The 66,926-nt window shown below is 36.2% G+C and overlaps 6 protein-coding genes and 1 pseudogene across 6 annotated transcripts; 3 read left to right on the forward strand and 4 right to left on the reverse strand.

Annotated features, from left to right (window-relative positions):
- Window positions 1-3,807: 3,807 nt before the first annotated feature.
- Window positions 3,808-4,758, forward strand: LOC101989375 (olfactory receptor 10W1-like). Its single transcript, XM_005352006.1, has one exon. It carries the CDS (start codon window positions 3,808-3,810, stop codon window positions 4,756-4,758), a length of 951 nt encoding a protein of 316 aa, XP_005352063.1.
- Window positions 4,759-14,124: 9,366 nt separating this feature from the next.
- LOC101980146 (olfactory receptor 10Q1) lies at window positions 14,125-15,117 on the forward strand. The gene has a single exon (XM_005352233.3). The coding sequence runs from the start codon at window positions 14,125-14,127 to the stop codon at window positions 15,115-15,117; it is 993 nt and encodes a 330-aa protein (XP_005352290.3).
- An 11,403-nt stretch (window positions 15,118-26,520) lies between these two features.
- LOC101989665 (olfactory receptor 1S1-like) lies at window positions 26,521-27,501 on the forward strand. Its single transcript, XM_005352007.2, has one exon. It carries the CDS (start codon window positions 26,554-26,556, stop codon window positions 27,499-27,501), a length of 948 nt encoding a protein of 315 aa, XP_005352064.1. The 5' UTR covers window positions 26,521-26,553.
- A 7,328-nt stretch (window positions 27,502-34,829) lies between these two features.
- Window positions 34,830-35,774, reverse strand: LOC101989950 (olfactory receptor 9Q2). The gene has a single exon (XM_005352008.1). The coding sequence runs from the start codon at window positions 35,772-35,774 to the stop codon at window positions 34,830-34,832; it is 945 nt and encodes a 314-aa protein (XP_005352065.1).
- Window positions 35,775-44,920: 9,146 nt separating this feature from the next.
- Window positions 44,921-45,872, reverse strand: LOC101980712 (annotated as a pseudogene).
- Window positions 45,873-54,749: 8,877 nt separating this feature from the next.
- Window positions 54,750-55,685, reverse strand: LOC101980991 (olfactory receptor 9I1-like). Its single transcript, XM_013348040.1, has one exon. The coding sequence runs from the start codon at window positions 55,683-55,685 to the stop codon at window positions 54,750-54,752; it is 936 nt and encodes a 311-aa protein (XP_013203494.1).
- An 8,383-nt stretch (window positions 55,686-64,068) lies between these two features.
- Window positions 64,069-65,004, reverse strand: LOC101990235 (olfactory receptor 9Q1-like). The gene has a single exon (XM_005352009.2). It carries the CDS (start codon window positions 65,002-65,004, stop codon window positions 64,069-64,071), a length of 936 nt encoding a protein of 311 aa, XP_005352066.1.
- Between the last annotated feature and the right edge of the window lie 1,922 nt (window positions 65,005-66,926).

The raw sequence follows: 66,926 nt of genomic DNA on the forward strand, positions 1-66,926 counted from the left end.
ATACCTTTCAATAAGTTAATGATAAATTGTTGCGGGAGCTCCTCCCACTCCTTCAGCCAATAGCAGCTGAGATACCAGCCAATTGGGGCATGGTCTCTATCCCTTTAAAAAAGGGATTGCGCAGAGGGCTGTTGTCTGGGATGGTGATCTGTAAGTTTTTTTTCCCCCTTTAAATAAATAATCATTCTATTAAACATAATTCCAAACTGGTGTGGGATTGTTGTGACTTACACCTTCGCCTTCAATAAATTAACTAACAAAACACAGACCGTGGACAATGGTAATGAGAAATTGGCAGAAAGAACAATAACTTTAGAAAGTAATATTCAAGACATATAGATAAGCTACAGGCCATATTTTACAGTAATTATACATATTATACAGACATATTTTTACCAATAACTTATCAAACCCAATGACTTTTTAAAGTAAAGGTTTTTAAACCAAAATCCAAGGTTTTTTTTAGTGTTATTGCTTTGTGAATGAGTGACTGTCCATTGCTATAGATTTTTAACTGTAGCTGATTTCCCTTCTGTTACATATTTAGGAATTAAGTCCCATAGTTAAGTATTGGGCCAATATTATCTCAGGGTCTGTACTGTGAGGCCTATAAGGCAGAAAAATGCCTGGCTCAAGTTCATGACCTATACTTCGAGGCCTGTAGAACAGAGAAAAGCCGGGCTGGAGTTTGAGTAAGGATGAGACAGCAAAAACTAGGTAGATGCCTCTCCAGCCAGATGGAGAGCTTGGCTGACTCTCATTGATTGGAGGTACCCCCATATCACACCATGTCACTTACATCTTTACATTGTTTAGTGATATTCATTTTAACAGTTCATCGAAAATCTCATACATTCTCTGGGTGCCTATTTAAACAGAGTAATCAATAAATCCCTCAGAATTCTTTGGTAACAAGGGGATATATTGACAATCACTGAACTACCTTCTTCTGGGAGATGAAATCTATGAGGCAAGACTCTAGATGACAAAGCAATTTGCTCCTTCTGCCGTTTTGTTTGTATGGTCTACGAAGGCTCAATCCCATAGGAGCAGTCTCCATCACTGTCTTCCCATACCTGTTCACAAGAGTAGTCAGCCACCATATTCTAGGTTCGGTGTTTTACAGGCACACCTGAGGAGACAGACCTATTCTATACCCTTCTCTCTTCACAATTGGAGGTAAGAGAAGTCTTTTTCTATCTTTCAGTTTGCAAACTTTACTATTAGAATAATGATGAATTTATGAATAGATTCTAAGATGTCAGAAATACTTTAGCCCAGGACACAATGTTATTCTGAATTCACTTAACAGTCTAGTTGCTTTGACTAAAATATTAACCACCAATATTTAATATTAATGTAGTAAATATCTATATTTCATAAATTTGAAGTTTAATAGAAATCTTCTCCTCTTTGTAAAGTTGATATTGTTAATACCATACTTAAAAAGGATACAAAAATTAGAGAAGACATGTATTATCCACCTTCATAGGTTTCATGCATCAAGCCAAGTGTTAGCAATCTGATGTTTCTCTTAGTACAACACCATTAAGTTAATATTAGTTTTACGTCTTCAAGCACACAGAGTTATTTTTGTGAAATCGTCTTCCCAAAGGATCATCTTTTTATTAGGAGAGTGAGTGTCTAACTGAGGTCTTCTAAATATCAAATCCATAATCTCATGTTTTATGTGACACTGATTAGACTCTAGCTGCGTGCTGTTCTAGCCTAGATTATCAAGTTTGCAAGACTATTCAGACATAACCATTCTCAAATCATTCTTGTTCATTGATGTTGTGCATTTAAGAATGCAAGATGGAAAGGAACATGTTTCAATTATGAACAAATTCAAACTGTGATGTTAAAAGTACTGAAATAAATGATAAAGAATACTGGGGAGTATAGGAATAGTTATAGTGTCTGAAGTGTTTCTGTAGAGGAAATATGCCACTGTTTAGGAGAGACATATTAGACAGAAGTCACAAAGAATCCAGTTACAGTTTATCATATAGCGAATTTCAGAGAATTCTACCTTCTAATACTGAAGCAAAAATTGGACATTCTAATTGCACATTAAGGATGTCCTGATGTACAGAATCTCCTTAAGTTTCAAATACCTGTTGAAAATCATACAAATTTCTAATGTCCCTTTCAAGACTAATAATCCATAACCTCTCACACTTCTCATGTGAATATTTAATTAACTACATGATTAAGATGACATAGTTTTCTGGATTTCAATAAAATTCTCAGATCACATCCATAAACATTAGGCTAGCCTGTGGATGTTTGCTTATTGCAGACCAAAATACTATATGCTTAAGTAATAAAATGTTTCTCGTGGTGCATCTCAAATATAGAATGTAAGCCATTTTTCATAATAATCTTGGAAAAGTATTTTACTATGAAGTAGTCATGAAAGTGGAAACAAAAATTAGTCATATCTAAATGAATGCTTAGCTCTCCAGTGTAAAACTATTTTGTGAATCTTTACTCATCATTCCCCTCGGTGTTTTAACAAGCAAAAATATAAATAAAGCAGATAATTGCCCTTGATGATTATGAGATTATGTTTTACTGTTTCTCTTCATATAGATTCAAATTGATATTGTAGATCACTACCCCACTTAAATTTACAATATTTTTTTACTTACACATAATTGTTCTTTCAATTTTTCAATTAAGAAATTTAAATTCAGAGAAATTCCAGATTTCCTAGCATGATAGAGACAGTTGGTCTTAATTTCATACTTACACAATGTCCTTCATCTTGATAGTGTTGTGAAGTGTCCGAAGTGCTATCATGAGAAAATATTGGAAATATTTTTGAAATTCAGGACAATAAAATGGATCAAATAGAAACCATTTAATGCCCAACATGAATATGACATTAGCATGGCTTTCTGTAAATGACTTTTATGCTTAAAAGGAGTATTTGTAAACAATATTTTTTAAGAGACTATATTGGCTAACTGCCAGTATCAAAATTTCATAATTTGAAATAAGATTATAGGAAACCTTTCTTCAGTCTTATTAAATACATGTTGGTTAATGAAAACGTGAAATGGACATGCCTTATAAGTTCTGCCTATTTATTGAAATTTTGGAGTGATTTTATATTGTTTTGTTCTGCTTTGCCTTTTGAGGAATATACATTTCCCCTCTGGATTTCACATTCATTGTGGAAAATGAAGGGAAATATAGGAAAAGATTCTAGATTGATATTCTGCAGTTCTGTGCAAACTCACAGAAAGTTTTCTTAAGTCTTCATTAGTTTTGTTCATGTCTTAATGTTTTAGGGGAAAGACCTACTGTAAAATAAAAATATCTTCCTTATCTGATAAGCTTAGAGAATTCATAAAAGGAGGCCATGATATTTTGTATCTAGTTGAGTCACTGTCAAATCTAACTTGAAGACTTTGCTCATGACTATTCCTCCCATAACCTGTCTTGCTTCTTTCTTTCCATCTTAATTTTCCATTGTATGATGATTTGTGTGTATAAAATTCACTTGTCACTGATTTAATGTCTCAAAAGACAGTGAAGTATATATATACTGGATCTCCCCATTTCTGTTTGTGGTTTTGGTTAATAGTTTCTCACTCCCAAACTATTTCCAGGTAGACATTAACATGTAGATTTACATGAGACCACATTTTGTAAAAATAGACAAATAAAAGGTATAGTCTGTCTCTCACATCTAAATATATATTTAATTAGTAAAATTAAATCATTATCTATAAGGCAAATACATCGCTCATCTGACATGTATTATTTTCCATTCTAAAGAAAACACCTGTGGACTCAATGACCTGGGAAAACCACTCAGTATTGATGGAGTTTGTGTTCTTAGCCTATCCCAACTGCCCAGATCTACGTACCCTCTGCTTCACTGGAATCAGCCTGGCTTATGCATTGATCGTCTCTGGAAATGTCCTCATTGTGATATCCATAAAGACAGAAGCCCGCCTACATACACCCATGTACTATTTCCTGGGCAGCCTCTCAGGGATAGAACTATGCTACACTGCAGTGGTGGTGCCACACATGCTGGCCAACACCCTACAGTCAGAGAAGACCATCACTCTGCTGAGCTGTGCCACTCAGATGGTTTTCTTCATTGGACTTGGTAGTGCTGACTGCTTCCTCCTGGCTTCCATGGCCTATGACAGATATGTCGCCATCTGTCACCCCTTACAGTACCCTCTCATCATGACTGTAACTATTTGCATCCGCTTGGTTGTGGCTTCTGTGGTCATTGGCTTGTTCCTGTCCTTACAGCTTGTGGTCTTCATCTTCTGTCTTCCCTTCTGTCAGGCTAGAGGCATAGAGCACTTCTTTTGTGATGTCCCACCAGTGATGCGTCTTGTGTGTGGCAAGAGTCATATCCATGAGCTCTCTGTGCTAGTGGCAGCCACACTAGCCATTGCTGTACCTTTCCTTTTCATTGCTACCACCTATGCCTTGATAGTAACTGCTGTGTTCAAACTCCACTCAGCATCTGGTCGCCACAGGGCCTTCAACACCTGCTCCTCTCACCTCACTGTGGTGCTGTTGCAGTATGGATGCTGTGCCTTCATGTACCTGCGCCCCAACTCCAGCTACTACCCCAAGCAAGATCAGTTCATCTCCCTGGTATACACACTGGGAACCCCATTCCTCAACCCCCTCATTTACACTCTGAGGAATGGTGAGATGAAAGGGGCCATAGGGAAAATTCTTACCAGAAATTATCTCTCCCAGAAACTGATAAGATAGAAAAATCCAACAAAATACAATTTAGTCCTATCTAAAGCAAGTCACTGTGTCCTACAAAAGTATTGTCTCAGCTTATTTTGAAATGATGTTCATGGAAACAATAAACATAAAGCACCTTAATGTTTACCTCCGTGTGGTGATATTGTTTTCTATGTGCTTCCTTTAGACTGAGTGATTAGTCTTGTAAGAAAGACATAAACAAGTACATGAGACAAAAATAATGCTAACTGGCCAGTATATGACTTTATATAGGAAAAATTTAGTGTACTGTGCAAGTTTTTGATAAAACAATAAAATTACAGCAGTACTTATGAATTAGGGAATGATTGATTGTAGGGAGCCATTATCAATTACACACCTGAAAAATAAAAACAAATCCATTGTTATCAGAAAACCATTGGAAATTGATGCAAAAGGGAATTTGTTCCAGGAATGGTAACTTTAAGTGGCATAAAAAAAAATCTTTTAACCAATATGATGACAGCAAGCGAAAGAAGGGAGGGCAGTACTATAACTTTTGTGTCTGTTGCTCAATCCTGTAATGTGAAACACAAGTGGATGCATGAGAGCCTGCTACCACGAAGTCATTCTCTTGACATACAAGCTTGTAGAAAGGGAATTTGAGGCCTTGCAACAAAATGAACTAAGTTGTTTATTATACATAAAAGAACATTCTCTAATAAAGTATTGATTAAACAATACTTCAGTTTTTCATTAAGGAATGTAATTCAGCTTTACCTTTGTCTTAAAATTCTATGTATTATTAATGTTACAATTAAATGTTTATGGTATTACAAATGTAGAAATAAAACACATAGCATATAATATACATACCTGTCAACATATTTTATATTAATCTTCAGAAATATTTGCTTTTGGAATAATAGGAGTATTTATGGGTAGAAAGATACAACAGGGCCAATATTTTCAAAAAACTAGTATTAGTAAATTGTCCTAGACAGTGTAATTTCTCCAAAATCAATGGAGATAGTTAGCTGCCAGTTCTCAGCAGCTAAGTATTCAGTTAGACTTGATGGTGTACAGTAAAGGATTCCACGGTGATGTCTTTTCCTTTCCCCATTGTGTGTGCTATATACAATTTAAATAGGGAAGTAGTGATAATTACAAGTTTTTAGCAAGGTTGACAGTTCGCAGCATTGAGATGTTTTCTGTGACACAATATCTGACTGGTTGGAAGTTCCACATGACTTTGGAAGAAATCCTGTGGATTACAAAAGGCTTCCTTGATTTTCAGGGATTTTAAGCTGGCTAATATTATACTGTTTGGATATTGTTTACATTTGGTTATGGAATTTGGATTTAGAGGCTGGGTCTTACTATGTAGCATGGGTTTACATAAAATTTCCTATCTTTTTGCTTCAGTCCCCAAAGAACTGAGAATATACACATGAGCTACTATTCATAAGAAATAGTATGGTTTCAGTTTGAAATGTGTTTGTATAGTTTGTCTATGGTCAAAATATGCAACTGTCATTGTAGATTTGTCCTCTCATATCATTTCCTGGTTTTACTTTTTATTTTTATCCCAAGAAACAGATCTATAATATCAATTTCATGCCACGTATTTTATATTGTTTAATTTTGAGATTGTAATTTAATTACATTTCTCCCTTCTCTTTCCTTCCTCCAAATACTCCAATGTTTCCCTCCTTTATCTTTCAAAATGATGGGCTCTTTTCACTAATTATCATTGTATGCATACATGTATTTTCATATACACATATCTATAAATATAAGCTTTTGGGATATATATATATATATATATATATATATATATATATATATATATATACTTCTGTGTTGTTTCTGTGTTTTGAAAATTTGTAATAGCATTTAAACATGTCAAGCACACTTATGTCTTGCTGAAGTAGCAATTTACCATTAACATGTCTTTTCATTTTTAATTTATTGAGGATTTTTATATAGTAAAATATGGCTACAAAGTTCAACTTTCTTTATACACTCCAGTCACCCAATATTATACCATCTTATTTGTTGTTTAACCTACATTGTCTTATACTTGTCCCAGCTGTGTGCATTTAGTATATTACACAGAGAAAGACAAAAAGGCTGTGGTGGAGCACAAAGAAAGGAATAGGAGAATAATGGCGGTGTTTTGCCATATCACAAATCTTAAGAATGATGACAGTAGCCAGGCTATGGTGGTGCATGTCTTTCATCCCAGCATTTGGGTAGCATAGCCTCCATCTTTGTGAGTTTAAGGTCAGCCTGGTCTACACAGATAGTTCCATGACATCCAGGGCTACACAAATACTTTCTTCAAAAAAGAATGATAAGAATGGTGTTGGTAGCAGTGTTGGTGGTGTTGGAGGTAGTGGTGGTTACATTATGGTGGAGGTCATGGTAACTAATATTTATGATTATGGTGGAAGTGATGATTGTGGCTATGTTGTGGTAGTAATGGCAGTAATGAAGTTGGAGATAGTAAAGAACATTTGTATTGTTTATTACCAATACCTTTTAAAAGCTTATGTTTTGAAGCATTTTAATCCTTGCAAATGTTTTAGGAGGCTCAGACTACTGTTATCCTCAATTTATAGATAGGGGGACTGATATAAATAGAAACCATGAATTTTTTCAAAGGAATGCACTAGTAGAATGAATAAGCTGGACTACAGATAGGCAATGCTGCACTTACACACACGAATCTCATCACTCACTCTTGTGACTCCCTGCTGCTCCTCCTGTTACAGCAAGAAAGCTGTTGAGGGGCAGCAGGGAGGGTACACAAATATACAGTTAATAGCATCCATAATAAAGAACATGATTTCAAACATGTGGGAAGAGGTGAAAAGAAACAAATAAGAAAAAATATGATTATGCTAAGAGTTAGGGTAAAGTTATCAGTTCTAATAAATGCTTTGAAGATTAGAGAGATCTGTGTGGAGAGATGGCTTTGTGAGTAAGAGCAGCCCTTGCTGTGAAAGCATGAGGAACTGTGTTCAAATTCCTAGAACTCATGTCATAATCTGGCATGCTATGCATGCCTGTAACCCTAGTGCTGTGGGAGGTAAAGACAGAAGGATTCCTGGGGTTTTTTTGACATGAGCATAGCTCCAGGTTCTTATCAAGTGAGCGAAGTAGAAGAGGATATCCTATATTCTTCTCTGGCCTCCACAATGTCACTGAAAGTGAGAAAAAAATTTCAAAAAAATCAACAGAAGGAAACTTGATTAAGAAAGGAAAAAAAGGAATAGCTGTACCAAATACTACAAAAAAATGACCATTTAAAAATACTTTACATACTCTGCTTTAAAAAAAAGCCACAGTTCATTGCATTTAAAATCTAACAGACTTATGGTGTTAATGGAGTAATGGAGTCCAATATCTCCCACCAAAGGTGAGAATGTACACTTATGAACTTCCTTATGGCATGAGGATGACAATTGCCACATGCTAGAACTAAAAATAATATCTTGGATCTCCAGAAAGTCTGGGCCAGTGTTGGGTAAGTATGTTACACATGCTTCGAGGTTTGAAGCAGGAATGGGTATCTGTCTTCAGAAACTCTCTTGGGATATCTTACCTGGACCCTAAATCCATCAATTCCCTGTTGGGTGTCAGACAGGAATGACAGATCCTTGCCTGGAATCCCAAGGGAACAATTTTTATAGTGACCACACTGAAAAGTTTCTCCTTAACCTCTGTCTTTTTCTAGATGTATTAAGTTTAAGGGATACCACCAGGGATTTGCCTCTTCAGGGGCTCATTAATTTTGTAGAGATTCCATAAAGGACACTAAGAGGTCTTACTAGATCAGTCAAGAATGGACTCAGCAATTATATCAGAATCTGTTCTATGTTATTGAGGAAGATATACATCTTCTCAGAACTTAAAACTTGGATTATTTTTTTAATTTTATCATTCTCATGGATTTCCTTTTCATTCAATTCTACCCCAACCACTGATTTCTAAGGAATCACTTTCCTCCTGATTGTCAGAATATGAAGAACACCTCCTACTGTCACAGTGACTTTAAAAAGACATCATGCCCTCTTCTTATTCCATGTCTAAGATTTTAACCCCAAACCTTGTGGACTATCATTCTCTATTAACCTGTTTGAAGACTGCTGAAGTTTCTTTAGAGAGCTCCTTTAATCATATGTGGCAGTAACACCTCAGCAGCAAAATCAACTTGTATTTGGTGAGTTTCCTTAGACAGCAAATGGAATAAAATGAATTTGAAACCAGTGAGGGAGTATGTAAAAGACTCCATTTCCTTCATAGTAATTTTCTTCCAACAAATAATAAAAAATGCAATTTCTACAATGCTTGTAACTGAAAGTTAATAATCATGGATGTCAGATTAAAATATGGATCACAAATGAGTTGTTAAAATATACATAAATTTCATTTATAGACATGGAGCACAGAGCTGTGATACATGATTGAATTTTCTAGGACCACGTAAATGATAAGGTCAGGTTAAATCTTGGGTCATCTGTATTTTTGGTATATCTTTGAAACATGAAAAGTCTTATGTAAGAATTATAAGTTCCATGTTGAAATGTTATGTTAGATTAATTGCACCATTTCCTAACAAACTAATATCATGATAATATGTACTGTAAATCTTTAAAAATATAAGGCAATGTTTTCAAATTGACCACTACACTTTTCATTTCCAAAGAAAGGTAGGGAATTCTTGTTCTAAATTACCTAATTTAAACTGAATGGTGATGGTCCACACCTTTAATCTCAGCACTTAGGAGCCAGATGCAAGAGGATCTCTGATGTTTGAAGCCAACCTGGTCTAGAGAGAGTTCCAGGATGGCCAGGGTTACAGAGAGATACCCTGTCTCAAGGAAACCAAAAAAGGAAAGAAAAAAACAGAAAAGAAAAAAAGGAAGAAAGAAAGAAAGAAAGAAAGAAAGGAAAAAAAGAGAAAAAGAAACAATTTAGAATTTAGCTCCCAGAGTCTTTAAATTTCTCTATTTTAATTTGTGTTTTCTTATGAAGATAAGTTTAGCAACCATGACTTTTTATTTTTTCAATTGTGACCAAGACTTGAGTTAATCGTTTAGACTCAGCTAATGTTTGCCTGTTTTATTTGCTGGTAAGTTGTAATGGTCAGGCAGTTGAGGTAAGGATAAGCTTACCAAAATGTTCACAAATGGCATACCTGTCACCAGAGTAGAGGAAACATGATGACCAGGGAAATGCTGCAATGTACAATCTTTAAAACTTATTGGTGCAACAAATACTTCAAAATTTTATTTTTGCACTTTCCACTGTCCATTGATCAGTGGATCAAGGAATAATCAGTGATCTCACCTGAGTTTAATATACTATGTATATCAGATAAACATAAACAGAATAACCATTGGTAAGGAAGAAGTAATAGTCTGTGTAGTCTAAAGTAATTATAGCATAACTGGGTTGTAGAGAACATCACTTAATATTTGCTTTTAAATATGGTTTAAAAATTGAAATAACAAATGAATAACGTTTAGCTCAAACAAAACCAAATAACAAGGTAGAAATATAAAAATGATCAGAACACATAGCCTATGGCCTTGTGGAATTTAATATAACAGTAACTAAAATGTTTATCAAACTAGCTTTGACAGAAATGGATTAAATCATGCATCAGACTCTCAAGAGGCAATACAGACACTTATAAAAATGTATTCTTTATATGAGGATGATGGCAAGGTTGTGATGGTCTCCATAAACAGTCTTCATGAAAGTCATAGAATATTAAGGATGAAAACTGCAAGCAGTGGGTTTTCAGAGACTGTTAAATAATGGAGAAAAGTGTTTGAATTTCACACAGAGACATATGTGCATGCACAAATATGTTTTAAAAATCCTTTGGTAGTGATTTTCAGAATGGTCAATATCAAATTTTCCAATCAAATTTGGATTTATATGATACTTTTAGGGCATGGCCATACCTTGAATATGTGTGCTCTCTTTTTTTACAGTTGCTCTATTGAGATTTGTTCTGGCAGGCATTAGACTCCAAACATCCATGTCTTACTTGATGCACAGAAAGGATCTGTTATGAATCAGATTATAACTGCCTTTCCATCCATTGATGCAATGTTGCTAACTTGGTTTTCATGTGTTAAGATGATAGAATAATTCTTGAAAGTTTTCCTGAACCAAATTCTATCTTGTTTTAATGATATGTGCTTATAATTTTCCTGCTGAAATTCTTTTATTTTGTTTTTAGATTTCTTTATCTCATACCCATTATTACTTATTATTGAAGGCTTAGAGAGCAGCAAACGGTCTGAGAAGATGCATTCCTAAAGAACCTCACCCCCACCTCATTTAAGAAAAAGAGAGATGAAAGAGTAAGTATTCAAGGGGAACACCATCCTGTTGAGAGAGCAGGGAGGAGCCCTCTAGGGACCCAGATAAACCTGAAATGTTAAACATTTAGAACATTTGGTGTTTATAAATTGTTTACAGAGACCATGTTACATGCCTGCCACACATTAGAGAAACAAGAAATGTCAAGTAATTTGATCAGTGTGAAAATTAAATTAGCAGGTAAGAGTATTGAGCTTCAAACTCAGATCTGATCATGAAATTCAATTAATCATCACTCTACTGTCCTGTCTCTTTGCACTCTCTGAAATGTCAAACATAAAACCCCACAATGCCAATATTTAATATTTCCAGGCATATTTCTTAATTTTTGTGAATATATGTAATTTAATATGGTATATTTCTTTACAAACTCATTATCATGAGCTTGTCCAATCTTGTTAGAGTTTACACAGTATCATTTCAAATTATTTTAGAGACTTATCCACAGGCATAATAATAATTTATTAATATTAATAAGCATTTTTTCTTGATGTTACTTTGATTTTTCACTTTTTCTTTTATTTACTCATTTTACACCATGGCCACAGTTTTCCCTCCCTCCTGTCCTCCCAGTGCCCACACCTCTATTCTGCCTCCCCCATCCATCCATTCTTCCATTTCTATTCAGAAAACAGCCAATCTTTTATGGATAATATACAAAACTTGGCCTATCAACTATCAAACGGTATTTTTTTGATTTTTATCAAAACTTGATTTTTATTTCCTCTATTCCATTGAAAATTATTGCAAAAATCTATCTCAATAAATAAAAACCAATTTCTGAAATCAATATTCCTGGTCAAAGTGTATAGGTTTGTTCAAATCTTTTGTTACACATTACCAAGTTGTACTAATATATATGTATGTTCATTATACATGAGAAGAAGCCCATGAACAATACTGCTTGATGGCCAGGAACTAGAGACTGGATAAATCACAATTGTAAAGATGATGTTAGCCTGGCAGTAGTGGTACATGCCTTTAATCACAACACATGAGAAGGAGGCAGGCGGATCTCTGTCAGTTTAAAGTGAGTCAATATAGAAATACTGCCTGTAAAAAACAAAACAAAAAACAAAAAATAAGAAGTGATGCTAGCCCTTCTGTCCTTACACATTCCCTTGGGTGTACAGTGCTTATATATACTGTGTCTCTGAGAAAGCATAAGCCTAATTTCAACTTATACATAGTGAAATAGTCGTTTTTTGTTTATTTTCAGCATTTTCTACCATAAAATGTAATAATTTTTTCTTTTTGACTGTTTGCATTGTATGACACATTTTTAAACATATGACTTTTGGAATTAATAATCTAACTCTTCAACTATGTATGATTTTTCTGAAATACAGGGGCCTAGTTAGTCACATCATAATAGCTTCTGAATATTATTTATTTAGATGGAGAAAATTTGCATAATTTCATTTTTGTGGCCTTCCTAATTAAATAATTTTTGGGTTCAAATATATGAGGCAATTTTACATTTGTAGAATATATATGTGTATATATATATACACACATAAATACTTTCACATATATTGTAATACACATAAGTTTTTATCATATATGTTTCCTGGTCACTGGCAATTTATTTTTTGATTTTCATAATTTTACATTAACAATATATAAATAATGTGTATTTTATGTGTGATTCTTCAAAACACATTGTTTTGCTTTATCATTTCCTAGTCTGGAGGTATATATTCCAATTAAGTACTCAGAAACCTACAGTAGTTATTGAAAAGTTGTTTTCATTACAGTTAACCAGACATATTCCAATGTCCTTGTAAATCTCAGACTGTTTTTCTATTACTTTAGAACACAAATTGCTATACTTGGTGTAGAGATTTTTTGAACAATCTTTTTCTTAAAACTATGTAATACTCTATTTATACCTTATTTTTTAATTCGGTTGCAATCAAAACTGAAAATGTTTAATCTATAATTATTATCTAATACATTATACACATAAGATTATCTTTAATTTGTTTTATAATTTTCATGTATAATTCAATTTGGTACTACATTTTGGTTTTTTTCATCGATTCATATCAGGTAATATTTTTCTAACCATAATACAACTCTGTTAAATTCATTGTCAGCTAAATTTTTATCTTAATTGAAAAGGTTTGGGTCAGAGTAGAAAATCTAGAAAAAAAGTCAAATTAGGGGAAATATATAAAATTTATATGTCATAAAAGATCAGAATGATGATGATTGCTAGTTTGATATGAGGTCCAACTTGAATATAAAGTGAATGTTTCATGAAAATTAGAGTAAGGCCACGATGTAGGGCATGATAATGCTATGAGAAGAAAGGTATTATTGCACAAAACTGCAAAAGAAACCTGAACAACATTTGCAGTTATGGTGTGGAAGCAAGATACAATAAAGTACATACATCATCATTACATATAGGATTGAAACATAGTTAGATAATCTGCAATGATGAAAGCCAAAAAAATTGGTTGCCATTCAGATACAAAAAGTTTAAAGGAATAGGAAAATGTCTGTATAATTTTGTTGTTTATGTTCATCTTAGCAGTGAATTAGTTTTATTGCAAAAATAGTTAAGATCTTTACTTGGAATTTGCATATATACTATTATCTGTACATGTCCTATATGAGAAGAATATATACTAAAATGTGAACTGTGAAGCCACTTATATAATTTTAAACATAGCAACAATATATCTTTGTACCTTATAAAATATATGCAAAAATATACTCTTTTACATTCAAGTAAAATTTGAGCATTTCTCAGTTAAATTAAAATGCTAAAACAAATTGATAAATGTAATTGAGCTGACAAATATATCTATTTTATCTGGAATTTTCCCATAGATAAGCATCTCCATTACTAATGAAGATTTCTAAGGAAAAATATGTCAGACTTTTTATTGTGTATTCATCTCCGAAAACTGGAATTGAAACTCAACTTTAAGAAGTAAACCACGAAGCAAAACTCCGTCCTTGCTTTTCGTCAGTCTCGAAACAACCCAGTAAATGAGAGATCCCCACCCTGCCTCACCCACCTTTTTTCCAGAAGACATACTGGCCAGGAAACCTGTACTCAACCAATCGGGGTCCCCTGAGTTTGTGTTCCGTGTGTTCACCAATGTCCCTGAATTCCAGGCTTTGCTCTTCACCCTTTTCCTCCTGCTCTATCTGATGATCCTCTGTGGCAACACTGCCATCATCTGGGTGGTGTGCACACACAGTTCCCTGCATACACCTATGTATTTCTTCCTGGGCAGCCTGTCTCTCCTGGAAATCTGCTACACCACAGATGTGGTGCCCTTGATGCTTTCCAACATCTTCGGGGCCCAGAAGCCCATATCATTAGCTAGTTGTGGAACACAAATGTTCTTCTTTGTAACTCTAGGAAGCACTGACTGCTTTCTATTGGCAGTCATGGCCTATGATCGCTATGTGGCCATCTGTCATCCACTGCACTACAGCCTCATCATGACCAGGAATCTGTGCATCCAAATGGTGCTGGGTTCCTTGGGCCTGGCACTCTTTCTGTCCCTGCAACTCACTGCCTTAATTTTTACCTTGCCGTTCTGTGGACATCACAGGGAAATCAACCATTTCCTCTGCGATGTGCCTCCCGTCCTGCGGCTGGCCTGTGCTGACATCCATGTGCACCAGGCAGTCCTCTATGTTGTGGGCATCCTGGTGCTTACAGTTCCATTCCTGTTGATTTGCATCTCCTATGTGTTCATTGCTTCCACCATTCTACACATGCGCTCTGCAGAGGGCCGCCAGAGGGCCTTTTCCACCTGTTCCTCCCACCTCACTGTGGTCTTGCTTCAATATGGGTGTTGTAGCCTGGTGTACCTGAGGCCTCGCTCCAGCACCTCAGAGGATGAGGACCGCCAAATTGCCCTGGTCTACACCTTTGTTACTCCATTACTCAACCCTCTGATTTACACTCTTCGAAATAAAGATGTCAAAGGTGCCCTGAGGAACTTCATTGTCAATAAAGCAGTCTGAGGAGAGTTAAAAACATGAAAAGATAACAGAGTACTTGGGTGGGTGACTGTCAGTTAAATCATTAAACTGAAAAGGACAATTATATTATTTATTGTCATTAGAATCACATTGTGATTTGTTTGTTTGTTGTTTTCATCATGCTGTTTTGTTTCATCTAGCATGTTGCCTAGAAAAGCTGGTTAGCAAGAGTACAAATACGTCTCCAGCATGTCTCTTAGAGACAGTTTCACCCATTGCTCTGTATGGCCGCTAGCCTCTTGTCTCTCTCTTCAGCAATTGTGAGGCAGATTCCTTTTCCTCGGAGAAGAGAAATCCATGGTTTGTTGCCCTTGCCAATAACAAAAATGTTGAAAAGCCGGGTGGCAAAGCTGTTCCCATTGGCATCTTTCACATGGACCACATCAAAAGAGCCAGGATGTCTCTCTCTGTTGGTGATCATATCAACTCTTCCCAAACTAGCACCCCTAGTTACCATACACAGGTTACCAGTGTCAAACTTGATGAAGTCGGTTATTTTAACCATTTGTTGCCCAGGATAGCCTGCCTCAATTTTTTGAACTTATAGAATATTTTAAAATGTGAATAAAGCTTCCATATGGAAAGCACTGCTCTATATCACTCTTTTTATGATTCTCTGCTCATAGTGTACCAACTGCTTTGTTGGGGACCTCACAAATTTGCTGCATTTTAACAAAGGCTGTTGCATGTTCATGTGCAGTCTCTTGAGGAGGCAGAGATGCTCATTCTATAAAAGAGAGCTACTTACATTTTTAAAAGAGTGAATATTTTCCAAAATGAATATTTCTCTGTGTTTGATGTGAAGATAGAGTTTGCAATTGCTTAATTAATTTATGGGTTTACTTAATGTCAGATATTTCGACTGGTGAGTTCATTTTCTTCTACTGGTAGAGAAGCAGGAATTAGCTTCCACTGGCTAAGCACCTATGGTGAACTAGGCTAGTATACCAAAATCTAACTCTTGTGGCCAGCAGCATAAAACCTCTGTGCTGCAAATTCTGGCATTGGAGTTTGATGGTCCACCTCCTCTCCACTCCCTTTCTTGATGAATCAGGTTCTGAAAGCACTCAGCTACTCTTTCTCCCACTTCTGCTTGAGTTTGATACTTGCTTGTGTACTTCCCTGCCAAATAATATAGGCTAAGAAGTGCAATACTCAAGTAAATGTACATTTCAGTAGAAGTCACTTCTCTCTGTTGTTCACAATAGATTCTCTTGGACTGCCGAGAACAATACTCACCAAGGGTTAGCTTCTCCCAGGACAGCAGTAGGAATTTGCTAAGTCCAGGCCATAAGATAAATCAGATTCATTAGTTCTAACGTCCATGTGCTTTAGAGCTGCCCTGAGAAATTGACATAAATTCCCTGAATATAATTAAAATTTATTGAGCAAAGATCCAGAAATGTCTATAGTCTTTGAGTATTCAAAAAAATGCCTCAATGAAATTGCTTGAAACAAAGAAACTAAATTTTATCCACCAGAGTATGATAATAAATTAATGGCCATTGAATTAACATTTAATCTTATGCTTCATATTATTGAAGCTAGATGGAATGACATAATTAAGAACTATATATGGCATTTTGCTGTCAACAACTTGTAGGGTCAGCTTCCTAATTTTACAAGGAATTTAACTCAAGTCATCAGTATTTGCACCGAATGCCATTACCCACTGATTCATCTGTGTAGTTTACTATCTCATCCTATCTAATGGCACCACCCAGTTCACAGTCTGTGCTGCGACATTCCACCTTGTCCTAGCTGATAATGAATTATTCAGCAAATACTTACCTTCAAAATATCCCCACACCAATTGGACTCAGAATAAATGCCTTAGTGAAAATTACAAGTTTTTCTTTCTTACTTGGCTACACAAAAGCTTCATATTTAATAAGATACAAGCCCAACATGAAAGTTCAGTAATAGTTTCTGTGTTGTAATTGGAGTAATGGAAAACATAAAAAAGAAGGGACATGAAAACAAGCACAATTCCTTTCTTCTATCCATGGATTTCAAGTGTGATTTCCCTTTCTACCATGATTGAATGTCTCATGAATACATCTGAGGAAAAACTTGTCCTGGCTCTTAAGTGTTTGTTGTGAAAAATGACACTTGAAGAAACAGACTTTATTAGGTTGATTTGCATTTACCCTAAGCTAAATTTCCTATACTCCTCATAATTTTAACCTTTTCTGTCAAAATATTGAAGACTTAAATCATACCTATGGCTCTGCTCCCCATAAAACTCCTAATTAGACATACAATAAACTACTTTTTAATAATCCCTCATAGTCAAATCACCAAATGAAAGATTCTAGCTTTATCCATATTTCTTTATTTCTAGTTAGAGATATATACAGACATACAGATAATAGATAGATAGATAGATAGATAGATAGATAGATAGATAGATAGATAGATAGATAGATGAGAGATAGATATGATAGGTAGAAAGATGATAGGCTGATATATAAATAGATAAGTAGATGTGCATTCCTTTCTATTACTTCTTTATTTTAAATATAAATTATGAACATATGTGACATGCATGTCATAATAACAGTTAATAAACATATTTGTTTCTCCCTATTGAGTGCACAATAAATGAATGATTTTATTTGAATGACAATAACATAATGTTACTATTAGAAGAAAAGAAAGCAATTTTGTAGCATTTCTCAATGGGCAACCTCCCTACTCTTTGTGTACTTTAGGGTTTGATTCTGGTTTTCCAGTGTATTAGGAATTATTCTATTCTCCTTTTCAATATCATGAATCCAAATTCTAATATTAACCTTTAATATTAATAGCTAAGGTACTCCATGAATTGCTCAGGCTTATATAAGATATCTGTGTCATATCTGCTTTCCATGTAGTGCAAGAAACATTACAAAAGAGGAACCAGGTAGATTGCAAGAGCCACAGGTTGAGTAGAATTCCTGCAAAATTGTTCTTTGAACATAACATAGCGTTGCCTTCAGGAACCCAAAGTGATCAAGACTGACTACACAAGACTGGACCATCCACAATTCCACAATGGATCCAGGAGGACTCATTAAAATTCACCTCTAGTTAAAATGTTTCAACTGGTGAAGTAAAATCAGCTTGTTTGCTTCAGGAAACCCTTGTCTTAATTATGACAACACCTAATAAATAGTTTGAAAACATCTTCATCTCTTGTAACACTAGTTTCTGCAAACAGACTAAAAGATGAGTAAATGTCTTTTGAATAAATATTTTCCTAACATATATTCAATAAGTTTGCATGCATTTGACCTACGAATGGTATATTCCATGACCTGTGACATTTTAAGAGAATTTTGGTTTTGCTAAATGGGTTATTTTGGGTGAATATGTTCTCAGTATACTTCAAAAACTTGTCTTAATTAGTATAACTTATATTTTCCTTTATTGAAAGTTTATATTACACTGCTAAATATAAGAAAAATATACATTTATACTAATATAATTGTATTAGTTGTGTCTACAAAAAGTACATGTTTTTTCAACAGTATTTTGTCTCTACATTTTGTTGTTCTTCACTTTCTTTTTTCATTTATTGAAAAGTGATTTGTTTTCATACAATATAATCTAGTAATGGTTTCCTTTTCCTCAATTTCCTTTCACTTTCCTTCCAAACCAGATCCATCTCCTTCATGGCTCTTGTTAGAAAACAAGCAATTAAAGAATAATAATAAAACATAATAAGGTAAAAAAAACAATCAGAAAAGAGAAATAAAAGAAAAATAGCCCATAGAAAGGCACAAGAAGTGGATATAGGCTCAGAGACCAAGTCATTTGTATATTCACTAAAATTCTGAAAAAGACAAAATCAGAAGTTGTAATATATATGCAAAATCTGTGGTTATAATAAGCAAATAATAAATAAATGCAAAAATCAAACAAAAAGGAGACATGCCATGACATTATGAGACAAGAAACCCCCAACGATGTCACTGAATTTATTTCTGTTGGCCATCTACAGCTAGGCATGTAGTTTATGCTTATGAATAATTTGCTTTCCAAGTGAGACTCCCTAGATAAAGGAAAAAGGTCAAGTAACTTATAAAGGTAAACCTATCAGACTTACACCTGACTTCTCTATAGAAACCATGAAAGCCAGAAGTTCCTGGATAGATGTACTGCAGAAATTAAGAGACCATGGATGCAAGGCAAGCCCAGACTACTATACCCAGCCAAGCTTTTGTTCACTATCAATGGAGAAAACAAAATATTCCAGGATAAAAACAAATTTAAACAATATGTAGCCACAAATCCAGCCTTACAGAAAGTAATAGAAGGAAAATCACAACCCAAGGAATCCAACAATGCCCACAATAACTCAGACATCTAGCGACCCTTCACCAGCACAACTCAAAGAAGGGAAACACATAAATTCTTCTACAAAAAAAAATAAATGGAGTCAACAACCACTGTTCATTAATATCATCTAATATCAATGGACTCAATTCACCTATAAAAAGGCACAGACTAAGAGATTAGATACAAAAACAGGATCCAACATTCTGCTGTTTACAAGAAACACACCTCTACCATAAAGACAGATATCTACTCAGAGTAAAGGGTTGGAAAAAGGTTTTTCAAGCAAATGGACCTAAGAAACAAGCGGGTGTGGCCATACTAATTTCTAACAAAATTGACTTCAAACTAAAATCAATCCCTTACAACTTTTTATATTTTTTCTTTGTTATATGTGTTTGGTGTTATGTTATATGGTGAGGGGATTTCCTTTTCAGGTTTAATCTATTTAGTGTTCTCTAAGTTCTTGTACCTTTATAGTCACCTCCTTATTTAGGTTAGGAAAATTTTTTTCTGTGCTTTTCTTAAAATCATTTTCTGGGCTTTTGAGCTGGGATTCTTCTTCTTTGCTATTATTCTTAGGTTTAGTCTTTTCATGGTGTCCCAGAGTAGCTGGATGTTTTATTTGGGAATTTTATAGAACTTTAACATTTTCTTTGACCAAAGTATTTATTCTTTCTAATATATTTTCAGAGTCTGAGAGTCACTCTTATATTTCTTAATTGTGTTGGTAATGCTTGCATCTGTAGTTCCTCATCATTTATCTATATTTTCCATTTTGAGAATCCCACAACTTGTGTTTTGCTTATTGTTTCTGGTTCTGCTTCTAAGTTTTGAAGAGTTTTATTCATTTCCTTCATTTTTGTTTGTGTTTTCTTCCATTTCTTGAAGGGATTTATTAATTTCCTCTTCAAGGACCTCTATCATCCTCATAAAGTTGATTTTAAGGCTTTTTTATTGTGGTTCAACTGAGTTTAAATATGTAGAGATTTCTAAAATACAATAGATGTGTTCTGGTGTTGACATATTTCCTTAGCCATTATTTATTGTGTTCTTATGCTGAATCCAGGCATCTGGGTTTGTGTTAATTATAGGTATAAATATCAATTTCTGAATTTGTGTTTGCAAGGTGGGTGTTTTGTTCTTTGATTTCTGTTTCTTCTCTGTTCTGGTCTGTGTGGTCTGTGGTTGAGCAAGGGAGTCTCCACCAAAGTTGGGAACTGGAATTCTAGTAGCTAGCATGGCCTCTGGGCAATTAGATAGTCTTTATCTGAATTTGAAGTTGGAACAAAGCAACAAGGATGGGTGGGGTTGTGTATAGGGTGGGAATCACTGACAGAATTTATGGGGTCTGTGGGTAGGTGTCCTTTAGTGGCTTTAGTTGCCACCGAAGGCTCTCTATGGATGTCAGGCATAATGCTGCCACCTGGGAGCATGTTGATGCCCAAGGGCCATGCTGCTACTAAGGCTGTGCTGATCTGAGGGGCCTTTGCAGGACTGGTGACATCTAGGCCTTAGTTGTTGCTGAGGAATATGTCTGGATCCATAGTCCTGCTGAACCTGGGGTCTGTGGTTCATGACTGATGTTAGCATGGAAATTATTGCAACTATGTCAGATCCTTTCACTGGGCCAGGAATGATTGCTCTACCTCTTGCCAAATATTGCAGCACGTGAGTTAGCCCTATACCTCAGTGGAAAGCTCACCCATGCACTAATGAAAGATGACTTCACCCGGGAAACACACTAAAGCTGACCCTGTGCTTGGGGACACAGAGGAGCCATCCCAAAACTGAAGAGTTGACTCTGCTCCTACTTGTCTACAATGTGGTGACAGGGTGAGAGATACATGTCCTTCCCCCTTACCACCTGCAGCAGGTAAGAGAGCTGGCCCTGGGATCAAAAGAGTAGAAGAATTAGCCCTGACCCTCACCAGCTACAGTGCATGAGAAAGCAACCTTTGCTTTTGATGGGCAGCACACTAGAGGACACAGGTGATCCAGCCCTGAGGGTGGGAGACCAGGAAAGCTGATGCTGTCCCCATCTGCCCCAGAAAGTAATCAGGAGAGAGGACCCTGATCCTTGCCTGGGCCAAACGGTAGAGCTGGCCCTAATGATATGACTGAGGGGGACCCAAATCTGAGGGCTTAAAAACAGGGGAACTAGTCCCACTTCTTGCTGAAGGCTACATTGGGTGAGCTACCCAAGGCAGTGCTAGAGAGCTCATTTGCATAATGATGATGAAGACCAAGCCAGCTACCACTCAGGCCCAGAACCAGGGCTGTGAATTGGCTCTCTGTATGGAGACTTTTCTGTTCTACCAGCTTCTCCCCAAATAGTCACACAGAAACTTAATATTAGTTATAAGTGCTCATTCAATATCTTAGGCTTGTCTCCAGCCAGCTCTTAAAATTTAAATTAATCAATTTCTGTTCACCTATGTGTCACCTCAAGGTTTATTTATCTCATCTATGAACTTCCCATGGTGCTTCTTCTGAGTCTGGTTTGAGACTCCTCAACCTCTGCCCTTCTTCCCAGCATTCTCTCTACCCCCTCCCCAAATCTTGCCTAGCTCTTGGCTAATCATCTTTTTGTTAACAATGAGGGTGACACATTTTCACAATGTACAAAAGGATTATTCCACAACAACCCACCCCAACATCCATCAAATCTGTGGACTTGTGGAGGATGTGAATGGGATGACCCTACAAATCCAAAACACCAGCATCTCCATGACACAGGACAACAGGATATCCAAGAGAAGCCCCAGTGAGCACCCATTACTGGTGGTGTGGCCAAAATCAGAGGCCTGAAACCAGCCCAATGATCCATAGCAATGAACACTTAGATATGTGAACTATTTAATCTGTTTATCTGGTCTTGATTCCCAGAGAACTTAGACAACAATAAGGACACAAGGACTTACATGGATCTAATCTACATGAGAAGTAGAAAAAGACAAGATTTCCTGAGTATATTGGGAGCATGTGGACCTTGGGGAGGGTTGAAGCAGGGAGGAGAGAAGCAGGGAGGGGGGAGCAGAGAAAAATATAGAGCTAAATAAAAATCAATAAAAAATAAAAATAAAAGATATGTGAACTAAGGGTAAACTGTGTGACTCACTGACCCACGCTTCTACTTCCAAGATATGGTTCTTCTTTTTTGTTTATCCTTTTTTTTGCTTTTATTTTGTTTTGGTTTTTGTTTTGCACAGTCTTTGGTTTTGTTTTAAATCTGATTTTGTTCGAGGGGAACATAGCAAGGGCAGATAACAGATATGGGGCTACAGGGAGATAAGTGAGATCAGAATGCACACTGTGAAATCCACAAACAATCAATGAAAGTAAAAAAAAAGAGAGAGAGAGAGAGAGAGTTTAGAATCTGAATCGCTTGGTTTTCAGACTCTCTTCGAATGCTGACATTCTTTCAACAATCCAGGGACCATGACCTCCTTCCACTGCAGGTGCCATCTTGATGGAGTCATAACCAGTGGTAAAGGAATGCAACTCAATTTTCAGGGTGTTGACTAAGCATTCCTATTTACTGGGCAGCATAAAGGAACTAAAAAGAAAATCTCAAAATGCTCCTATATTTATGGAAATCAAGGCATAGCATAGCCAACAGTTCATTTTTTTTCTAAATAGTAATGACCAACTCAGTTACAACAGGGAATCCTCAGCATAGAAAGAGGATTTGAAGAAAAAGCGAAAAACAACTGTGTGTCTATTCCCTCATTATGCAAACCATTATGCCAAAATTACTGCTTGTCTTGAGGAAAATACTTCAGGGGATGTTGTCCCTGAGGACTTGGTAGAAGCTAAACGCCCCATGTGAATCCAGCACGATGGAAGCATTAACTGAGAAGCACAGAAGGACTGCTTTTAGCATCATTCTACTGTCACAAATGCGACAACAAAAAACCTTTGGATTTTTTAAACCATCATTCACAGGTGAGCATCTTAGAATTTACCTTTGGCCTTAACCATCTATACAGCTACCATAGAGATTTATAACGGATTGGGCAAGATTGCTGATAGCTGGGAGAAGGAGAATAGGAAAGTGAGGTTAAAGTTAGATGTTCAAAGTCTTTTTTCTTTTTTTATTAGATTTTTAAAAAATAGCAATCCAAGTTCCCACTCCCTCCCCTCCTCCCATTCCCTCCACACACCCTCCCATCCCACCTCCATCTAATCTTCAGAAAAGGTAAGCCACATTGCTTTGTGGAAAGTTCAAGGCCCTCCTTACAATATTTAGGCTGAGCAAGGTATACATCAAAAGAGAATAGAGCCCCAAAAAGCCAGTACATCCATTAGGGATTGATCTTGGTGGCACTGCCAGTGGCCCCTCAGTCTGCTCCAGCAATTCACCCACACTCAAAGGAACAAATCCTATGCTTGTTCCTTCCTAGCCTGTCTGGAATTGGTGAGCTCCTATTACCTCAGGTACACTGTTTCAGTGGGTGAACCAATTGTGGTCTTGACCTCTTTGCTCATATGCTCATTTTTTTCACTCTTCAACTGAACTTTGAGAGCTCAGTCCAGTGCTCCGTAGTGGGTCTCTGTCTCTGTTTCCATCAGTTGCTGGGTGAAAATTCTATGGTGATACTTAATATGTTCATCAGTCAGACTACAGAGCAAGTCAAAATCGGGCCCTCTCTCCTCTGTCACTGAGGGTCTTAGCCAGGGACATTCTTGTGGATTCCTGGGAATTTCTCTAGAGCCAGGTTTCTGCCAGCCCTACAGAATCTTCTTATAAGTCCCCATTCTAGGCAAATCCAAACCACCCTAGGACCTAGAACCATAGGAACTTCTCAGTTTTTTCTCTATGTCAGGTGCAGCTCACTTTCATTTTTTTACCTGAATTTGAGTTTCCTCATGGAGTCTCCATTTTGCATTTTCCCGTCTCATTTGCAAGCTGGGTTTCTCTGAAGTAAGAAGCTCTCAGACATACTCCTCTCCCTACTACCCTTTCATACTTCAGAATCCCAGTGGCAACGTTTGACTGTCTTTTCTCCATGGAAAGAACCATTTGACAGACAGTGACTTGAAGAGATATGAACAAATGGAGAGAGACAGAGGGAGAAAGGAGAGGGGTGATGCTAAAGTTCTATCAGGAGAGAAGAAAGATAGAGACCAATGTCTTCGAGAAAAATCAACTTGTTTAATCTCACCTGTCTTTAGGTGACAACTTATAAATTGAAAAAAATATTTGATCACTTGTGTTCTAATAATTTTTGGTACTAAGGACTTATTTCAAGATTTTAAAAGTCCCATTTTGAAATTTCACTTCAGTTCAAAGCATGTCTTCTCTCTTGACCTCACGTAGTAAGGGAATGTGATTAGGAGTGAGTAGTCAGGGGCTGTGCAGGGGATCATTAAAGGATGTGTGTTGAGTAGGAAATGGCTATGCCACGTATAGTCAGGAGCTGTGCTGTGCAGTCACGGAGTGGGTAAAGGAAACCCGGGGTTGGGCAGTAAGTGTTTTAAATGAGTAGTCAGAGTCTATAACTTCTGTAGTCAGTGGGTATACTGTAGTCATTAGAGACTGTGCACTGGGTAGTCAGGGGCTGTGCAGTGAGCAGGAGCCTTTACCCTGCTCTCATTCTTTAACCTCATCTCCCCCAGAACACTTGCATTTTCAGCATTGTAATTGCTACTTTAACCCCTCACCCTTCGTTTCTGTTTTATAGAGTCAGAAAGGTGTAAGGAAGCAGAAAAGGGAACACCATCCAAGGAAGTTTCCAGAAAGCACTAGCAAGTGGGTTGTTTTTTTTATGATAGCCCTGATATCATTTCGTGCTTCTATAGAAGCCCTACTTTGGAGACTGTTGAGTGGTAGAATTACTTTACAAGCACAATTTCATTTTTTTCTTATTCCTTTAATAAGAGAACTGCTCATGTATGTTACCCCCTTAGCCTCCTCCATCCCACTAATATGGCTCTTGATTTGAGTCCAATAAGGTGACCCAAGTATAATCACCTCCTGAGAAGTTTCTTACCATATACGAAGTTCATACTATTTCTGCTGCGTCATGAGTGAGAATGCAAGCTTTTTCTTCTCCCATTCACCTTTTCCCCAAGCCTTCAATAGCGGGCCAATGAGCTTCCCATGTTCAGAAGTGGAAGACATATCCTTGTCTTCAGGTCTCTATCCCTGAACCTCAGTTGGTTTTGTCCCTCCAGATATTGCACTACAGTGATTCTTCAAGTCTCCATCTTCTCAGGTTTAAAGGATGAAAATGGAGAAAATCTTGGGACCATTTTCTTCATTTTAGGTTTGTGTCATTATTAGCAGAGTATACATCTGTGTACAGATGTATGTGGTTGTATGCATGTGAAAAGACCCAAGGTCAATGCTGGGTGTCATTCCTCAGGAGCTGACCACCTAATTTTTGGACACAGATTTTCTCACTGGGCCATGACGCTTCTTAATTCAACTAGTCTGTCCAATCAGTAAGCCACAGGGATTCTCCTGTACACACACACACACACACACACACACACACACACACACACGAACATGTGAACACAAAGAGAAGAAGATGGAGGGAGGTAGAAGAGAGGAGAAAGGAAGAGAGGAGGAAAGAGAAAGTGTACTTAAGGCCTGCACAATCACCATGATTTTTTTATTTCTATGAGTGCTCTAAATGAAACGCATGTCCTCATTTTTTTAACATCAAGCAATTTACCAGCTAATCTACCTTCATGTCCTCTCTTTGTGTACTGTAAATAATTAATGTTAGTTTCTATATATGGGGCAATCTAGTATCTTTATACTATGGAGCAACTATAAGCTGCCTCAGTTTAGGTATTTAAAAATTTAGAGCCAACTATTAAAATTATGGTCAGAACATGACCGTTGACAAACACATATCCTTCCGGTATTGCCGAGGAATTTTCTTAGTGTCTGCATTTCTCATATAATTCTATAGTAAGAAGCCTTTCTACTTTGACACAGAAGAAAGTTCATTCTCCTTCAGCATCAAGGAAGTACCACCCACAAATTAGCTACAGGTAAACGATGCCACTTGACTTTTCTTTGCTTGCTTGATTTTGTGGTTTGTAAAAAGTTTATGCTCTTTTCTTCAGATTAACAGAAATATGAATCAAGGAAACCAAACCACCATCTCTGAATTTATCCTCCTTGGTTTCTCCAACCAGGCTGAGAAGCAGAAACTCATCTTTTTGCTTTTCCTCAGTATGTACCTTGTCACTGTGGTTGGAAATGGGCTCATCATTCTGGCCATTGGCTTGGATGTACATCTACATACACCCATGTATCTCTTCCTTGCCAACCTATCCTTTGCTGACATTTCTTCCTCTTCTACTTCAGTCCCCAAAATGCTGATAAATATTCACACCAGGAGTCAGTCCATTTCATATGAAGGCTGCATTACACAGATGTACTTTTCTATTGTATTTGTTGTCATTGATAATTTTCTCTTGGGGGTCATGGCTTATGACCGCTTTGTGGCCATTTGCCACCCTCTGAATTACACAGTCATCATGCACTCTAGGTTCTGTTTTTTGCTCACTGTTTGCCCATGGGTTCTTAGCAATGTTGTTGCCCTGACACATACTCTTCTGGCCAATCAATTGGTTTTCTGTAACCACAACACCATCCAACACTTCTTCTGTGACTTGGCTCCTCTGCTCAAACTTTCCTGCTCAGATGCAATGATCAATGAACTTATGAAATTTATTGTGGGTTTATCAGTCATCACCTTTCCCTTTGCTCTTATCCTCTTCTCCTATGTCCGCATTATCAGGGATATACTGAGAATTTCATCCACAGAGGGAAAGTGGAAGGCCTTCTCTACCTGTGGTTCTCACCTGACAGTCGTAACACTCTTCTATGGAACTATTGTAGGGGTTTACTTTTTCCCTTCATCTACACACCCTGAGGACACAGACAAGATTGGTGCAGTACTCTTCACTGTGGTGACACCCATGATGAACCCTTTCATCTATAGCTTGAGAAATAAAGACATGAAAGGTGCCTTGAAAAAACTCATAAATAAAAGACATTTCTTCCCTTTGATGTCATGAGCACTTGAACTCTTTTGACTTACATAACTAAATGAATGATAGAATCAAAAGGTTGTATAATAGTTAGGTTGACCCTACTTTTAGTGACTCTTTGTTTATCTGCCCAATTGCCTCCTACTCCAACCTCTGAAGGGTAGGTACATTTTGAAGAATTTTCGTACTAGAAATGAGACCTGTCATCTACATGGTAAGTCACAATGAATACCGAAACTTGATAACAATGTATACTACTGCAAGCTTTGATACAAATTATTTATGCTTTGTTTATGTTGGCTTGCATTGGGAGCTTCATAGCTACAGATGGATCTTTGTAATATCCTACTTATTCCACACCTGAGATATTCATGATTAAGAGAAGATGTTGAATGACGTTTCAATAGGGAAGGTAGTGGATGTGTTAGGAGTTGGGGGAAGGGAAAGAATATGATTAAACAATATTGGAAGACAATTTAAGCACTAAATTGAGTAAATAAATTTTAAAAATAAAAATTAAAAATAAAGAGAAAGAACCAACAAACTCAAGTGAGAAGACCTTCAGTCCAGGATTTCCTCGAGTATTTCTTGGTCCTTGATAGTCATATATTTGTTTTCTAGTGTAGCTGCACCTCATCAAACAGAGGTTTCCAATCAGTTAGGTTTCTCATGAATAGAAATTAATTGCAGTAGAATTTTGACCAAAGTTTAAACAGTTATCTGGCTGAAAAAGATTTCAAAAAAGATTTTATCATCATCTTCTATACCTCACCTGGATCAACCTCCAAGAGCCAGGTACTTTTACTTTATAATATGCTTGGTTGTCTAGGAAATATGATTTAAATTGGTTTGTATATCTTTGGGCCTGACATCCTAATCTATATTGCCTGGCTTATAAATTTTGTGTAAGATTAGAAACTATACTCCATTTGTAGTGAGTCATGAGATAAGAAAAGATTAACTTGACCAGTAATAGAGTTGTATGCAAGTTGTGGTTTGCCTAAAAAATGTGTAATTGAAAGAAATAAATGGTTTTACAAACTTTCATGATGACCTTGATGAGTTCTCACAGAGAAAAGGTCTTGGATTTATGTCTAAATGTCTGTATTTCCCAGAATAATTCTTCAACTCAATATTTTCAACAAACATTGTCCAAGAACTTTTTATTTACCAGTCTTGAGAGGTGTTCCAGAGATTAAAAGACTGAATATCCCATAGTATAATTTTATTACCAAATGAAACAAAAAAGTAAATCTAATTTTGCATCATTTTTAATATCAATAAGGAAAAGCAGCATTTGTTCCACTACTAAAGTCATTAATCAAAGAAGTGTGCATAAAGAGTCTATGAAATTTGCACTTTATCCTATTTTTAATCAATTGTACTAGCCGTGCTGAGAAAAACCTATCTATGCTTTGTAAACACATCACAAATAACCTCTGTCATCTAACTATCTAACTATAAATAGCATAAATGTAAGATCCTTCTTAAATGGATGGCTACACACATATGGGCATTGAACAGCACAAATTGGATTCAGTAAGTTATTAATAATAAATAAATAAATAAATAAATAAATAAATAAAGACATGAAGCTGGGGGAGTGATACAAGTTTGTAGGATGTGGTAGTAGATGGGTATGGTTAAAATACATTGTATAAGTGTACAAAACTTCTGAGGAATAAAAATTTTTTTAAAGAATTTAAACTTTTCTGCTATTATTCCTATTGTCTGCTAAGAATTTCTTCAATTCAATGTCCACATCTAAATCAAGCGAAAATTACTTCAGAATATGTTTTAGACAAGTAAACATATCACACTTCTTTCCACATATCCTCTTCTACTTGCTTGTGTTTATTTTATTCTTTGAAGAATTTATACATGCATAAAATGTATCGTGATACTAACCTCAAATAGCTCCTGCTGCAAACTCTCACACTTGCCAATATAATCCTATCCAAACTTTATTTACTTTTTAATAGATTATTTAATACAATTAGTATGCCTGTTTAAACATGAGTGTTGTTTGGAAATCTAATGTAACATGTGTAACATACCAGTGGGTACTTTCCAAAGAAAAATGACTCTATATCTACCAGCAGCCTTTAATTAAAAATATATTCTTATGTGTGAATGGGACCTCAGGAGTTCTTCCCCTTTCCATGATGGAAATTTTAAACAACTTGACCTTCTGCAGATATTATAGAGGAATCTAAAACTACTCTGAATTCATATGAGTGAAAGAGCTATGTCATGTCTAGAAGACACAGCAAGTCAGTCACATTCATGTTTTAGGGAATACAGTGATGATAGAACAAGAAAATCACTGATACATGCATAATTCAATATTTTAAAATTCTGTTAACTAGTCAAAAATAGAAATGATCATTATTTTGGGAAAAAAATCTTGAATGCCTTAGTTTTATTTAAAATTTTAGAGAAAAAACTGACTGGTGATAAAACAAGATCTAAAGACCAGATTCAGTGAGTCACTGTCTGGTAGCAGATTTCAAATTAACTATTTAGGAAGAAGTTTTGACCTAGGAAGCCTTTGGGAAGGAATTTGGAAGATATTAGCTTATCAGAGGCAATCAGGCTTACTCAAAGAGGACAAACATTCCCCTAGATCTTGTACACAGACACACAATGAAAATCAAGTATATTTCATATTTTCACATTTATGTCACATTTATCAGCTATCTTAAGGTACCTCAATCAAACTCTATAAAGCACTGAGAGATTGCAGGATATTTGATCACACTGTGAACCCTAAGATTATGTTATTTACTGGAAACACTTGCTTCTAGCTGCAGTGTGAAACAGCCTTAGTACACACCTTTAATCAAAGAGCTTTCTGCTTGGATAGTGTAAACAAGATTAAATAAAGTCAATCATAGATCAAGAGGTGGAGCAAGCAACTGGTTGACAGGAAATGAACATAAAATGATTAAAAAAAATACATAGAGGATAACAAGAAATCAAGAGTACAGATATAGAGAGGCACAGAAAGTAGAGGGAAGGGACATTGAAATTTGAAGAAACTTATTTGAAATCCCATAGGATAGGGAGGCCAGTTGGATGTTGGTGGAGGAGGAAGGTCAGCTGGGTGCTTTTTCTGCCTCTCTGAGATAGCAGGCTTTCATCCCAGCATCTGGATCTTGGGCTTGTGTTGGTAAAATCAAGTGATTGAAATTTTGCTAAAAACAGCATTTGGTGTTCCAAAGTATGGTGTGACCATATGGACAGAGAAATCACACCAGCTGTGGACAATTTGAGATGCTATCAGATTTGATAAGAGACCTGGGAAGTCTTTAAGAAAACAGTTAAGTGATATTAAAAGAGAAAAATACTTCTCATGTTAAGGATGGAAAATATTTTAATATAGTGCATTGGACCCTGCATAGTGCTATCTTAGATGACTTGAAAAAGGAGCAGAAAATGAAAAGATAAATGACTTACAGAGATTGACATAATGCTAATTATAATTACTAAATCTGTCTGATAATCTATATTTTATTCTTAATAGCCATAGTGGTTTTTGTGACAAATATGAAAAGCAGTTTGATAATTGTGGCAGATATGAAAAGTAGGCTGGGTGGCGGTGTCACATGCCTTTAATCCAAGCAATCAGGAGGCAGAGGTAAAGGGATCTCTGTGAGTTTGAGGCCAGCTGGGTCTACAGAGTGAGTTCCAGGACAGGCTCCAAAGCTACAGAGAAACCCTGTCTCGAAAAAACAAAAACAAAAACAAAAACAAAAAAAATGAAAAGTGGATTGATAAGATACAAACATTAAAAAGTCTGATAAATGAAAATAAAAAATACTCAGATACAAAAAGAGGAATTTAGACAAGGTTATTAGAAAACCAACCTTAATTTAACCAGTCACTATACAAGAACTACCAGCAGATATAGGCATCCCCAATGTTAAAGAGAAGTTAAATGTAATCCTGTAGAAATATTAGATTTGAGGAGATTTATGGAAGCACTCATTCCATATGGTATGCATTCACCCTATGTTAAGCAGGTATTAAATTCGTGGGCAAGTCATAACAGAATTATCCTGCAAGAATGGAAAGATTTACAAAACAGCATCTTGGAAGCTGGTCTTCAGTTACAATGGCAAGCATGGTAGAAAAAGGAAGCTAGGGCCATAGAACAATGAAATAGGGCTAGAGTTGTTATTATTTCTAAAGATCAGTTGCTAGGTGAAGGTCAATATGCTAAGTTACAAAGGCAGCCTTCAATTATTTTTTTTTGCAAAATAAACTACAGCTGTAAAAGGAATAGTATCAGAACCAGTAATCAAACAATTATTAATCAAATCTTTTGCTTTTGAAAGTGTTAATTCAGAATGCAAAAGGGTGATTGGGTCTTTAAGGGCAAGATTAGCACCAATAGGTGAATGGATTAGAAAAATGGCATATCAGATCTCACAATTATGATGCTACTCTGATAGCAGAATTTTGAAATACTTTAAGAAAAAAAATCAAAATATTATAACTGTGGTAAGCAAGGCCATTTGAAAAGGTATTGTAGGCAAGGCATTCCAAGTAACAATGTTTTTTTTATTGATAATGCAAATGGCGGTCCCGTTTTTCTGAAATGTTGAGCAAAGACTGTAATTGTAATAAAGAATGCACTTCAACAAGGTAAAGGCAAGGTAACCCTTTGCTATCAGAAAATACCCTAAAGGACTTCCCACTGGTCCCCTGATATCAAACTGCATTCATTTATTCCCTGTTAGCATGACAGAAACTCATCCATAGAGCAATAAAAAGAATTTTCATTTGCCTGTTGTTGAAAATAATATTGCTCTGGATGTAATCAAGTACATAAAATTTCGGTACACAAAACAAAATTCCAGAAGAGCTGAGAAAACAAGTTATTTTAACATACTGCTATAAATAATCAGAGACCAAAGCTAAAATTACAAATAAATGGTATTGAAATTGAAGGCTCAGTTGACAGAGGAGCAGATATAATATTTTCACCAAAATACTGCCATCGGCATTGACCTCTTCAGGAGGTAAATATTCAGCTTCTAGGGATAAGAACTATGACTCAAATAAAATAAATTGCAAGATGAGTCAAGTGTATAGGGCAAGAAGGAAAAATATGACAGTTAAAGCTATATGAGTCTAATACAGCCATGAATTTTTAGGGACTTGATTTGTTGTAGCAATGGAAAAGACAGGTTAACATTCCTCCAGTCTCAGAAATAAGCCATAAAATAAAGAACACTTCTGAGAAAAAATATTGAAAGGTTTTATCAAGAATAGTCAAAGACTCTTCGGGCTGTTCACAAGCAGGACATAATAGCTGATTGACTTTCAACGTACCAGCTTCCCTACCTCTAAAACGGTTAGGTACAAACTCTACATTGGGGGAACAATGCCTTCGACATCAGAAACTGTAGGAACTAGGACTGCTGCTATGGGAGCAGCTAAATGTTCAACATATTGAAGAATTGACTTGTCCTTGGAATTCTCCTTTATTTGGCATTAAAAAGAAATCTGGAAAATCGAGAATATTAACATATTAACTAAGTTATTCTGGATGACTCAGAATTATTTTTTGCTTTTTATGCAACTCAAATAAGTAATCAGAAATAGAAACCATCCAGTGTATATAACACACATCAGATCCCTTACCTGTTTACCAGACCCTCTAGCACAAGATAATGATGAAATTGTTCAGAGACTATTAACAAAAGTGCTGGGAGCCTTTGAATTTCATAAGAAACACCATGTATTTTAAGAATTTAAATCATGTTTTAAAACTTTCTGTTATATTTATTTTACATACCAACCACAGTTTTCCCCCGCTCTCCTTTCCTGACATTCTCTCCCTGCACCTCCCTTCTACCTCCCAATCCACACTAACTCCATCTCCATTCAGAAAGGGCAAGGTATCCCATGGAAGTAACAAAGCATGGCATATCAAGTTGAGGCAGGACCAAACTCCTTTCCCTTACAACGAGATGAGTAAGACACTCCGCTGTAGAGAATTGGTGGTTCCAAAGTGCCAGCTCATGTGTCAGGGATATGTACTGTTCACACTGCTAGGGACCCCACAAAAGACCAAGCTACACAGTGTTACCCACATACAGAGGGCTGAAGTCAGTCCCATGCCAAATACCTAGCTTTTGGTCCAAACTCTGTGAGCTAAGAAAGACCAGGTTAACAGTAAAACTTTGAAGATTTTTCTATCACTTGGCAACAAGTCAAGTATTTGACTAGCAGATGAGTTTCACACATGTGGCTGACCTTGAACAGCTTGAGCCATCTTTATTTATACTTAAAAAACAAGCATGTTTTTTCATACAAACAAATTTGTTTTCCCCAGTGTTAACATCTAGCAAAAACAAATGTAGCAAATATGTTTTTTCCCAACTTTTACATTAAAACATCTTTTAAATCAAAAACAACATTTATCATTTTGCTAGCTTGGCCAAATATTGATCCAGGTGCAGTGTCTTTACAAAACTAGAAGGTGATAAACATAGGCACATATTTTCAAGAACAACAATAACTTTCAAAAGTTAGCAAAGCATAGTTACAGAAATAGGGGTGAATTGCCTCCAATCCTGTCAGCAATGAATCAGTGTCTGGAGTGACAGCTGGTATCACAAGAAGCCCAGGAAGCATCAGCTCCCAAAGAATTTTAGGGGAAAACATTTGAGAAAAACGGGGTTTCCAGGAATGATCACATCTCTTCCATGGGTGACTGACATAATGACACTAAAAACTACCTAGGGAATCAGGCCACATAGTCCCAGCAGTAGTCTGTGTTGCCCCCAAATCCACTGGTCTTTGTTGAATGAGACTGTCCCTGTGGGCTTTGCCTCATCTGGAGCCATGCTGAATAAACACTTGTACACTGGTCCAAAACTAGGCCTCGTGGCTCCCAACCCCTGGCTTTTTGTATATTGGAGCCTCAAAACTATAACTTGATTGAGTTCACCCATCTTGCCCTTAGGAAACTAAGGACTAAAGAAGCTAGAAAAATAGAGATTAACACTGAAATCTGGGAATAATTCATTCATGCAATAAATATGTGCAGAATATTTCCTATTTGTAGATGATTTGTATATGAAGCACAGAGATTGACAAAGAATGTTCTGTTCTCATGTTATCTACTTTCCAATTTTGACTATAGTCCATATCAGATACATAAAATGTTTTCATCATTCAGTAGCAAGTAGCACATAGAGCAATAAGTCTGAAAGTGAAGGTTGGATGTTTGAGTCTATCTTTGAGTCTACAGAAGCCTTCCAAATGAGTGATGTTTGAGAAAAAATAAAACATAGGAACAAAGGAAAGATTCTGCTTGATAAAAGCCTTACAGAAACTAATTATGGCCTTCCAGAAATCTTTGATCTTCTCAGAGATTTCAAAATGGCCTCTTTTACCTCCTTATTCCTCAGGCTATAGATGAGTGGATTCAGTAATGGGGTCACCACCGTATAAAACACAGACACAACTCGGTCCCCCTCTGAGGACTGGTCTGCATTATCTCTTAGATACATGAAGATAAGCGTACCAAAGAAGAGAGCTACAGCAGTGAGGTGGGAAGTGCAGGTGGAGAAAGTCTTGGCCCTGCCTCCCGACGAGCGGATCTTGGTGATGGCCACAATGATGAACAGATAGGACACAGAGATCACCACAATGCAAGCAGGCATGACAAAAATGGCAAAGACAATAATCACTACTTCCTGGATGTAGCTGTCTCCACACACAAGTTTTAACAGAGGAGGGAGGTCACAGAAAATGAAGTTGATCTCATTGCTTCCACAGAAGGAGAGAGTAAAAGCTGTGACAGTCCGAACAAAGCCACTAGAAAAACCAGCCACATATGCCCCAGATACCAAGCCTAAACAGGACTTCTCAGTCATAATGGTGACATAAAGCAATGGTTGACACACTGCCACATAGCGGTCATAGGCCATGATTGCCAAGAGGTAACAGTCAATGGAAGCAAAGAAGGTAAAGAGGAAGAACTGAGCTGCACAACGAACTTGAGAGATAGTCGTGCCACATTCCCATAATACAGCCAGCATCTGAGGGATGATAACAGAGGAGTAACAGATGTCCACAAAGGAAAGGTGGCTGAGGAAGAAATACATTGGGGTTTGAAGTCGACGGTTCTTCTGGATCAGGATGATCATTCCTGTATTCCCCAGCAGAGTAGAGAGGTAGAAACTCAAAAACAAAAGGAAGAGAGGAAGCCCCCACTCAGGATGTTCAGTGAATGCAGTCAGAAAGAACTCAGTCACGAAGGTGTAATTCCTCCCAGCCATTCATCTAGAAGTTTACCTGTGAGGGCTAAGACAAGATCCAATGAAGAGACTCACAAGGGAAGATTAAGTTACTTCAAATAATAGAACTTGAGTCTCTGATATGTGGTCTTTGACTACAACAGAGTTTGAAGATGAAAGAAGACTTACAGAAATGCAGAGCTCACTCTAAGATAAGATAAAACACAATGAATGTGTCTATTAGAGGAGGAATGGGGAGCAAGTGATCTTAGACTGACATCCTAGATCTTGTATTTACAACTGCTCTCCAATTAGCTACATTAGATTATATGGAACACTTAACCTTTCTGAACCTCAATTTCTTCTTCTGTCAAAAGATATTAATATAGCCATATGCTGATTAAAACAGATTCTAGACACTGAAATGCTGAAATATACTAAATAGGCATACAGTTGCTTGTTTAAATTTTAAGTGAGCATCTTCAGCTAACTGCCTCTCATTTGACTTTAAATAATACACTGTTACTAAATTTTATTATTAATAATAAATATTTATTAATAATAAAATTTCATGTCAAATTGTCTTTCAAGTGAAAACATAATGTGAAACACTCAGAAATACGATCTTTGAAGTATATTTTCTTCTAGAAAAAGCATGTAGATATATAGTTCTTCCAAATAAGAACAATAAAACTAAAGAATAATAAAAATAAATCTTCTGTGTTTGAAAGCTTATAGAGCTGCTTTTGATGGTAGTAGACACAAGAGGCCATAAATTTCAAAATAGAGAATTTAGGATTTCTAGACAATATTATCCTATGAGTTTTAAGTATCAGTGAACCTGCATTTCTGCAGCATACACCACTTAAATTCCATCTAGAAGTTCTGCAAATCTTCTGGGTTCAATTATTACCATGTCAGTGAATTACCAAAGAGGTGATTAAATATCTATCTAACAAAACAAATAATACAAGGGGATATTCCCAAGAATAGACTTGTGTCTAATTTTGTGTCTAATCACAAGAAGTTTGGAATGCCCAACATTTTTGCATAAATAACATAATGAGAAATTATCATATTGATAATATTGTATTCTCTATTTGGTCACCAAAGGGATTAGAATATACAGCATATTATTTCATCTTAATGGTATCTGGTAACTTTTAATTCCTTGAAAAGCATTCTTTCTACATGCAATATGCACATTAATGAAATTACATTGAAAAAAAAGAAATTATGTTGAGCAACCAGAGAATTTCTTTCACCAGTCCTGTCCAAATGAGCATTTTATATTTTGTAAACAAAACAGCATGAGTCAAAATTAGTCAAAAAGCATTATTAATCAACAATAGTCCCTACTTATAGAAATATTTATTTTCAGTTTTACTGTATGAATTCTTTACGACAACTGCTGTCTTATTTTAAGCTGGCTGAGTAATTAAGACTCTCTATAAATGTATATACTCATACTCACACTAGCATTAGCCTTGCAACCAAGAGAGCAAACATAAGCTCCTACAGGTATCTAACACAAAGCCTCATGATGATTGGTTGATTATTTTTTAAAACCTCTAGTAAAAGTTTAATAATAAACAACTTACATATTTGAAAGGAGAATAAAACAGAAAGTATTCTGCAGTCTAGTACTGATGAACTAATGAAGTTTGAATGAAAAGATTTTGCACTCTTTGATAATGTTCTACAACAGAGCTGTAAAGAGTAGCTGATGATTTGAAAAACAGCTACTACAAAGGGCAGGCCAATGATGAACTGATCCGTTGGGGTTGAGAACACAGAAAAAGAAAAACATAGACACACAAATTCTGAGTTGTCTTTTCTTGAATTCTGCTGGTACTTTTCTTCTTGGTGTGGTATTTCTACTTGTGGCCTGCTATTCCATGTGATTCCTTCATCCAGTTCACCACGTGGAGCCATCGGCAAGTCATACTTCCTTTCTGTCTTAATTTCCTTTGACTTTCTTCTTTTTGTTAAAAATACTGCTATTCCTCATATTTAGAGCACTATGGTTGAAATGGGTCACAGCCAGTTCTTTTATGTCTTACTGTCACTGCAAGGAACCACTTTTCCCTTTCAACATTAGCAAACCAATATATCCCTGACCCTGGTCTCCTGAGATTGCTTCATACTCTTTCTACAATAGTAGGGCTTAAGGAACCAGCAAGTATCCCTAAGGTTCTGATTCCAACTATTCTGAATATAAGAAGCTTGATACACATCTTACAGTCACTGTCACAGTACTGCCTTCTAATTAGCTCCTGAGGTGACTCTCCAGGGAAAGCAATTTTGTGACTTCCTAACAAGGTATCTAATATTTTTGAAAGTTGCTTTCTAATTTCAAACTCTCAAATCCCCATGGCATGACATGGAGTACAGTGTAATGAAGCTGGTTCATAGAATTATCTTTCTCTTACTTTGTTCAAAAAGCAATTCATTTTTGGAAGGAAGATCTCTTATAACTCACCTTGATGCTAGTATAATCAACTCTGACTTGATCACAAAAAAAATGTAGTTTCTTAATAATGAGTTCTTGCTTGTATGACAAAGACATCCTAAAATGTGTGACTGTATAGGTTCACTGTTTACTGAATATGATCAAAGCATATGATATACATATATAAAAAAACACCAGGGTGTCTGGGGTGTGGACACCTGTAATTTCAGAGCTCAGAAGCAGGATGACTTTTGGAAATTCAAGGCTACACATGGATATCCAAATTATATTGAGACTGAGTACAGTCTAAGAAAGGGCAGAGATCAGAGAGATGATATGAGCAAAGGGGTCAAGATCATGATGAGGAAACAGACAGAGACAGCTGACCTGAGCTAACTGGAGCTCTCAGTCTCTGGATTTCTAGCTAGGGAACTTGCATAAGACCAGACTAGGCCCTCTGAATGTGGACGACAGTTCTATGGCCTGGGAATTCTGTGGGCCTACTAGCAGTGGGACCAGAATTTATCTCTAGTGAACAAAATGACTTTTTGGAACCCATCCCCTATGAAGTGATTGATACCTTGCTCAGCCTTGATACAGGGGGCAGTGACTTGGTACTACCTTAACTTGATATGCCAGATTTTGATGACTCCCCATGGAAGGTCTGAGGAGTGGATGGGGAATGTGGGGAAGGTGGTGGGAGGAGTAAGAGGAGGGGAGGGAGGCAAAACTGTGGTTAGTATGTAAAAAAAAAAAATAAAAGAGAATCTATTTAGGAACTGTTAGAATCCAGAGGCCCATATTTTAGTGTGTAGTAATTACATGAGAGTATCTGAGTGTAAGAGCCAGATCCCAGTATATTTTGATTTTACTCCCTAAGTGACTACAATATGAAGTAAGGCTTGAGAGTCAGTCAGAAGCTCCTGCATGTTCTCAGGTGTCTTCGTCAGATGTTTCAGGACATGGTTTTAGTATTCCCAAACACTTAAAGACAACTTTTTGTTATTTATTCATTAGATAGAAAATCATACTGTGTAACTGCATGTATAAAGCCCTATAATCAAGAAACCATACCAACTTTAACCCACAAATTTCCAAAAGCAATTAAGCATAGATCTTCTATTTCAATAACAGCCTGGTATTTCTGGGGAAGGGTATCCATTAGACAGTCCAGATTTTAAAAAGCTCAGAAATTGTCCAAATGGCAAACAGCAAAGCAGTAATTAATTTAATAAAACACAGCATTTTATTATGATTTTATGTAAGGTTATAATTGCATATAATTCACCTCTGGATATGGCTCCTTTAGGCCACAGTGTGACTATCTTCCCAGAAGCAAATGCCTCTTTTGGGAAAAGTCTTGGGATGTATTTGTAGAAGTATCATCCTTCCAGATCTATAGAGTCAGGAAGTGGATCCCATAGCTGAGTCCCTAAAGTTCTATTTCATAAGTAGTATTGAGTTCATTCATTTGCCTCATCATCCCTAGGTATCAGGCAATCAACTGTTCAGGTGATGGAAGCCCTGTTTTAGGAAGCATTTAATAAATCTGATGAACTTCACCTATCTAGTTAAGGATATTGCATCTTTCTATAATATATTAAATACATACCTCATAAATAGGTATATTGAAGCCAAAGAGACAATGCTGTGAGAAAATGTTTGCCATGCAAGACTTGTAACCTGAGTCAATCTCCAGAGCCCCCATAAAGGTGTATGAAAAAATTCACTTTATATAGTTGTTTCTTGACTTTCTCATGCACATTGTGGCACATACTTCCTCCAGGTAAGAAGAGAGATTGTAACGATGGCTCAGAAGTCCAGAGCACTGGCTGATCTTCCAGAGGACGCAGATTCAATTTCCAGCATCCATATGGTATCTCACAATTGTAGTAAGGAGGCTGCTGAAATAATGACATAGAAATTGTATTAGTTAAACAATTGCTTGGCCCATTAGCTCTAGCTTCTTATTGGCTAACTCTTACATATTAATTTAATCCATTTCTACTAATCTGTGTATTGCCCTATGGCTGTGGCTTATCGGCTAAAGTTCCATCTGGCTCCAGCAGGGCTACATGGCTTCTCTCTGACTCTGCTTTCTTTTTTTCTCCCAGCATTCAGTCTAGTCCTTCTTGCCTAGCTCTGCTCTGCCCCACCCTGCTCTGCTATAGGCTGAAAGCAGTTCTTTATTCATTAACGGTAATCACAGCATACAGAGGGAAATCTCACATCACCAAGATGGCTCGGCAGTCAAGAGCACTGGCTGATACTTCAGAGGACCCAGATTTAATTCGTAGTACCCATATGGTATCTCACAATCATCTACATCTCCAGTGTCTCTTCTTGCCTCAATAGGCACCAAGTATATATATATGGTGCACATGCATACATGTAAACAAAATAACCATAGAATAAAAGAGTTTTATTTGTTTGGGGGGCTTTCTCTGTATAACCCTGGATGTTATGAAACTCACTCTGTGTACCAGGTTGCCTACCAACTCAGAGATTCACCTGCTTCTTCCTCCAATGTAAATGGATTAAAGGCAGGTACTTCCAAGACTTGGCATAAAATATTTAAAAAAATTGTATTGACTTTACAATAATAATTTTTAAAAAGTCAGTCATAGTGTAAAAGATACAATGAACTTAGGTGCAGGGTGGAGGTGGTAGAGGAAGGATAAATAAGATCAAAACACAATGAGCTAAAAGTTCTCAAAAAACTAATAAAAGATGAGAAACAATCCCCAAAAATTGATTAAAATTGGGGATTATGAAATAGTTTTAGCCAAGAACGTTTTCCCTGAGACTAAACTTTGAAATGGAAGTCCATCAAATTTTAGGGTCTGCCCTAGTATGTGTATGCCTAAGGACTACATTAGGTGATATAAATATACATGCACATATATACATATGCACACATACATGTCTGTTTACATGTGTGTGTGAGAGAGCATATGTGTGTGTAAATTCTGTCTTCTGAGATAGACATAGTTGGAAAGACAACTGTAAAGTAGATTATTGAATTAAACGTCTTAGCTCATGTAATCCATGCAACATTACCACAGCTTGATTACATTACTAGCCTGACTTTAAGGAGAGAGGGTAATCTATGCATAGAAAGCAGAAGCAGCCCTTTAATAGTCTCATACTAGGCATACATCTGGATTTGAGCCCCTAAGTCTGGTTGCAGAATGCATACTCCTGACTTATCTTTCATATTTCTCAAGAGATTAATTCTGAACTCTACATTTATAAATTCTTGGGAGAGTTGCATGTCTCTGTCTGCAAATGGAAGGAGATATGCTTATGGGTGGCACCTAAGCTACAGAATAAGGAGATTGTGGCAGAAAATTCTTCCTCTCCCTGACCACGTTGCTGCATGTTTTGTAAAGTATCTGCACACTCCCTGGTGATGAGCTGGGCTTACATTACTGTAATAGTATCACTTTCCCAGCCACAGCCAACAGGGCAAGGACACAACCCTGTGTCAATTGACTATAAGCAGTGGCGCTCTCTTTTTCCAAGCAATCTTTTCATTTAACTACTATACATACATACCTGGGCCTCTGAGGCAAAAAGTCATGGCCTGTGACTGAATAGCTTTTAAATCTGAATGTAAATCCTCATGGTTAAATCTTCTTGGGTGGGTCATAAAGATTTAAAACAACTAGTATCTCTAAATATCCCTAGAAAGAACTTTGGCATCACCACCCTGATTCAGAGTTCCCTCTCATTTCACAATTGTTTTTTCCTGCTGTCACTTTACATATTTTAGACCTGCAGGATTTTTGTAGGTTATCATAAGATATTAAAATTAAAAGGAGTATTATAAGTCAAATAGTTCAAGCTTTCTGATTTGCATGCAAGTGGTCTCAGACTCCAAATAAGAAGACTGCCAACGATTGAGTTTCTGTTCAAGCTATGACTATTTAGGAACAATCTAATTAACCAGTACTTTACACACAAGTCCCTTGTTGATCACAGAAGACACCACAGATAGAGAGAAATGAAAATTCAGAAGACACCACATATAGAGAAAATGAAAATTGAACTTAATTTTATTGAAAATCTTTAAGGTCTGCCATCCTGACACCCAAAATCCTCATGGATATATATGTATGTATTGAGAGATAATTATCATTTGATGCTATTGTTATGAGGTTTCTCAGTTCAATCAGAGCATCTGTATATATAAACTTCACAAACTTATAGAGGATCAAGGATTCTTGCTGATTCTTTATACATCATGCTAGACCTCCAAGGACTTACACAAAATATGAAAATTTGGTGTCTTAAAAATTTATTTTTCCTGCCCTTTACTCCCAACATGAAATCTAATCATTCACATTTAAAGTGCTTGAATCCATCATAAACCACGCCAGACAGTATTTCAAAGAAAAAAAGAACTTGTCACATTTAATGTCCAAGTGTTTATGAAATAATTTAAAAGTCAGCAGGATTAAAATCCAAATAGAGATATTAGGAGTTGATTAAGTGATAGAGTGCTCCATTACCATGCACAATACACTAGGCTCAATTACAAACAATACCAATTTGAATCCCAAATAACTCAAATATGCAGATAAAATCTCAGAGATTGATTATTATAATAATGATCTTACTCAACACTGCATCACTTAGAAGGAAAGAAATCAAAAGGAAGAACCAGGGAATGCTTTTATTGAAGACAGTATGGTAGATTGGTGTGTATCAATAAATGAATAGACAGAAAAAAATGGTATACATACCCAATTGAGTATTACTCAGTTATCAAGAATAAATTCATACCATTTGAAGGAAAATTGGTGGAACTAGCAAACATCATGTTGAATGAAATAACCATATTCCTAAAAATCAACTACTGAATGTATTCTCTATGGACACAATATGCAAATAAAATCAGATATATATATATATATATATATATATATATAGCATATATGAAAATGTCATAGGTAAACAATTATTTTGTATAATTAACATGAACCCTTTTAAAAAGAAAGGCATTTTTCCTCTATAGTGGGAAAACTTTTCCTTGCACATCATTTCCTTTCTTTGTTAACTCCTTGTATTTCAAAAATTCTAAGAGATAAATCATACTGGTTTTATTCACAAAGTCCCAATATTGTCTTTATCATTCTTTAGAAATATTTTGGCAACTCATTTATAATTTACAGCTATTTGCTTAATGTTTAACCTGAAAAAAATTGACAGGAATTATACAGTAGCCACCCCTTTAGAAAAACTGTCCATTTTTAAAGAGAATTTTTAACATAAAAATCTGTTTAAAACAAATAAAATTCATTGTGAAAATTTTAATATATTAAATACAAAGTAATGTTACTTTTAAAATAATACATACAATGGAAACATATCTTGTAGACTGCCAGTTTTTATACAAGTTGATTTTGTTTTATGTTGAGAATCATGGACTAATTCTTTCCCTCAGTTCATTCTCTTTACCATTTTGGTTTATAAACATTTTCAGTCTGGTCAATTGTTACAGATTTTTTGCAAGGCTCATAGGTTGACATAAAAAACTAAGGAAATGGAAAAGAAAATGAATGGGTGATACTGACAGCTGATTTTTTTCTGGGATTTCTCATATTCGTCTTTGTATGAATTTTGTAATATCTCCTTAATTCAGAGTTATTATACCCCTTTTAGACTGAGAAATTAATTTACCCAAAGTATCACTTGAAAGAAAATAGGATTTAGATTCTCCTATATAATCTGAGGACTCTGAAGAACAAGAAACTATTTCCTTGATTTCAAAATGAAAATTTTATTTGTAACAATGTCTTTCTCATTTTCTTGAAACTCAAATGAGACCATTTCCAGGAATGAAAAAAATATTTCCAAAACAGTTGACTGATGTAGACTCTGTACTTAGAAGTGAAGGAAATAAATATTATGCTTTGAAGTATTTCTCAGTTTTGTGTAACATAGTTACTCTCCTCCTTAATCAGATCTTTGAGCCAGAACATAAGGTGTGCTTAAACTATCTATATCTGTCTATAGTCGCTGTGCTATGCATGACACAGGATGCTTAGTAAGAGCCTCTTACAACCAGGATAAAAGCGTGAGGAGGAGCAGCAATGTATTGTGTCTTTCAAAAACTACACTACCTTAGCCCTTGTGGAGGCCTAAGAATATAAAAGGTGGCTTATCTCATCTTGAAACTCTTAGAAGAAGGTGACAAAAAAGAAAAGGAAATACAGTGATTTAAGGAGTGACAAGGCAATTTGCAAACTTTGTTAATTTGGGCAGAGCAGATAGAAAATCTAACGAAGCAGGGAATTGGTACTGTATCGTTACTATATCAGCATGCTACATAACTGCATTGACCAAGCATTTATACATCTAAAGAGAAGTGAAAATCCATATTTCACAATTTAAAGCAAGCCCATGATATGAACTTTTGCACAAATAAGTTGCAATGTTGATGAAAACTAAGACAAGAGGGAAAGATAGTCCAGAATTCAAGTCAAGTGAACTAATGCAAAATCTGATCTTATAAATGATGAGGCAGGATACCAGTAGTTACTAGAGCCAACTAACAAACTGGCAGTGGCAAACAGAGGTAAGAAGGGAATACAATAGTATTTCAAATACACATTTCACCACTATGTACTTTGCACTCTCCAATACTTACTGGCTTCCTCTATTCTAAGAATAGTATACCACCTAGGAAATACCAGTCATAGGAACAAGAATAACTAAGTAGTCCTTTCACTCAATTGTCCAAGGTTTGAGAAACCTGGAATCTACCAGTGACCTTTCTGAAGGCAGCCTTCACATCTTTGTTCCTTAGGCTATAGATAAGAGGGTTCAACATGGGGATGACCACAGTGTAGAAGACAGATACTATCTTGTCTTCCTCCAGGGATTTTCCTGAGCTGCTCCGTATATACATGAAGATGAGGGTCCCAAAGAAAAGAGCTACAGCGGTGAGGTGGGAGACACATGTTGAGAAAGTCTTGACTCTGCCACCTGAAGATTTCATCTTCATGACAGCCTTGATGATGAGCAAGTAGGAAATCAGTATGACCAAGGCATTCACCAAAATGACAAAGTTCCCAAAGAAAACAATAATGATCTCAACATTTGTTGTGTCACTGCAGGAGAGCTTCAGCAGAGGTGGAAGGTCACAAAAGAAGAAATTTATTTGATTATTTTCACAGAAGAAGAGAGAAAAGGTACATGTAGTTCTTAAAATGGCCCCAAACAGCCCACCACCATAGGCTCCAGCCACCAAACTCCAGCATCTTCTAGGGCTCATGACAACAGTATAGAGCAGTGGGTTACTAATAGCAACATATCGGTCATAGGCCATCACAGACAGCAGGAAACATTCTGTTGCTGCACAAATGGTAAAGAAGAAAAACTGAGCAGCACATTGGCCATAGGAGATGACCATTTTGTCTTTGACCAGTGTAGCCAGGATCTGAGGGGTGATGACTGAGGTGTAGCAGGCATCCAGCATAGAAAGGTGGCTCAGAAAGAAATACATTGGAGTATGGAGCTGTATATCCACTTGTATGATAATGATTAACCCCAAGTTTCCCAAAATGGTGACAAGATAAACCATGAGAAAAACCAAAAAAAAGGGGCATTTCCCACTTGGGAAGGTCAATAAAGCCCATGAGAACAAACCTGGTTACTGTAGTGAGGTTTTTATTGGCCATAACAAGCCAATCAATGTGACCTTTAGTCTGAGTATGAGAATGAAGTAAAATTGAAAAAGAAGGGAATAAAGTACAAACCCCCTTTGTCTATGGTAGAAGCTGAGTTTGCAACTATGGTTTATTTTCAATGCTTGTTTCAGAAATTCTGAACCGGGCTTATTCTTTTATAGCAGTTCCTAAATTTGACAGAGCTGAGACTTAAGCTGCTGTTTCTGATTCAGTGGAATTCTGGTTTATATTTGGAAATTCCTGTGAAGAAAAGACACAAGTGACCCTAGGTTTGAAAAGGACCAAGACAACATATATTCCAACATCTCTTGTATCACAGTGTTATCATTACATATAAAAATGGAATCTGTCTGTCCAAACCTCGCATAGAGTGGTCTCAGTTTAGCTTTTCATGACACCTGAACTCACCTAATGCCTTCTTTTCATGAACTTCTGAGCGAAATTTGAAGGTGACATATTTTCTCTCTACTTGTCCCTGTAGCACACATTCATGTATATTTTCTCTAATTTATATGTTTATTTAAGCAGGCTGAGAAAAATTACCTTCTCAGGGACCAGCAAGACAGCTCAGCTAATAGAGGCACTTGCACACAGGCCTAATAATGTGAATTAGTTTCCCGTATTTCACAAGGTGCCTGGAGAGAATCAACTACAAAGAGTTGTCCCCTGAACTCCACAGAGAGCATTGAGTGCCTGTGGGTGCATGCGAGCACGCGCGCGCGCGCGCGCGCGCACGCACGCGCACACACACACACACACACACACAGGGAGAGAGAAGAGAGAGAAACTAAATAAATACATATTCCTAAATGGTCAGCATATTTTTATCTTCACTTCAGCCTTTTAGCATTTAATTCAGAAGCTACCATATTCAACATGTGTTTTCATTCTTCTCCTTATTATGTGGCTTTAGTATTTCCTTATTTGCATCAATTTCTTATCTATAACATGGAAAAATTATGCCTGTACTAAAGTATTGTTGTGAGTGTTAAATGCTTTTGTTGTTGTTGTTTCTTTTGAGATAGGGTTTCTTTGTGTAGACTTGGCTGTCCTAGAACTAGCTGTATAGAGCAGGCTGACCTCAAACTCACAGAGATTTGCCTTCCTCTGCCTTTCCAGTGCTGGGATTAAAAGCATACATCACCAAATTGCTCTATTAGTATTAAGTAATTTAATGTGTGTAAAAGATATAATGTCCAGTTCCAAAAGACCTAAATATATTTATTTATTATTATTGCTAATGTTATGATAGATTTTAAATATGACATATTGTTCTCTTGCTTAAATATAATACATTTCCCTCATATAAATTCTCTATATTTACCTATGCATCTCATTAACAATGTATTTTCATATTCGAAATTTCTAGAGTGACAGATTGATTTACATAAGCAAGTTTGGCACAATAATGAGTTATTTTGGCCTCTCATTAAATAAAGTAAATCCCTCTTAATTCATACTTTCTTCTCCTAAAAGAAATCTTGTCTTTCATTCCATACCTGTACAAGTACTTGTTTTTATGGCTAGTTTCGTGAATTGATTGCTCAGTTATGGAAATGCTAAGTGGTGTTTTCCTATTATGATTGCATATGTACCATACACTAAAGGGATTCTGTTGATTCCGGGCAGATATTTCAAATATCAAGTGAAATTAATGTTCTTATGTTATGTTTTATCACTTTTCCAAGATAATTATGTTTAACTTGTTTCATAATGAGTTATGGCAATTTGAATTTCCTACAATTTCTTATTGCCATATGTCACAGATCTATAATATGATTAATAAAATGCAAAGACATATGTTGGGACTCAACCTGAGGACCAGAAGGGTAAAGCAGTCAGCCATTGGCTCTTAGCTTAACCTCAGTCTGCAAATAGTGATCCTGCCTCCAGGAAACCTCAGAATGTGACAGAGACTGAGACCTTTCTCCTTCTATTTTATATTAACCTCTAGTTCTGGGATTAAGGGCATGCACCACTACCGCCTGGTTTCCATGGTAAGCTAGTGTGGCTACGGGGTTTAAAGTTGTGTGTCACCACTGCCTGGTATATAAGGCTGGCCAGTGTGACTATTTTAATTTTCTGATCTTCAGGAAAGCTTTATTTATTAAAACACAAATGAAATGCCACTACACAGATCCGAGTTACATCATCACCTAACATGCATGCTGCTTACCATCTCTCATATGCATTCTGTCTTTTCATGAATGTTCCTAACATCCAAATGGTCTTTGAAAATTTCTTCATGGAAACCCAGATACATAATCCTTACTTTAAAGGCATTGATATTTAAATATTTTAAAGATTACTGTCAATAATATCATTAAACAGTTGCTATCAATACATTATTTATGGAAGAGAAACTAAAACCAGATATGAAAACTCCCCATTGAATTCACATGCAGAGGAATCACTGTCCATTTTAAAGAGCCCTGTTTCTATTACTCTAAACTGCTTCCCTAGAACCATTTGCCCATTAGCTTAGCACCACATTCCCTACCATGGGATTCAGGTTAAAACTTGACTACTTAAAGTTGCTGATTCTTTAACAAAATACATGAACACACAAAATATATTACAAATAAATTATTTTTTGCTGTAGTAACATGGAATTGGCATTTTTATAAAAAATTATCATAATAAAAATGACTAATTTAATGTAATGTGTCTCTACCATTTTCATAAATGTTTATAACCATACACCTCTACAAATGCCTCTACACTCCTTCTTGTTTGACAGATAAATATCTAAGGTATTTTACAAAGGAAACTGTCAGAATGTGACTGGAAATATCCACTTTTTTTAGATGTTTTTTAAAGGGTTTGAGGCAACATCAAGTTGGTTTGACTCTAGAGTAATAGAAGTCAACAGCCTCACTGAAACCAGTTTATTCCTAGTGAACATTTTGATAAAAACAGGGGATTTTTATGAGTTGATATCATATTTATAACATACAATAAAGAATATTAGATCCTTGAGGGGAATAAAAAGGGGATGATATCTAAATAGAAACTTTAAAAAGGAGATTAATTCTAAAAATTCTACTTAGTCTAACTTTCAACCTACCCTCAACATCTTCCTATTTCTTGCAAGGACTGAGTTCCTGGGAGGTTGGAGGGTTATCATCAAAGGAGCTCAAAAATAGTATCTTTCCTCACTTCACCAGAATCAGTTTCTCAAAACACTACTACACACTTATTGAGCTTCTTCATGGAGTGAGATAGATGCTGAACATGTTAAAGCTATTATTTTCTTTCAATTTGATAATCCCATATTACAATATTCAAAATTTTACTTTTATTTTACAGATAAAAATGAAGCCCAGAGATATTAAATAATTTTTCTGAAATGTTACTACTGAACAAAAAAGGTCCCACCTTGATCCCCTGACTGCAAGTAAACCAATTTATGACTTTATGCTTTCCAAACACTGGTATTTTGTTCAATGAGTACCTGCTCTTCGACAATCACCATGTGTCATGTTTATCACACATTATCTTACAACTAGGAAAGAGGTGTTATTTTTGTCCTTGAGGAGTTTAAGATTAAATAACAAAGGATACTTCTCAATGTCAAAGCAACTAGTAAATCTAGAATCTAATGTAGATTTATCTTAATCCAAAGATGTAACTGTAATATATGTGGTTATTGCATCTTTCAGCATAGCTACTAGAAAGGCAGAATTCATGTTCTCAGAGAAATATCAAAACTAAACTCTACAATCTCGTGAGAATATCTCTTAAGAAACTTTATTTTCTAAAAGGTACTTATTGATACCCAACTGCAAAGAAATGAAAGATGGTAGTTGCAAAACAAAATGATCCGTACATACCCATGAATTTAGATGAAAATTGATCTCTTAGAATGGCTATGCTACCCTAAGATGGGACCGTCTGGATCCAGAGAGATACCTGATTGATTAAGAGCATTGTTTTTCTTTCATCTTTCATCACTGACTTATGTTCCACCCTTAATAGCCACATAGAATCTCACAATCATCTGTTCCAGGGTATCTGATGCCATGTTCTGGCTTCTGCAAGTATCAGGCACATATATGGTGCACATACTGTGTGTAGGCAAAACATTAATACACACAAATAAGAAGAAATTTTAAAAAAAGGTCAAGTAGCAATGGCCTTATTCTAGCCCTAATTGTCATTTGCTGGTTTGTCTAGAAATTTTTGTTATCTTTACAAGATTGTAAGGTGGTAGAATCTACCTATTGAACTTGAAGCGTTTGAATTCAAATTAACAACTGCATTAAGTATTTTTAGAAAGCAGCTAAGATTGCACACATAGTTCAATGTAATGGATCATTTGGGAATTTCTTCTTGAATAGCAACATGGGTAATTAAAACGCTTTGGGGGATGACCAAGTAGAAGCTTTGCAGCAAAGAAGTATTCCCCTGAATCATGAATCAGTTCCAGGAACAGTTTCTAAAACTCTTGGGGAAAGCTCCCCCATCATTTTCCTAGCAATTTCTCTCAGGCAGAAGCCTATTTTTCTATCTTCTCCACATTTCTTAGTGGATAAAATCTTACCTTTGATATTTCATGGCACCTTCCAACTAGGATCTGGAGATCAACCATAGCTTTTACGGGGAACAGACAAGTTCTGCTCAATTAGTCAAAGGCCTGAAATTCAGATCAGAGGTCCTCACATAAAAGTCTCTTTACAGTGTACATATTTTTACAGCCATTGTCCAGTTACAACAACTCAGATCTGAAATCCAACAGCACTGAAGGTTTCAATTTTCATAAGGAAGCATGAGTTTTTACTCAAAGGGAAGCAAATTTATGGTGGTATAACCATACTTCAACTGTTTCTGCACTGAGCAGAATACTTTCCCACCTCCTTCAAGATCCATTTCCAGAGCTCTGTGACTAACGTTCTTTGTTACGTTTTTATATTTCCTGCCTCTGAAACCACCAATATTTTTGTTAGAAACATACAATTTGCCAAAATTGCATTTGCATTACATAGTCATTATTCATTGGTAGTTAGTCTTGTTTCTTCAGCTTCATGGTAAATTCTCACATGTTCTTTTCAGTTAACTCAGCCTAGCCTGTTTGCTTTCATCTACTTGGAATTCTAAGATTCAAAGTATTCTAGCATTAGAAGTGTCAATGATGTAACATACTTCCTAAGTATCGAAGTTTGAATAAATATTTTGATAATTAACAAGCATTTGGCTTAGCCATGGTTTTGAGTGTGCAGATGCAGGACGATATGAGAAGATGATAGAATATGTGAGCAGAAGAAAAGATATAGGAATCAAAACAATCCAATGAGGAAAAAGATAGTATTAATGCAAAAGTTGGCCTAACAAGATGGCTCAGAGGATTAAGATGCTTGCTACAGAGCCTTAACTAACTGAGTTCAATCCCTACAACCCACATGATGGGAGGAGAGAACCATTTCCTTGCAAGTTGTTCTCTGACCTCCACAAATATTCCCAGGAGATGCTCCCCACACTTACATTTCATTAATTTATTTAAGAGAAGGCATAAAGGGAGACTTAAAAGATATATGAGAAACTGAAAATATCACATCTAACAATTATGGATACAAAGCAAAGAGAAGAATTTCATTTTAAAAGCATGGAAAATATTTTAACTCAAACAAGAAAATTATTCAGAAATTAAGGAAAGATATATAATCTAAATAAAATAGGCATTTAGAACAGCAAGCTGAGAACACCAAAAAAAAGAAAATAGAGATCTTATATCGTATCATAATTAAATACCAAATAAACATAAAAGAAGAAAAAATATTTCACGTGGCAAGAGAGAAATACCAAGTTATATATAAAGGCATCCTCATGGGTTTCTCAATAGAAATCCATAGAACGATACAGTTCAGGTTCTGAAAAATAACTATCAATTCAAACTATTATAACTAGCAATGCTATGTCATCATTAAAAGATTAAAATAAAATTTCTGTGATAAAAAATAAGCTAAAGTATTTTATGACCATGAAGCTAGCTATTTAAGAAACTTGAAGGAAAGTTTTGACTTGAAAAGAAAGAATTTAAAAAAAATATATTCATAAGCCCAAAGGAAGGAAAGCACACTGGAATAATAGTTACATAACAGAGGAGTAAGAAAACAACAAGTTCTACAAAATCAACAAAATAACAATAATTGATACATATCTTTCCACAATATCTCTGAACATGAATTTTCTTAAATAATCAATCAGAAGACAAAACCTAGTAGATTGGATCAAAAAGCAGGACCATCATTTGCCTCAAATAAAATGTAACTAAACATAAAAGACAGACGCTTCTTTAGGATAAAAACACTGAAAAGATAGTCTAAGGAAAGGGATGTAGGAAACAAGCAATAATTGTGATTTTATCATCTGACAAAATGGACTCCAAACAAAACTTCAGAAGAGATAAAGGATATCAATTCATAGCAATTAAGTGAATTACTCATCAAGAAGACATCTTAATTTTAAACCCATGCATGCTTTTAAACATGGGTGCATCCAGTTTCATAAAAGAAATACTACTTGATGCAAAGTCACAAATTAACCACAGCACAGTAGTAGTGATTGGCCTCAATACTCAAATGAATTGACAGCTCAACACACACACGTACACACACACACATGCGCACATGTCATAAATTCATGGAAATATCTAAATTAAATGACACTTGTATATCAAGTACACTTTTTAAACATTTACAGACTATCAAATTAAAATACTCCAGAATTTAGATTCTTCTCAGCAGCCCATGGATCTTTCTCTAAGTAGATCACCTATTAGGACCCAAAGACAATCTGACAAATAGAGTAAAATAATGAAATATTTGTTTGTATGCCATATTCTATATGATCACAACAGTGAAATAAAGCTAAAACTCAGGAGCATAAGATACTATAGGATATACAGAAGCTTATGAAGATTATATACTACTAAGTGATAAAAGGGTTGTTGAGGAAATAAAAAAGTGAAACGTTAAAAAATACAAGAATTGAGTGAAAACACAACATACCAAAAACCTACAAGGGGAAATAGAATCAAGGAAGGACAATTAGAATAGAAGCAGAAGAATAAAGAGACTTGTTTGGAACAGCACAGTGTAAGTTCATTTACCCTCAGATATCTTTCTCTTTCTCTTGCTGTAGCATTCAATAAGAACTCTGAAGAGGACCTTGAGACTGGACCCCAAAGGACCTCAATATGGAAGGAAAAGAAACAATGTCTCAAAAATGGCAGCCAGGGTAAAGATTGCAGTGGAACAAAACAATATGCTCAGTAAAAATGTTGTCATTGGAGATGGAGATATGGATTCACAGTTGAAGAGATGGCAGCTCATCCAGAAGATTCAAGTTCAGTTTCCAGCATCTCAAGGCGGCTCATGGCTAACTCTAACTCCAATTCCAGGTGATTTGATGCCCTTTTCTGGCCTGTTATGGATACTACACACATGCAATATCATGCAGACAAAACACCCAAACACATAATTTGAAAATAAAGCCAAAGAAAATTCAAAGAAGAAGTTCTTCAGTTATTTTGGTTATATGAGATGCCATAAGTATAATTCCCCAGATAAACATGAAATATGTTTGATTAATTCATCTTCCTCTATCCATTACCTTTTGTCATTATTGTTTTATATCAATATTGAATGAGTCCTGCAGTTGCAGCAAGAGAATAGCATTGATTTCATAAAGTTAGAGAATGTAAAGAAAGAGATCAAACTATACTGACACGACTTATTCTAGGAAATTTCTTACTTATCATATTACTCAATTGTTATAGTGTATTTAAATTTGGAATTGCTATACTTATTTTAGACCTGAAAGTGTGAAATATTTATCCAAATTCTCACAATTAATTAGAGACAAAATTAGTTTTAGCTTCAAACTACCCCATACCTAGCTTACTGCTGTGTGTACTTTGTATTCTGAGTAGTCTGGGTCTGAAGGAAATATTTTACATATTACTAAATGGAAATTTCCTATTTGGCAACATCTTCTCATCTGCCTCTGAAGTTAAAATGAAATGCAAATAGAACTATGTATGTGACAGAATCTTTTTCAAATACAATTACTGATATCTCATCTGACTTCTGACATGGAAATTAAGAAAAGAAAGAAAATTATCTTATGTTTTACAGCCTGGTATTGTATTCACAGGTCATAAAATCTACTACAAAAAAAGGGAATGAGTGGTTTAACTGTCTGTTTCTGTGCTATCTTAACATTGCTAATCCTAAAGGCATGATACTTGGATGAGAGCTTCCAACAAGGTAGGCATTAGAGAGAGGAAGAATGACAGTGCATCATCCTTCTAAGGCCAGAATTGACCCTTGTAGACACCTTTCTATAGGTTAAGTGGCTAGGTTCATTCTGAAGTCATCAACATATCAACAGAAAAGAAAATAAGTGAGTTATAAAAACAGTTTGAAGGTTCTTTTATTATAAGCCCAGAATAAAGAAAGACACTGTAATATTGAAGGAGACACTTACACTGTATACTTTACATATGGAAAAGGAAACAAAAAAGTCAAATAACTCAATGCACAGGGTCCTGAAATGTAATATCTGACACAATAAGCACAATGATATGCACAGCAGCAAAGACAATATGGAAAGTATAACAGAATTCAGTGTAAAAAATCATGAGATCTCTTAAACCTTCTCTAAGTGATGGGGTCAGAGAGCATCAGAAGGCCATGACAGAAAAAAGAAAGATACTTTATTTTCTGGATATAAAATGCATGACAACTTTTCATCTTGCCTGAAACAACTTGCAAGCATCCACTCTGTTCATAGATAGAAGATGAATATATTGTTGCTGTCTATTATGTAATTAATGATCTTCATACAAAATTGACAGTTCTCTACAGTCTAGGACATCTGTAGTCTATTAGTGACCCTTCTGAAGGCAATCTTAACATCCTTATTTCTCAAACTGTAGATCAGTGGGTTAAGCATGGGGATGACCACGGTGTAGAAGACTGATACAACTTTGTCTTCCTCCAGGGATTTTCCCAAGCCACTTCTTATATACATGAAGGTGAGGGTCCCAAAGAAAAGAACCACAGCAGTGAGGTGGGAGACACATGTGGAAAATGTTTTACCTCTGCCACCTGAAGACTTCATCCTCATGACAGTCTTGATTATGAGCAGGTAGGAAATGAGTATGATCAAGGCATTAACCAAGATGACAACGTTCCCAAATAACACAATGATAATCTCAGCATTTGTTGTATCACTGCAGGATAGCTTCAGTAGAGGTGGGAGGTCACAAAAGAAGAAATTTATCCTATTGTCTTTACAGAATGAGAGGGAGAAGGTACTTGTGGTCCTCTGAATGGACCCAGACAATCCACACACATAGGCTCCCACTACCAAACTCCAGCATTTTCTCGGACTCATGGCCACAGTGTAGAGCAGAGGATTGCTAATGGCAACATAGCGATCATAGGCCATCACTGCCAAGAGGAAGCACTCTGTGCTTGCACAGAAGGTGAAGAAGAAGAACTGAGCAGCACAGTGATGATAGGCAATTATGGTTTTGCCTGTGGCCAGTGTGGCCAGAATTTGAGGGGTGATAACCGAGGTGTAGCAGGCATCCATTACAGAGAGATGGCACAGGAAGAAATACATTGGGGTGTGAAGTTGGATGTCCACCAGAATAAGAATGACCATACCCAAATTCCCCAGGATGGTTACAAGATAGAAACTCAGAAACATTAGGAAGAAAGGAATTTCCCACTCTGGGTAGTCAGTAAAGCCTACAAGAATGAATTCAGTTACTGTGGTATAATTACTATTGGTCATATTCAGTGTGGACTATATACACATCAGAATATAAGAGTGAAATGTAATGAACCCAGGACTGATGATCAATCTTTTTTCTCTACAGTATGTGTTAATTTGTATTTCTGAGGCTATTTATACAAGTGTTTTTCAGGAATTGTTGAATCTCAGTGATTTTCCTTAGACATTTCCAAAGCATATGAGGTGACTCTTCAGTTGCTCTTTCTGCTTCAAATGAATTCTGCTTTACATTTGTAGGTTTCTCTGAGGACAAGAGAGATGATCCTCAGGTTTGGGGAAGACCAAAATGACCCTTTGTACCTCCGTTCCAACCCCATTACAGGAAGGAGTCTTCTTTGCTGGATACCAACATGTTTTTTATTTGTTGTCCATATGAGCCACCATATCCTCAGGCAGTACAACCTGTACAATTCTCTTCTTAAAGCTGAACCCTGTCTCTCTCTCTCTCTCCCCTCCACACATTGACCTTAGCTTTTGTCATTATCCTCAAATCAATGTAACCCATCTTTTCATGAAAGTGATAAAGAAATAGAAAGTTGATTAGTATGTGTTTTATGTTCAATAATCCCTTAATACTTACATCCATATGTTCTTCTTACTATTATATCATTTTCCAGGATATTGCCTATTCAGATAATACTAGAACAATTTTTTCTACTTCAATTCTTACCCATCACATTTAATATACTGTGCTTCAAGAGTTTTTAATATACAACATCTAAAATTAAATAATCCAAACCCACAATCTTCCTATGCCTTAGTTCTGTGTCTTGGGTCACATAATCTAATTTTATTGTTTCCCTATTCCTTTGTGATTGCATTCATTTCCATCATTAATTCTTTTATCATTGTTGTGATATTTTATACATACATGTAACTGTTCTTTGCTCTTACCTACCACTTACCACAGTAGTTTTTTTTCCGGACCTTTCCTTTCATGAAATAGTACACTCTCTGAGTAATACAGCCTTCTCATACCAGAGAAAAGAAATACTCTTTGATTTTCTTTCTCAGTAACCATTTCTTCCTCCCTTCTCTCTCCCATCCAGGTTACATCCTCTTGCCCCATAAGTGCCCTTTCTATTTTTATGCCACTCATATGTGTGTGTGTTTAAATCTATATTCATTTGCTACAATTTATAATAAGAAAATATGTTGCAGGGAGGCTGCTTGTTGGTTCTGGTCGCCCAGCTAGCTTAGACCCGAAATAATCACATAGAAACCATATTATTTAAAGTACTGATTGGCCCATTAGCTCTAGCTTTTTATTGGCTAACTCTTACATCTTAATTTAACCCATCTCCATTAATATGTGCATCAACATGAGATCATGGCCTACCAGGAAAGTTTCTGTCTATCTTCCGTGGCTCCATGGTGTCTCTCTGACTCTGCCCTTCTCTCTCCCAGCATTCAGCCTAGCTTTCCCTACCTAAGTTCTGGCCTATCAACAGGATAAAGCAGTTTCTTTATTCGTTAATGGGAATCACAGCATACAGAGGAAAATCCCGCATCAGAAGTACTATATTTTTGTTTTACTATATTTTCCCACATGTTCATATCCACAGTATAGAGAAGTTCCCCTGTGGTTAATTTCCTACATTGAAACAATGAAAAAAATGGCTAATTATTAGCATGTTTTTATCATCTAACTGGTAAACTTTTTAATTTCATTTTCTGTCTAATGACTGGTTTGTGGAATCCTTGTGACAGGTTTATTGTTCAAAGTACCTGAGCAAAGACTATATGTCAGCAAATTGGGTGCAGCTAAAAATACAGCTACACCAAGACTGTGTCTCTGTCATTCTGCCTCTTTCTGTCACTTTCTCTGTTTTTCTGTGTGTCTCTCTCTGTCTCTCTTTCTCTTTCCAAACCCACATCATATTACCTCTCCTGCTTCTGACTGGAATACATACATGATAAACAAACACAGTGAAGTTCAGAGTGACTATGGAACTTGCTCATCATACTGTATTTGAACCTAGGACTTTCTAATGCCAAATTCTGTACTCGTTCAACCACATTGTATTTCTGTTCTTAGAAACAAAATTGTCTGCATACCCTATTCCAAAACTTAACCACACACACATGCTTCTTAAAGATCTTTAGGCAAATAATTATTAAGGTTTTTTTTGAACTTTTGCAATACTTGTGTGGGTTTTTTTTCCTTTCATGATTCTGGGTTGACATAGACCTTCTTGCCCCATGTTTTTCTTGGTGGGTCTTTAAGTAAATTGCTTAACCAAGAGGCAAATATGAATGAGTGTTTCAACAACTTAGAACCAATTTTCTAAAGCTGCCTAGGTTTGATTATTTCATCTAAGGACAATTTAGCCATAGTTTACAGAAGGAATATTTTGATGACACACCTGGTATATTCATATTTTGTGTGATGTTATTTAAGAAGAGTTTTGGGGAACCAGTATTTTAGATTGTGGCCAGAGTAGAGAGAGGCAATAGCCTCCTTAAACTGAAAACTGCTTTAAAATGGAAAATTGGCTAATGAACACATTTTATTAGTTTTTTTTGAGAGTTTGCAAAATGTTTTTTGATAATATTCATTCTTCTATCCCAACTCCTAGAGCCACACCCTTTCCCCTACCCACCCAATTTTGTATCTTTTTTTTGTTTAAATCCATAAGGTCTACATTGTGCTGCAAATCTACTTTAGAATGTGCATCATTTACTGGAACATGATCTAAAACCCGACTCTCCCTCCTCCAGCATCTATTAATTTCCAAGAGTTCCTAAAGCTTTTTCCCAGTAAAATGTGGTGAACAAAAAGACCAACAACTGTCTGATGAACAAATAATCAGAAACTTCAGAATGCTCAGCCATAAATCAGAGCTGCATATTACATACCCTTTCCTCCCAAGGCTCAGGGATGATTACAGAAGATAAGACAGAAAAATTATGAAAGGCAGATGTGACGGGTGGACTACAAGGCTTATAAACATTTTAATAAATCATAAAACATGTATGAGTTGACAGTATGTATTACCTGTGATATGCTTTTATTATACAACATGCAGCACAGAATAAGATGGAGGCTCTGAGAGATCCCTAGGGAAAGAGAAATATTTTAGCCAAGAACAATGCCCCAGTTACCTTACACTTTAAGTTGCAACCTTTTCTCAAACTCTTTCTTCTTTATCTTCCAAAGGATAATTATCATTGATGACAATAAAGCTCGACAATGCTAAATTCTTCACTTATGGAATTAATGTCTCAAAATTATTCTACCTAAATATTGTGTCCTTACTTTGCTTCAAGCACATGCTAAGCACTTTAAAGGTGCCAGTCCCAGTTCAACTTGACAATAACATTATGAGGTAACAACAGCCAACCTTACTTTAGATATAAAGAAACAGAGCTTTGAATACTCAGTTATTTTTTCAAGCATACGACAACTAATAAAAACGCTTTTTGGATTCTACCTTGGTTCCCCAGACTACAGATGAGCTCCTTTAGGTCTTGTTTCTTTTCCAAATACTGATGGTCATTTGGTTAACACCTGTCCTGAGCCAATCACAACATGACACATTCTGCACATATTATCTTACACAATTCTATGATCCCATGAAATAATTATTTTGTCCTTAAGAAGACTTGGACTCAAATCGCTAAATAAGTTTTTATGGCTAGTCAGGGAAATAATCTTCAACCTTACATAATCTTTCTGTATCAGAGCTCAAATGTACAAGGTTGGTTCCTCATAGTGGATGAATACAGGATATAATAATTACAGGGAAATCTGTGTATAAGCTCTATAGTCTAATATAATCAGACTCATTTGCACAAAACTATGTTTTTATAGTCTCAACCAAAGGTTTCAAAGAAGTAACTCAATCTTACCTATTATATTCCTATGATAAACAAAGTCCCATGAGATGACTGTCTGCATTGTCCATGGCCAAATCTTCTCTCCAGTTCACCTTCCCTAATTTGTGTACCCCTTATTTTAGAGTCAGTATCTTTTCCAGAGTTTCCAGAGCAATAGTTATTTAAAAAATACTTAGTAAAGTCATCTAGTTGACTGATTTTGAATTCAAACTAATAATTGTTGTTCAAGCATTTTTCAGAAAGCATCTAAAATCACCCACATGGCTCATCATAACATATATATTTTATTTTTTCTTCTTATTAATCAAATGAATATTATACTTGTTTGGTATTTGTTTCTGTGGGAACAAAAACATGGAAAGGCTTCCTTTGGTCAAAAATCAGCTCCAAAGATGCCTCTGGGGCTTCTGTGGAAAGTCAAGCCCTACAGAAAGATTGAATTTTAGAAGATGTTCATTATCTCATCTCTTCCACTCAGATTAGATGATAAAAGAAAACCCTTTGGGATTACGTGGAAACTCCTAAACATTCTGAGTTATATATCTAATTAGCAACCCCTCCAGGGAATTAACTTTTGGCACTGATGTAACTCAGGTTCTGCTCAACTTGTTATTCAGAGGCAGTATTGGGACTGGAGCTTGTAGTTGAGGACTTTCCACGACAGTCTCTTTATAGCACATTTACCCTCGGTCTTGCTATACAGTCACAACATAGGACTGAACAGTTAGTTTCATTATCTACTCAGAATTTCATAAGGAAATGTGATTATTGAATGTGAGACTGAGTGTGGGATAGTCTAAATACACTTCCTTTGCTTCTGCTTTGAGTAGCATGTTTACTGTGTAGGCTACAATTTTGTCCTATTAACAGTGTCCTTGGCTATACAAAATCTTCAAAAGGTTCCATTTATTAATTGTCAATCTTAGAGTCTATGCTTTTGGTGTTATATTTAGGAAGTTGTTGCTTGTGGCAATAATTTCAAGGCTATTTCCTACTTTCTCTTCTATCAGATGCAGTATAACCAGATTTGTGTTGAGGTCTTTGATCCACTTGGACTTGAGTTTTGTACATGGGGATAAATATGGATCTATTTGAATTTTACATGCTGACATTCAGTAAGACCAGCGCCATTTGTTGAAGATGCTTTCTTTTTCCATTGTATAATTTTTACTTTTTATCAAACATCATGTGTACATAGGTATATGGATCTATGTCTGGGACTTGGACTCAATTCCACTGATCCACTTGTCTGCTTTTATTTCATTGTATTACTAATTACTAAAAATACTACTCTATAGTAGAATTTGAGATCAAGGATAGACACCTCTGGCAGTTCTTTTATTGTAAAGCACTCTGTTAGCTGTCTTGGAGTTTGCGTTTTTCCAAATGAGGTTGAGTATTGTTTTTCAAGGTTTGTAAAGAATTGTGCTGGAATTTTGATGAGGATTGTATTGAATCTACAGGTTGATTTTGGTAAAATGGCCTTATTTATTATGTTAATCCTACTGATCCGTGAGCATGGGAGATCTGTCTGTCTTTTGATATTTTCTCCAATTTCTTTCTTCAAAGGCTTGACCCTCTTGTCATACAGGTTTTTCACTTGCTTGGTTAGAGCTATCTCAAGATATGTAGCTCTCCTATACACGAACAATTAAAGGTCTGAGAGAGAAATTAGGAAACAATACCCTTAACAATAGCCACAAAAGTAGGGCATCTACTCTGGGGCTTGGGGGCGTTGTGATCCTTGGTTGGGTCTGCTCTCTGAATAAGCAAAAGTCTTCCTAGATCTAGCCAGGCATGGCCTCTAAAAAAGCCTAAATCTTCTGCTTTGGTACACAGGACCAGACTAGCCTCTGGTAGAGCTGTTGGAATTGTATTTTTGATTCAGAAATTTATTTTTCAACCTAAAAATACATGTAAAAATAAGAAAATCCATGTATATTTTTCTATGTAATGTGTTTTATATGTCAGAAATATTGTTAAAATGTAAAATATAAAAGAAATAATAAGAACAATATTTCTTATTATGCCACATTCAGTTGATATCCCTCAAAGACTTGATATTTTCTAAAGAGAAAGAGGGAGGAGTCAATCTGGGGGGGTAAGGTGGGGAGGGTCTTAGAAAAACTGCAGTCAGAATTGTCTGAGAAAAGAATAAATTAAAAAGTACTAAAAATCTTAGATTTATAAAAGGTATGTTCTAGACTTATCTCACAGATTACTTATTCATTTTTTCTTCTCCCAAGTGCTCAGATTTTTAAATAAGTTATGCTAAGCTGCACTACTGAAGTAAGTTGTATAAACTCTTACTGTTTTAAAGAAAAAAGATTTATTTCTTATGTGTATTTCCAAAGGTGGTTTACAGATTTAATAAAATCTCCTTGAAATTTCTTGAAAAGTTTTCATAGAGCAAGAAAAATAATCCTACAGTTCAAATGGAAACACAAAAGATCAAAAATAGACGAAAGGCACTTGTGAACTGGATGGGGAAGTGAAATAGAAAATCAGCAAAAATAAAATAGAGGAAATAAAAAACCCATTAGTGTGAAAATATATTCAAATTATTTTTAAAATTTTAGGAAATAAGCCAGGTGCTGGTGGCACACGCCTTTAATCCCAGCACTAAGGGAAGCAGAGGCAGGTGGATCTCTCTGAGTTCAAGGTCAGCCTGGTGTACAGAATGAGTCCAGGACAACCTGAGATACACAGAGAAATCCTGACTTGAAAAACAAAACACTGATAATGCCATCTTAAATTTTGCAGGAAAATGGATGGAGCTAGAAAACATTATTTTGAGTGAGGTAACCCAGACACAGAAAGACAATTAATACATGTACTCACTCACAGGTGGGGTTTTTTGGTTTTTTTGTTTGTTTGTTTGTTTTTTTTGTTTTTTTTTTTTTTGATTTTTCGAGACAGGGTGTCTCCGTAGCTTTTGGTTCCTGTCCTGGAACTAGCTCTTGTAGACCAGGCTGGCCTCGAACTCACAGAGATCCACCTGCCTCTGCCTCCTGAGTGCTGGGATTAAAGGCGTGCGCGACCAACGCCCGGCCTCACAGGTGGTTTTTAAACATAAAGCAAAGAATAACCAGCCTACAAACCACAATCCCAGAGAATTTAGACAACAATGAGGACACTAATAGAGACTTACATAGATCTTACCTACATAGGAAGTAAAAAAACAAACAAGATCTCCTGAGTAAATTGGGAGCATGGGGACCTTGGGGGAGGGTTGAAGGAAGAAGGTGAGAGTCAGGGAGGGGAGCAGAGAAAAATGTACAGCTCAATAAAAATCAATTAAAAAAGAAACTCCAAAAACAAAAATGAAAAATAATACAAAAATTAGACCAAAACTAGCCTGGTGGTGATGCAAGCCTTTAATCCCAGCACTCAGGAGGAAGAGGCAGGCAGATCTCTGTGAGTTAAAGGCCAGCCTGGTCTACAAGAGCTAGTTACAGGACAGGTTCCAAAGCTACAGAGAAACCTTGTCTCAAAAAAACAAAAAAAATTAGAAACTAAAATGCAGTCATTATATATAATCCACCTATATCACTCCCTCATGTATTTTTTAAAATACAAGCAATTACACAACATAAAAATAGCCTCTTATTTACTGCAGCACTCTTCACAATTTCTAACTTATAGACTACGTCAAGGTGTACAGCAATGTATTAATATACAAATAACATGTGGTATATGTACATAATGGACAATTTTTCAGACACAAAAAAGAATTGCATCGTATTATTTTCAGAAAAAAAATGGTTGGAACTGGTGATCATCATGTTAAGCAAAACAATTCATAATCACAATGCAAATATTGACTCTTTCTGAAAGAAAGACATGACATAGAGGCTAGTTGGAAAGTGGAAGAGAACCAGGAAGAGGGATAAGAGGAAAAAGACATGATATGAATGATATATCCAAAGCACATTGAATACATAAAGGAATTCGTGATATTTACCTCAATATAAAACTGAGGTGCACTAATATAAAACAAGAAAAAGTAAAGGTTTTCTATATTAATTAATGTATGCCAAGTCCCTACAACTTCATAATTTTGCCTTTTCTTCTTAAATGGATCAGATACCAGAAAACATTAACTTGTTTCTTTAAGCCTGGAAATTCATTCTCTTAGTCCATTCTTTCCACCCACCTGCTCTTTTCTTTCTAATGGCTTCTGAGAGCAGGTAACTCTTCAGCATACTGACTTTTTTTGCAAGAACCAAATATTGTCTACTTCAATTTGGGGGAAATTTTATTCAACTAATTTTAGTTTTCTAATGACTCCTTAATTGTCTGAGCCATGTATAGTACAATCTACATGTAAACTATGAACTAATCACCCATTTTAACCTCAAATCTCTTCTCCAGATGACTTTACAATTCTTCTTGCCTCTCCTTGAAGCTAAACATTCTCACTTTTTATAAACCCTAGATCATGATATCCACTTTTAAAATTGGGAATAAAACAAATAAGGAAATATTCAAGTGCTAGCATTAGAAAACAGATATTCTCAGCATTTTCCAAGGTGAGAAGAGGTTAGGAAGTCTTGACTCTATTGAGAACCTTCTTTAGTGCTTCCTTCACTTCCTTGTTTCTCAAGCTGTAGATGAGGGGATTCAACATAGGGATTACTGTTGTGTAGAATACAGACACTACCCGGTCCTTTTCTGAAGCCTGGCCAGAGTTATCTCTGAGGTACATGAAGATGAGGGTGCCGAAGAAGAGCAACACTGCAGTCAGGTGGGAAGCACATGTTGAGAAGGTCTTAGCCCTACTTCCTGCTGAAGGGATCCTCAGAATGGCCACTATGATAAACAGGTAGGAAACCACAATTACCACCATACAAGCAGGGATAACAAAAATGGCAAACACAATGATTACTAATTCTTGTGTGTAGCTCTCTTCACAGGTCAGCTTTAACAGAGGAGGAAGGTCACAGAAAATGAAATCGATTTCATTGTTTCCACAAAACGAGAGGGAGAATGCTGAGATTGTCCGCACCAAGGCACTGAGGAGGCCAGCAACATAAGCCCCAGCCACAAAACTTAGAAGGGCTTTCTGTGTCATGATGGTGGCATAAAGCAGAGGCTGGCACACAGCCACATAGCGGTCATAGGCCATGAGAGCCAAGAGGTAGCAATCGATGGAGCCAAAGAAAGTAAACAGGAAAAACTGAGCCTCGCAGCGTCCATAGGCTATGGCTGCCCCGTGCTCCAACAACACAGCCATCGTCTGAGGAACAGTGACAGAGGAGTAGCAGATGTCCATGAAAGAGAGGTGGCTTAGAAGAAAGTACATCGGGGTGTGGAGCTGGCGATCCATGCGGATCAGAATAATCATGCCTGAGTTCCCCAGCAAAGTGAAGAGATAGATAAATAAGAACAGGTGGAACAGAGGGAGCCCCCGTTCTGGGTGTTCAGTGAACGCTATGAGGAGAAACTCTGTCACCAAAGTCAGGTTCACCTTGGCCATGAAGCCAGCTGTACCTGAGAAAGCATTAGAAAAAAGTCAGTGTGCTGCACACAGGATGTACCTGTAAGTACAGTGTACACCTTTGAACATACCGTAAATACCCAGGTGCTAGAGAGGGAACTTTATACAGGACAGGTATCAATTCCTTCCTTCAAGGAAGTTCTGTGATAGTCATCTTAAGAGACTGGGCAGAAAAGAAGACACTCGTGAACATTTGCAGATCAAGAGAGTGGGTTATCCCATCTGTACTGCATAGTAACTATGTGAGCCCTGTAAATCAAGCAGAGCCTATCCAGTGATTTGTGGTCATTTTCCTACCATGCAGTTGACCATCTCAGGCTTCTACCCCCTTGCTTTGATGGTCACAGCTTCTCCTCCTATTTCCAACCCTCTCCATCTCTTTTCTGGGTTAAATCAAAAGCCATAGAGCTAACTGCTCTCCCTCACTCCTGAGTCAGAGTAACTTTTTACCAGTTATTGCCAATTTTTAAATTTAATATCAATTAAAATCTTGTTATTTCCAAGATTTTATTTTGATCATGTCTCACCCATTAGACAAAAATCTAGGTCATGAACCCTTTAAAGAGCAGAAAATTAGTCAGCATCCTTAATGTGCTGGGATTATCTAAATTATATCCCCTACTTATTTTCTTATGTACACAATTTACTTCCCAGTCATAACACACATAGTGACACCTCACTCTCCCCAAATTTTCCCAGATGTACTGAATCGTTCACAGACTTCATGCTCCTCCATTCCTGCATGTCTCTGTGCTTCAGGCAGAATATCACTTCTGCCTAGAAAGAACACCTTTCCTGATCTCAGGGTCCTCCCCAGCGCTTACACTACCTTCAATTTGTTTATCAAATCATAGGCCTTACAAGAAACCTCCTTTCATTATTCCTTCTCCAGACAGTAAATGTCCCCAGGGAGTTCATCACTCAGGAAAGGATTAATACACTTTATAGAGTGAAGTTATTAAATAATATGTGATACACCTTGAAAAGAGAACAATATTGTGTTAAAACTCCAGTTGCAAAATCAGAACATGTTCTAAACATGTGAATTCAGTACAACCGATGAAAATATTAGTGATTGTCATAAGTTCTTTTTAGGTTCTATACCTCTATCTATTACCTTAAAATGTGCTACTTAACTGAAATAAATTGTTGATTTTCGCAAAAAGATATACATTTTAATTAGAACAATATTGACAATAATAAAAAACTTTGGTAGACTACTCTTAATGATATGATTCATTCATTTAATTTTCACATTTTTACTTTATAAATGGATTTTCTTCTTTCTGTGTGTGAGAAAGCCAAGACCACACTTAAGCTACAAGCCCAAGACAGCACAGCTAGGAAATGATCTAATCGACATTAGGTACCAAGTTGCACATATGCTATAAACTGCTTACCGTGTAACTGATTTCACATGATTCCTTGGTTCCTTCCAATTCCTGTTACTTAGAAAAAATGTCCACCATTAAGTCAAAAAGCTCAAATGGTGATAGAGACTTTGAAGCTAGAGAATTGATTGTCATTCGACTGAATATAAGTATATCAGGGCAGGGAAGATGTTAGAAAGCATTGTCACATAAATTTCTGGTAGCTAGACCAGGGCTGGACTAAAGTGCTGGAGATAATGGTAAATAAGAAAAAATGGTTTTGGTTAATTTGATCTGACTCCAGGTTTGGCTTTACCCCACTGACCCTCTTTTCTCTTTATCCACTACTTTTCCTTAGTCTAAACAAGATCATTTCATTTCATCTCCCTGGTAAAGAAGTATCCTAAGGATATAATAGTAGCAATACTGCCCTAAGCTGCAAAAGATTTGCTGACTTCTGCTTCTTCCTATACTTTTAGTTACGAGACTGAGGAAGATTCACAGACACACACACACACACACACACACACA

The sequence above is a fragment of the Microtus ochrogaster genome, chromosome 8 (assembly GCF_000317375.1).
Source record: "Microtus ochrogaster isolate Prairie Vole_2 chromosome 8, MicOch1.0, whole genome shotgun sequence".
Taxonomy (NCBI): Eukaryota; Metazoa; Chordata; class Mammalia; order Rodentia; family Cricetidae; genus Microtus; species Microtus ochrogaster.

Coding starts and splice junctions, on each gene's coding strand:
- LOC101989375 (XM_005352006.1), top strand. CDS start 3,808: ATGACCTGGGAAAACCACTCAGTATTGATGGAGTTTGTGTTCTTAGCC.
- LOC101980146 (XM_005352233.3), top strand. CDS start 14,125: ATGAGAGATCCCCACCCTGCCTCACCCACCTTTTTTCCAGAAGACATA.
- LOC101989665 (XM_005352007.2), top strand. CDS start 26,554: ATGAATCAAGGAAACCAAACCACCATCTCTGAATTTATCCTCCTTGGT.
- LOC101989950 (XM_005352008.1), bottom strand. CDS start 35,774: ATGGCTGGGAGGAATTACACCTTCGTGACTGAGTTCTTTCTGACTGCA.
- LOC101980991 (XM_013348040.1), bottom strand. CDS start 55,685: ATGACCAATAGTAATTATACCACAGTAACTGAATTCATTCTTGTAGGC.
- LOC101990235 (XM_005352009.2), bottom strand. CDS start 65,004: ATGGCCAAGGTGAACCTGACTTTGGTGACAGAGTTTCTCCTCATAGCG.